The sequence below is a fragment of the Triturus cristatus genome, chromosome 3_2, assembly GCF_964204655.1.
Source record: "Triturus cristatus chromosome 3_2, aTriCri1.1, whole genome shotgun sequence".
In the NCBI taxonomy this organism is placed as follows: domain Eukaryota; kingdom Metazoa; phylum Chordata; class Amphibia; order Caudata; family Salamandridae; genus Triturus; species Triturus cristatus.
In genome coordinates this window covers 47,411,042-47,483,130 of record NC_140584.1, presented here as the reverse complement: position 1 = coordinate 47,483,130, position 72,089 = coordinate 47,411,042, and positions in this window count along the sequence as shown.

Below are 72,089 nucleotides of genomic sequence, written 5' to 3'. Positions count from 1 at the left end.
TGCAGTTCACATGCCTCTTGTTTAGGGCCAGAGACCGATCAGAGCAGCAGACGAGCAGACAGAACCTCCTGGTGTCAGGAACTACACGGGGATTGCGCTCGAGAAAGTCATGGCTGCACAGAGCTTCATCAAGGACCACAGCTAATTTTTGACGGTAGACATGGAGAGAAAAGCACAGCCCACCACGGCGCCGCCGGGCCCCCTCGAGTCAGCTGTCCATCATAGTGGGGGAAAGGGCGGGAAGACGCTGCCCACCGCTGGTGTGTGAGGCCCGGCTTCCATGCAGTTCACATGCCTCTTGTTTAGGGCCAGAGACCGATCAGAGCAGCAGACGAGGAGACAGAACCTCCTGGTGTCAGGAACTACACTGGGATTGCACTCGAGAAAGTCATGGCTGCACAGAGCTCCATCAGGTAAGGAGTCGCCAGGACCTCCGGTAATTTTTGACGGTAGATATGGGGAGAAAAGCACACCTGCCTAGCCTCGACCTAGCTGCCGAATGTTTTGTGCTGATTAAAGCTTTACTGAATTTGTTCAACTCGACGACAATTTCCGTTCCCTCGCGGAAATTGCGACAATTCGACATTTTCACGTTCCGCGCGGAATGCGAAAATGTCGAATTGTCGCAATTTCCGCGGGCGGAACGGAAACTGTCGCCCACCCCTAATATATACCAATTTGGATTTCTTTTAATTCCTCACAATACACTGAATGTATTTGCACCACATAACTGAAAGCTTGAGCTGAATAACCAAATCTACCATTCCGCCAAATTTTGTGTAATACCCTCCAGGCTCCGAACTGTAGTCATGTTCAAAGCTCTGATGAGAATTAACATGGGGAAGGCACTTTTATTTACCCTTTCTTTTACTCCACCCCTGCTCGAAAGATTACGCTGAAACTTCCCATGCACAACAAGACCTATCTCTACACTTTTTTGGGAAAAATTCATGAAGATACGTCATAAGGTGCTATAAATATAGGAAAGTCTAAAACTACCTGACTGACAGTAGGAGATATATATATATATATGTGTGTGTGTGTGTGTGTGTGCGTGCGTGTGTGTGTTTTCTTCTCACTGGGGGAAAAACCAAAGGTTACAGGGACGTTATAGTTAGGCTGACCTGACATTTCACACATACAAACCCATAGAAATTCAGCCGTTATAGTTAGCTGAGCTAACTATAACTCGCGCCCCCCAATGCACTGGTTATGACCTCACATATTACATCACTCATGACATGGTCAGTGACTAGCCCTCCTGTTACCTCCAGTAAGCCCCACACAGCTGGATTGCTGAGAGGTGATTCGTGGCCACACCCGTTTCTCCACCACTTTGTAAACGCGCCTCCTGAGGCCCACAGGACACAGGGGGAGCTCACCCCCCACCAGCAGTGCGCGAAGAGGCGTGTTTGCAGAGTAGTGTAAAAAGGGGTGTGGCCTTCGACCACCCCTCGACAATCCCACTGTGTGGGGCTAACTGGAGGTACCAGGTAGACTATTTGGCCCCTAAGGACCCTCAGCAGCAAAGGGGACTTCATCCCCCGACCAAGGGCCCGCCAGGAGACGCATTTGCAATGTAGGGGATGAAGGGGACGGGGCCTCTGGCAAGTTGCCCTCATCCCCCGGGGCTAGGCCTATGTTTATATTATTATTGATGAACAGGAGGAGGGCCATGTGGCCCCCCTCCCCAGGCCAATTTCGGCCATAGGGACCCCATCCACGGGGCTCAGGCAATTTGTTTATGTTCTTTTTTAAAGGGAGAGGGGGGCTGAGCAGCCCCCCTTCCCCAGGCCATTTTCATCCCCAGGGAACCCAGGCCTTATCCTATTAAAAATAATAATAATAAAAATGGGAATGGGGGCTGTGTATTTTCTATTCTTAAATAGTTTAATATTCCTTAAAAAACCTTCACAGTACCACAGTAATATCAAAAAATTACTGTCCAACCTAAAAACTTCTTTTAAAAATGCACACTTTACTTTTAAACTGCTGTAAAACTATAGAGAAATTTACAAATACATGTGTCTACCTATTAACACTTTAATAAAGTGATAATAGGTAGGGAAAACAATAAAACCTACTACTTACTTATATTTAATACCTTAACCTCGAACACAGCAAAATGCAGAACACAACCAAACCGTGCTGAATGACATGGCTGTATTTTACCTTTGGTAAACACAGCCATCAGCCAATGACTTACTTCCTTATCATTTGAATGTACTGAGGTATATCATGAACTTACCATGCATACAGAAGCACAATATATATTTCAGTGTTTTAAAACCCATCACTTTAACACTACTTACACATTAACACATGCTGCTCCATGAAAAATCCCTATGGAGCCTAGTCAGTGGTAGTAAGTGCTATATAAATGCAATTACAATACAGTACAATACACATGCTCCCAGAAATTACCATTTACGTCTAATAATGTATTTTCCTGACACAATATATCTACATCTGTTTACACACTTTCACAATACATCTAATTCAATTACGATGCTTTACTCTATGCCACTCCACTGTACGCCTCTGCACACTATGCCGCTCTACTCTGCTATTACACTTTATGACACTCAACTCAACGTCACTCCACTACATGCCACTATACTCTAAGCTAATCCCCTTTACACCAGCTCCGTCTACTCCAATCCACTCTTCACCACTACACTTTATGCTGTTACAGTCTATGTCTTTACATTTTATCACACTTCAGTATATGCCACTCCATTCTGTGCCCCTCCACTCTACACTATTCCACTGTAGGCAACTCCATTCTACAACACTACACTGTACACAATTCCATTCTACTTCACTCCACTGTACGCTTCTTCAGTGTGCAGCAGTGGACCTTTCACTATTTCACTGTACGCCACTCAACTCTACACCGTATGGCAATCCACTCTACACTATTCCACTGCATGCCACTCCAATCTATGCCATTCCACTCTGTCATTCCACTATACGCCATTCCATTCTACACTAATCCACTGTATGCCACTCCACTCGACCTATTCGACTCTATCCCACTCCACTCTTTCCCATCATACTGTACACTCTATGCCACTCCATTTTACCACACTTTAGTATATCCCACTCCACTCTGCACCCCTCCACTCTGCGCTGTTTCACTGTAGGCAACTATATTCTATGACACTAGTGGAGAAGTGTGGCTCAATGGTTAGAGCGGCAGACCTTGATGCAGAGCACTGGTCCGGGACCAGGGTTCGATTCCCGTCGCGGCAGGGTCTCGGGCTATAAATTCCTCGGACCTGATATTCTCGCCTCAGTGCCTATTCTAATCATGGGTCCCACGCTGCAACTCTGGGCAATAGCTTGCTTAATCTCCACAACGGCCCCAACAGTGCTGGGATGCCTGGCTTCACCATGGGGGTGCCCAGGAGTGGACACTTCACACGGATAGCCAGGAAGGGTTCCTACAGCGGTATGAGTACAGCGCTGAGATACCCCTAGGGGTGATTCGGCGCTATATAAGCACATACACATTTACACTACACACTACCCACTCTTCCTCTCTATGCCACTCTATTGCACGCTGCTTCAGTATGCAACACTGGACCTTTCACTATTCAACAGTATACCTTTCCACTCTACACCATTCCACAACAATCCTTGGAACGTTATTACAATGGACATCACTCCATTTTACACCATTCCACTTTACGACACTCCACTCTACGCCAATCCACTCTACCCTACTACACTCATCACTATTCCACTGTACGACACTCCACTGTATGCTACTCTACTCAATGCTATTCCACTACAAGTCACTCCACTCTGCGTCACTACACTGTACACCAGTAAAACTGAATGTTATTCCACTCTACACCACTCCACTGTACACTTCTGCACTGTATGCCACCCCACTCTACGCCAACACACGCTACGCTGTGTCACTGTGCACCACTCTATTTTATGCCACCCTTCAGTATGCTATTACACCGTACACCACTTTAGTCTATTCCACTCCACTCTACAACTCTTTACTCAATATTTCCACTCTACAACAATCCACTCTACACAACTGCACTCTATTCCACTCCAGTGCACTCTATTCCACTGTATGCAACTAGACTGTACATCACTCCAGTCTACACTATCCACTGTATGCAACTACACTGTACATCACTCCACTCTACGCCACTCTACTGTATGCTACTTCAATCTGTGCTACTCCACCCTACTATATTCCACTATGACACTCCACTTTGTCATTCCACTCTAAGTTATTCCACTGTATGCCACTGCACTGCACCTCACTCCCTTCTATAACAATCCACTCTACAACACTCTATTGTATGCCATTCCACTCTGTGCCACTCCAGGGTATGCCAGTACATTCTACGCTATTCCACTGTACGCCACTCCACTCTAAACTGTTCCACTCCATGCCACTCCAACCTATACCACTCCACTCTACGTCACTCCACTGTACGCCACTCTACTCTAAGCCAATCCACTCTATCCCATTCAAATCTAATCCACACCACTACTTCCCACTCCACTCATCACCACAACACTGTACACTGATACACTCTACGCCACTCCCTTTTATCACAACCCACAGTGTCAATCTTCAAGAATATATTGATGGTTAAACCGGTTCAAGTAAATATCAGAATCAGTAAAACACCGAAGATGCCGACCAGTAAACACATCCAGTGGGCAGAGTGGCCAGATACCAGTCCAATCCAGCAGTTGCTTTCACAAAGGACCATGATAAGCCCGACAGAAGTAACAACCGAAAGTCGCCAAACTCAGGTTTGGCAATAACTTTAAACTGACTTCTGGTTGGAAGTACTTATCAAGAATGGTGATATATTGTATATATCAGTTGACTAAATTGATAGTTCGACATTGCTTTTAGCCTTGAAAAAGTCCTGTGGACAAAACACACGTCTGCTGCCTCCATGGTGAAAATTGCGTATACTATATGTAGGATTTTGATCCAAATAAACAGAGGATGTTGACATGTCTCTGCTCACATATTGACTTTCTTATCAAGGAATCAACACGAAACAGCAGTGTTTTGGTGTTTTTTGGTCATGTTTTCTGGACTGTTATGCAGTACGACAATATGCATCCCATGTGGCTGGGTGCCGTCATCATGTAAGCACCTTGTGTTAGAACTTTCATTTTTTGTGTCTTGGATACTTGATATTATTCTTTGACTACACCTTACAATTGATCAATTGCAAGCGTTTGCCACCCCCTCTTTTTTTGATTCAATCATTATCAGTGACCACGCGCAGCAGCCCTTCAATCCTGAAGCTTACCCTGGAGTTGGTCTACCAGGAGATGGAAACTTTATTTTACCTTCTTTAGCCATGTGATGTGAAGCCCTTCATTCTGTAAACTTGTCCTGGTCTTGGTTCACTGGGAGATTGAAGATTAAAAATCCTGCCTTTGGACATATGCAGTGTGTTATGTCTGAGAAGCCTGCTCTGATCTTTGTTCACTGAGCAGTGGATGTTTCATGCTGCCACCTTTAACCATGTGCAGAGGGGCCCCTTCAGTCCTGAAGCTTTTCCTGCTGCTGGTCTTTGAGGTGGGGTAGTCTTCATGGTACTGCCTTTAGCCAAGCACAGCTGCACGTTTCAGTCTGTGAAGCTTACCCTCGAGCTAGTCTTCCAGGTGGTGGATGCTTCACTGTACTGTCTTAGGTCATGTATAGCAGCTACCATTCAGTCTGTTGAGTCTGCTGGGTGTGGGAATCTTCATGGTTCTGCTTTTGAGTATGAGTAGATGGATGGGTCCTTCCTTCCTTAAAGCTTGCCCTAGGTTTGGCATACCTAGAAAAGAAAGATGCATGGGACTGCTAGTGGTAGGCACTGGGACTCATCAGTCCATTAAACATGCACTGATACAAAGGAAAGCATCATTTGATTCTCTTATATCTCTGGCACTGTTTGACGAATCTTCACAAAATTTCATCCAAAAAAGTGTGCCAGTGAGTCTTGTTGCACATGGAAAGATTTGGGTTGATCCATCAAGTGGGGTTCGAGACAAAGGGCTGTCAAAAAAGTGTATTTTCCTATGTTAATTCCCTAAGGACCTTTGAACACGTCTACAGCCCGAACCGCTGGATGGAATTACACCACATTTGGCAGAAAGGTAGACTTGGGTATGCATTTTGTAATTTTAGTTATTTCGTGTAAATCTGTTCAGAAGTTGTTGAGAAATTTAAGAGAATAAAGTTAGTGATATCCGTGCAGCGACAAATTCGTGAAAAATAACAGGCTTGAGCAGGGGATTACAAAGCTCTCATTGGCTGCCATCACTTCAGCTAGGGCTAATGAAAGCCCCGGGGACTGACACCTCCCTGTGCCATTGCACTTTATGCATGCAATGGGCCTGTGAGGCCACCCGCAGCCCTAGGGACCACCACCTCCCGGGGGAACTTACAAATATGTATGTGAACAGGCCTACTAGGCCCGAGTGTGGCCCAGGTACCGCCACCTCACCATGGCTAAACATAAAATTAATGTGGAGATCCTGTGGGGCACCCCACAACCCTGGGGACTGCAACCTCCTCTGCGGCAATTCCTTCAAACTAAAGGGGGGCTGCGTGCCCCCCCTGCAACCACAGGAACCACCACTTTCTCTGGGGCTGAGTACTGTTCCACGTGGCCCCCTCCTGGAGCCACAGGCAGCCCTAGGGACGCCACCCGCTATAGCCAGCTTCTGCTATGTATTGTGGTGCCCACCCCCGGGACATAGCTGTTTGCTGTGGCTTGGCGGGAGCTTTAAGAGCACTCGCCTAGTCACAGCAAACACTTTGCTTCCAGCAAGCGAGGGCTGAAAAAATGCTTTCACTGGCTCGAAACAAAGCTTACAGAAACAGACAAACTGGTTTCACACACAGGGAGCTGCATGTTTAGCAGGTCCCTGTGTGTGAAAGTAATGCTGACTCCTGCAGGAGGTGAGGAGCTGACAGGATCGCTGTTGCCTTCAGGCTGCCCTGCGGTCCCATTGCACATTGGGTGTCCGAGGGTCACCCAGGGAATCCTAGATGGGCAGCAGGGGATAGGGCCCCCAGTGCCAAAATTGGCTATGAGAGGGGGGCTTGTTTAAAGGCTGGGCCCTGTGGGAGGGGGTCCCTGGGGCCTAATCAGCATGGGGATCTGGGTCATAAGGCCCCCTCCCCATTGGAAAAAGGTCGGGCTCTGGGGAATTTTGTCCCCAGGGCTGGCATCGGCATGGGAAATGGGGCCACACAGCACCCCTCCCCTTTTGATTTACTTTTAAAGGCCCGGCTCCAGGGGATCGGGTCCCCAGGCCAAAATTGGCCTGGGGAGAAGGGCCCCACTGAGAAAAGGCTGGGCCCCAGGGTATGAGGTCCTAGGCCAAAATTGTCCTGGGGAGGAGAGCTGCACGGCCCCCTTTCCCCTTTTGATAATGTCTTTTTAGAGGCCATGCCTTGGATATGGGGTCCCCAGGGACCAAATCGGCCTGAGTGGGTGGGCTGCATGGCAGTCCTCCCCATTGGAAAAGGCCAGGCCCTGGGGCTGAAATTGGCCCGGGAGGGGGGTCACGTGCCCCTCATTGGAAATAGGCTGGGACCCCAGGGATGGGTTACCCAGGGTCGAAACTGGCCCACTCCCATTCAAATGTGACCTGGCCACTCACACACCCATTCACAAATCCACTTAACCACTCACAGACCCACACAGATATTCACACAACCCCTTAGACACTCATGCACACACTCATAGACCCAATCACAGACTGATGTCCCTGTAACCTTTTCTTTTTTCCATGAATTTCTAAGGTTGTTTTTTATTCAATTTCCTAACTATATACCTATATGACAAATCTTCACAACACTTTCCAAAACAAAGTTCAGCCTCTTCAGCTCCAGCCTGGAAACTTTTGAGGTGATCTGTCAAGTGGGATGCGGGGTTCACAAAATACATTTTTCCCCATCCATTTTCCATAGGAAACCAATAGTTAATCCTACAGAAATAATCACACAACGTTTTGGCAGAAAGCTAGATTATTTATCCAGAAAGCATTATTTTTGTAGCTTGGAGTAAGTCTGTTCAGCAATTTCTGGGAAACTAAGCTTTAAAATGTATATATACCTGTTGCAGCGAGGCTCCCACTTTAGTCCCATGATACTCCTTCAAGAAAAACCATCAGATAGCATGATGCTCACACTCAGATGTAAATTAAGTTAATGTTACACATATTATGTGATCCTGCTCAGTGGTACCTAATCATACTCATTGGCCCTCACTTGATCTGATTATTTAAGAATTAATGCAGACTCCTTTGTCCTGACACTAAGATATTGGTAGTAGTAGTAGTAATATCAATGACTTAGGGTTCTCTATGCCTTTCTTTATGTAGCTTGTACAGTCCCAAGCAATCTCCCTGTGATGCGTAGAATGCATCTGTGCATTGAATAAAAGTGAAACTGAGTTGGCCAGTCAAAGGGGGTTGAGATTGAGAATGAGATTAGAAGCAAGGATTATTCATTGCAATTCATTAGCAGTTCCAAAATGTAGTTTAGGTTTAGGAAATATGGAATAGGGCTAGGTTTAGGACATTAGGACTAGGTCAAATCGATATTAGTAACATAGGCGATCGGATATAGAAAAGAACAATGTTACAGTGTTTTGTATTTGCCTGTTAAAATATTTTTAGGGACATTGTTAACACTGCCACTAATCTTTATTTATTTTATCTTCTTTATTTCTTACATTAGCATCCTAGCACAAGAAGAGGGCGAACAGCACTTAGGTAGGTCAGGGAGCTGGGGGTGCATCACCAGTGCTGCGGCAAGGGAAAGTTTTACCAACATGACTCCCACCAGCGCCGTGGCTGATGCTCACAGATCTGCTGGTCTCAGTAAGTCCTCCTGTTAATATTATTATTATTCCCCTAAATTTTACAGCTCCACATTTAGAATAATCTTTCCTTATTTATTTTTTTACTGTGCCTGTCTCCTAATTGTTTTACAACTCCTCTTCGTTCTATTTAATGTTTGTTAAATTCTTGTTATCCTTGCATTATCCTAGTTACATTCTATATTTCAAGTATCTGTAGTAGACGTACTCCTGCAGGTACTAGTCTGTCTGTAGCTTCCTTTCATCTGCTTTGTCAGTAAGGTTTCCCTCTCCCCTTATATATCGTGTGACTGGTACTGAAAGACTAAGAGAACTAATTTTAAGATAGGTACTCTTTTGTGAAAATTGCATGCCCAAGTAATCTAATTTTGTTCTACAAATGTTTCTTTTTCTTGCTCATGCTCAAACAGTAAAACAAGATAGTGGCCATGGTCATGAATGGACCCCCCCCCATGCTGTGTATGTATTATCATTCATTTATACAGTAATTTTATAACAGCAGTGTCGATAACAGTGCAGCATGGCTGGAAACTATGAGGAGGGTTTCATTGCATGTGCCAACCAAGACCATATGTCCTTTATTGATCAATTATTCCTCCCCTCCAATGCTCTTCAATGACTCAGAGTCATCATAGCTCTGCCCCTCCATTACGAAAGGTTTTTAGTTGGCTTGATCACCTGGCTTTTCAAACACTGCCAACCAACAAAATGCCCAACGTGATATTTTTGAGAGAATATACTGCAACCCAAAAAAATATTAAGGGGAGGTGTATCTGACATCTATAATGTGTAATGTCTTTTCTAGCCACAGAGACCACCGGTGCCAGCACCAGCAGAGCAGATGTGGTGGCGGTCGAATGGGTAGTCCCATTGGTGGCAGGGATGGGTGGTTGTATGTCACATTTGCTTGCTTATTGACAATTACTAGTATATTCACAGCAAGGACATTGTGAACCCCTTGTTTTAGCAGCTACAGAGGGGTTTGAGTTAATGGCCTCTTCTATCTGCAACTCAGCAGACAAAAACTCATAATGAATGCTGAAAATAATGGGTTGATGGAAAAGGGAAAAAGGATGGAAGGAGAAAGGATGGGTGCTATGTTATATGAGTGAAAGGCTACATGGTTGAGTGAAGGTGAAAGGATGCATAGGTGGGTGATAGGATGGATGAAAGGGTATATGGGTGAAAGGATGCCTGCCTGGGTGGGTGAAAGGGTTGATGGGTGAAAGGAATTATCGGGTGGGACCAGAGTCTGTCCGACATTGTTTCTGATGTGGGACTGACTGATGGTCCAAAACCAGCAATTCGGATGCGATCGAACACTGTTTGGTTGCAAACCTTTTCTTTACAATGGAAGCATGCATTACGAACGGAATGCATGCTCTCATCGCAAAGAGCAGAGGTGCAGTTCATCCCTGCACCCCGTGGCAGGCACCTCAAGAACCCAAGGTGCATGGATAAACAGGGTGCCCCATAGACCACCACTCAGAGGTCTTGCACCATTTGGGGCCCTGCTGGGGGCCCTCAAAGTGGGATTCCCACAGCCATTCTGTGTTGAAAAGGCCGGCACAGAAAGGCAGTGGGAATCCGAGCCCGTCAAAAGCCAGTCACAATGTCCGGTTGCATTTCTTTCCAACCAACTCCATCCTAATGGGTCGGTCGGAAAGGAATCCAACCGCCTGATTAGGATGCGGTCGGAGCCGTTTCCATCTGCATCCTAATAGGGCCCTTAGTTTTTCCCTCAATATCTGCTGAACTGATCACAGCCTCTCAGAGTAATCTGTCTACTTTCATGACGTTTTGTTGTTTTACTCATTTTGTTTTTATTTTGTTTATTATTATTTTGAGGGATGGTCACTGCTCGTGGTATCATTTATGTCAAAACGTTTGTGGCATGGCGGCCTTGCACAGCACCAATGACAGCCTGAGATGAGTGAATTCAGAGTCAGCGCTACAGCAGCCACCAGAGAGCAAATCCACTGAACAGCCCCTCCTTTACACTGGAGAGAAACGCACCCAGCAGATCCAACACGATGAGGCAGAAATCTTGTCACTTGTAGACCATGCTTGGGTCACATTAACCTAGCAGTTGCTCCACCCACAATATCTCTACTAACCAAAAAAAACACTCACCAGTCATCATAGGAAAGAAGAACTACTTTCAATCACACAAGTAACAATATCATTGGTAAGCACTTCAACTCACATAAATATGGCATTATCCTCCCTATTGCAGAGGACAAGTATAAAGAAATACTACCCTGCATAAAAGCTACGCACACCCATTGGCACATTATTGGAAGACACCCCAATGATTTCGCATAACGTAGTGATGCAATAAACTTCCACATAATTGGGTACAACCAGTATTTCTATGCATGTTACAGCTGTTTTAACATGCAGGAGATGAGCGGAGGGTGGGTGAAGGCTGAGGATCCAGGTAGAATGCAAACTAAAAGCACTGAGAAAGTGCTCAGAGTCACAGAATTTACAAGAACACTGGCTGCTAGTGGCAGACAGAATAAACACACCGACCTTTAACCCACAGAGGATGGAGCCGACTTGAGCACAGTCCAACTAAGATCACAGACGTTCCCAACACAAGATTACATTCACAAAGAAAGCATCTGATAATAAAAATGCAACTGCTGAATGGTGCCAAAGCTTGTGACGAACAACCAAATTGGTTTAGCTACAAATCATGACAAAGGCATGCAAAATACATCATGCTGCATGCTGTTACACTGTTTCAAAAGCAGACTTCGAGGTAAAAACTAAACTAAGGGTGAGTACGCGCTGGTGAACTCCATTTTGCCAGCGGTTGGCAGAGTTTTATGAACTCTGAGTTCCAAGCGGAGCACAGAGTGCCAAAACTCTGTGAATTCCACTGGCGGGTCGGGCTTTACCGCCCACCTCTACACACTGGTCCAAATTCAATACGGCCATATATGTGCCTAAAGTGATGAGGCTTCATAAGTCAGTCAGACAGAAACAAACAAAATATGTGATGTTACCCTATCCATATCCATTTTGATTCTTTTGGCAAAGCTCTTCAGCGAAAAAAAGTAATATGGTGGCCTACTCAGTCAGGGTAGCAGAGTTCATCCTCAAACTCCGGTGATTCACCCAGAAGTTGGTAAGAGTATGACCAATCACCCTCATCCTTCACCTGTGGTTTTTCAGGAATGGTGTAATTCGGTAGTATAAAGTGTTGGTTCATTTTAATCATTGTCAATCTATCAAAATTTTGAGGCAAGAGGCTGGTCTTTTTCACAGTGATGACTGCACCAGCTGCACTGAACACACGCTCAGCAGAAAAACTGGCCACTGGAAAGACCAGATACTTTATTACCAGCCTGCTGAGCTGTGGCCATTGGTGCTTCTTTGCAAACCAATACACCAATGGGTTTTGATCCATATAGACCTCTCTTGGATCATCCAGATACTCATGGAACATCCTCTCAATGGTCATTAATGCTGCCACTAGCTCAACCTTTTCTCGACCTCTTTTGCCTTTGCATCTGCACTGGACTTAAGCCCAGCCCTTTGATACCAAGTCAATGCAGAGGTTGTGGATGATTCTTGAGGTCCTGTTGTTTTTGCCGCCTGTGTTTTTGTTGCTGGTGTTGGCTGCTGTGAGTCAACAGGACTGCCCGCTCTGGAAGTTGAAGGCGGTACCCCAGAACTTCTTTCCATGGGTAGGTCTCTATGTTCCAAATATTCTTCTTCCAGGACTCTGGCTCACTCAACAATCCACTTCTTATATTCTGAAATATTCTGTTCTGAAAAAGGAATGAAAGTGGCCAGTATTTTTTTGTAATATGGATTCAGTATTGTGGCACAGATGTACTCTTTGGATGACACACTGTCTCTTTGCAGCCTTGTATTCTCAGCCAAGCAAGGGATTAAGCTCTGAACCAAGGTATAGGCCTTTTTATTTTCATCGCCCACAGCTCCAAAGCAGTAAGACATGCTTTTTAACTGGTGGTTTAGCAGATATAACAATGGGATTACCTGGCCCACCATACTGTCCTCCTTGCTGACTTCCCATGTGAAAACCTCAAACCGAAGTAGCATCTCTGTCAGGCAATTGACTAGTTTCCTTTTATCCATCCCAATGGTCATGCTTTAGTTACATCCCCTCTTCCATGACAGACTCATTGATTGCTTTGAACTGCTCAAACACACATTGCAACATGTAATAGGTTAAATTTCAATGTGTTGGCACCTCCTCTCTCAGAGATTTAACTGGTACTGTATTAGCATGTTGAATGAGCCTCAACTGCTTTCAGGCTTTAAAAGATTGGCTAAAATGAGTGCAGATTCTTTTGCAGAGGGTCAGTGAGTTGCTGACAAGATCATCTTTTTGGGAAATGTCCTGCACAATGATGTTGATGCAATGTACCAAACACAGGACCCTGAAATAGTCACTTTCTTCCATGGCCTTAACTATATTCCTGCCATTGTCCAGATAAACAAACACAATTCTGAGACCTCTTGGTCGCAGTTATTCAAACTTGCTGTAAAAGTCTTCCAAGATGTTTGCAGCTGTATGAGATTTCTCCAAGGTGAACCAGGCTACTGGTGCATGCAAAGGAATGCCCTTAAAGTATCTTCATTACTGAGAGCAGAAGCCATCTATTGCTTAACCCCACAAAAGAGATCCAGTGTGCAGTGATACACATGTAATTAGTGGCTTGACAACTTGTTCAATTGTCGGTCATCAGGTGGATAGGCTTAACAGTACTCTGCTGCAAAGCTCTTCCAACCAATTCCAGCACATCGTATTAGGAGCTCTGGAACAGCCACTTTGGCAAAGTAGGTCCTGCTGGAAACCTTCCATTTTGGGCAGTTGGCCACCACAGACTTTAAAAAAAACACTACTTCCACAAAAGAAAAAGGGAGGAGGTCCAGTGCTAACATTATTGTCAAATTCCTGTTGTACAAACATGCCATTGGTTGGTTGTATTCATAGGGCCCCTCATGCTTAAACATGCTTGTAATAGTAGCCTGGATTAATTTTTTTGGGTGCCACTAATGCAGGTAACATCCGGAGAGGACCAGGAGGTGGTATACTCAATGTGTGTCTTGGGGCAGTCACTGTATGCTGTTGCTGTGGTGTCTCATTTGACTCTCGTTCCATTGTGAGTTTGCTGAGGCGAGTGATACTGGTGCACTGCTGGGGACCGGGCTGCTGTGCATAAAGTTGTCACCCTGTTCTACCTCATCACGTACACCTCCCATTCTGATCGGAGGCTCCAGAGATGCTTTCTCTCTCACATCACCTTGACCACCATGTGCAGAAAGTTGATTAAGGTGCGCCTCCCAGTTTAGTGTGTGATGTTTTTTCAAATGGGTCGCTTGGCCTCCAGTACTATAGTGTGTCCCAAGTTTACCTTGAAAAACACTAGCATTGCATATTGCAATGTTGCCCTCTTGCTTGATAACTGTAAAGAAGTCCCAAACTGGGGAGCTTTATCTTTTCAGTGGGCCACTGGTGCCACGTTCCCTTTCCTGAGCCTCTCTTGGTGTGTCTTGGGCTCAGTCGGAATCCAATCCATGTCTAGATCATCAGAAGGGGGGCTTGGAGAAGATGGTGGAGTATCCTTCCTTTTTCTTGCTGGGGATATGGAAGCTACTGGTTGTAAAAGAGGAGCTTCTTGCTCAGAAAGAGGCTCAAGCACCTGTTCTACTGCTACTTTATTAAGAACCATTGCTAGCTGCTGCTGTTGTCCAGTTTTCTGCAACAATTAGGTGCTACTTTGAGAAAGATACCAATCCAAATCAATGTCACTGCTTGCCGGTGTTGACATGATTGTAGTGGCTGCCTCACTGAGCGACATGGGCTTGGGCTTAGGTTGAGGTGGGGCAGTTCATGCCAGAGTGCTGCTCCCAGCTTCCTCCAAGGAGGCTTGTAGAGCACGCACAAATTTCATTTGCAGAAAAAGGTTCTGGCCAGCATGCCAGTGGTGGACGTCTGCTTTTTCTTCTCCTCCCCACTGGCCCTTTTCTTGGCAGCACCTTTCTTTGGAACAATCTTGAAGCTGGCAGTTGGCAGTGGCTCCTAGCTGCACATGTGGAAGAGATTGGAAGACTCACATTACTGTCTGGCAGTACTGTGGGTGAAGTCTCCTGTGCACCTAAAAGCAAACAAGCAAGAAATACATTCTAGTGAAATGTGGAATGGTTGCAGTTTGAATAAGCACAGACAATATAATTTAGTGTGGTTACTTAAATTATCATTATTATCCTAAATGCAATGCATTTCAAAGTCAAACCACACCACCAGAAAATAATATTAGATTTCCAATGATGATAATGACATGCAGACGTAATTGTTTGCTTTGTGTGTATCTAAAGCAGAAACCTCTAGTAGCCAGGGAGGTACAGGAGCAATTGTATAATGCTTAAAAAATGAAGGCTGGTGTTCATCTATGTCAGACACGGGGTCCAGGGGAAATTGAAATAATCCTTAAAAAATGAATGTTGGTGTGTATTGCACAACCCATGATAGGCAGGGGGTCGAGGAGGAAATTGAATATTCCTTAAAAAATGAAAGCTGGTGTGTGTTGTGCACCTATGCCAGGCAGGGAGTACAGGGAGAAATTGAAAAATCCTTAAAAAATTAATGCTGGTGTGTGTTGTGTACCTATGGTTTACAAGTCGGTAACATACTCCGATCTCTAGGAGCTCGCTACCACATATAGCCCCATAGTATTCACCGCTGCTTTGACATGTGTTGCCTGCGTGAGCATACGGCCACACATTATGATATGACATATTTACGAGTGCGCCCCTAGAGACGCTGGCATATACCCTTTGAACACATTAGAGAGCCACTAACAGCGCTATCACTATATGCATGTCACCGCCGGTATCACACACACGGCTCATACTTGTGACGTATACATGCACCACAGTCCCTCATCCTCTGATTTCTTCAGGACGTAGGTGTATTACATGGCTCCCGGGCTTCCACACTTATACCGCGTGTGATATGGATTACCGTGTTGCCTCCATGATGTATCTTGGCATATTCACACCTAGCCCTTCTCCCGTATCCAGTGCGGGTTTTCACAATCCCTGGCCTTTGCGGAATTTTCTCACGATCCCATCCATTAAGACAGATATGCACAATGCTGCATGATACCTTGCACACTCTCACTGAACCCTGGAGTAACACGCTTACTTGTTGTCCGTATTTCTATCTATAATCTGGATCTAACCCTTTTCATCTAGTGGGCCCGTTCCAGTAGTCGGGTCGTCTCTCCCCCACCTATGAGGCCTCCCACCCTACTTGGCTGAGGTAAGAATTGGTTGTAAATCACCATCGATCTACCCTTGCGTAAGAACCGTGCTGGATCCACCTCAATGATCCTAGAATATTGTTTTATAATACTGTTTTAACTCTCTCCACACACGTTAATTCATGTATACTTTTCTTTTCTTTTATGAATTGTTGTCAGCGAAGACAAGTAATCTGCTGCTTCTAACATGGGTTCCTTACCCATCCTTATAATTTTGAATAGCCTTACCTCCACCAGTTGTTGATGGTATCCCCTTTCCCCTTGCCCTTTCTTTCTTTTTGTCTCCATCCTTCTAGGTGGAGCCTCTGTACAAGAACCCTGAACTAGGGACTTTAACCTATTAGGGGTAGATCCCACTCTTTGTCTGACCGACAGAGGTCACCACATACATTGATCTGCCTCTGGTCCTGAAGAAGTGTCGCTCTATCTCGGAGCAGTGATGACACGAAACATGTTGACCCCAGTCAACTATAGGCTACCCTAATACCTTGACTCATTGCAGTAGCCTCACTGGTTTTACTTAGTCCCAGCCCCAACACTATAATAAAAGAATTAACAGGGCCAGGGCCTATTTTAATCACATTTTCACTTGTATCAGGAGTCATAGAATTCCTCAACCCACATACACCCTTCACAAACAGTGTTCTCAGATCAGAAGATCCCCAATAAAGATGCCACCAGGCCCGTTGGACATTGCAGCGCCGGTCCGACGAGGAGCGCCCAATGATGAAGCATGACACCCTAACAGGTGTGTGAGGGCATTAAGATCTGAAATTCAGATCTTCCATCTTCCCCCTTCTCCATTCTTGTCCCACCACTAATACCAAGATACTACAGTCAGCCAGTGATACTTATCGCTCTGACCTCCAGAGAGGAACTGCTCCCCTTTTGATGAACCATATATATTCTTAGGAGCACAGGAACAGGACCTCTTAAAATAACCAGCTCTCTTGTCCCCCCTTTTGATTATACGTGTACCTATGGCGGGCAGGTGGTGAATGGATGGATGGTGGGAACATTTTAAAAATAAATGAGATAAAATAAAAAACTTCAAATTTAAAAAGAAAAAGAACAATAATTAATTGCTGGGATACGAGAGGATCCCAGGGGACTATGAGCAACCCATTTGGAGGCAAGGCGATACAGGTGCAAACATGTGGAAAGCATACAATATAAAATTGTTAATATACAAATACTACAATGATCATCAAGTATAATATTAAACTGATATCAGGGAAAAGGAAAAAAATGAACAAATACAAAAAGACATAGCACTCTACTACCAATCTCCTCTTTAGAACTGGAAAAAGGGTGGCTGTACAAAATGGTCTGCCACATGGTCAACCGACAACAGCAGGCAAGGAGGAATGGCCACAACAAAGAACACATGCAGGCCTATGGCAAAAGCATACTGGGTGGCTACACAAAATGGCCACCAACCACATGGTCAAGCAGCAAGTAGAAATGCACTGTCACAACAAAGAATACATGCAGGCCTATGGCAAAAGCGCACTGGCTAGCTTCACAAAATGGCCACCAACCTAAGGTCAAGCAGCACACAAGCACGCATGACCACAACAAAGAACACATGCCGGCCTATGACAAAAGCACACTAGCTGGATACACAAAATGGCCACCGACCACATGGTCAAGCAGCAAGCATGGAGGCATGGCCACAACAAAAAACACATGCAGGCCTATGGCAAAAGACACTGGCTGGCTACACAAAATGGACACCAACCACATCGTCAAGAAGCAAGCAAGGCGACATGGCCACAACCAAGAACGCATGCAGGCCTATGGAAAAAAAATACTGACTGGCTACACAAAATGGCCACTGACCACATGGTCAAGCAGCAAGCAAGAACGCACGACCACAACAAAGAACACATTCAAGCCTATTGAAAAAGCACATTGGCTGGCTACACAAAATGGTCAATGACCTCATGGTCAAGTAGCAAGCAAGGAGGGATGGCCACAACAAAGAACACATGCAAGCCTTTGGACACTGACTACACAAAATGGCCCCTGGCCACATGGCATGGAGAACAAAGACAAATGGCGGCCTATTGGAAATAAAACACACACATTGGCCAGACAAAGGTAGCAATTGGTAGCACTGAAGAAAACACTACCATTAATTCAGGAATGACAAAAGCAAAAGTTACCTGAGCTATAAGAATGTACAAGTCACCACACATCCTCCAAAGACATCAAATATTACCCCACATATACACGTTTTGTACACACAAAAAACATGATACAAAAAAACACAGTTTTAATTTAATCTAATGCCAGCTCAGCCCTAAATGATGTTTTACGTATATCACAGAAACAGTTGTTTCATGTACCCATGATTAGTACTGGCCTGGCCTACTGACTAGATGGGCCGTTGGCTGACTAGGCCACATAGTAAAATAAATAACTACTGCAAATTTATCAAACATGGAGCAAATATACTGAAGTGTGCAACATTGTTCTTTTTTAATGAAGAAAAAGTAAATCCAAAAATATAACTAGCTCCCTACCGAAACTGCAGGCCACCCACCCAACACATTTTATAAATTGAAAAAAACTACAAATAAATACTGGTGCATGCCCTATATCAAATAAAAACAACACCCTTATACAAGGGTTTATGAACTTGTGAAATGTCCAAAACAAAATCCTTAAATCCAATATTATATAACAAGCAGATGAGAAAGAAAATGATCCTTCCAGCTCCAAATCCAAAGGAAAAGGGACCAGGAAATGCACAAAGCACTGGGAGGAGCCTGCTGGACAGGAACAGGAGGTAGGAATCTCTTGGGCACTTCCTTTTTGTTGGGAAAATAGTAACATAAAATTGGCATCTTGCACAAAAAAACAACCTGAACAGTTCGTTGGGGGAAAATAGTAAAAGTAGATTTAGCTGCATTTCTGCACGAGGGGCAGCCATGGTCAGGAAAAAGTACCAGAACCGTGGTAGCGGCCACTAAGTCTTATGCATGCTCCCAAGCAGCTGGCAAGTCTCCTCGTGCACATCACAAATAATTCCCCTGTGCGCCAAAAGAAAAAAACTCTGCTATGTGGCGGGAGGGTGGAATTTATCACAAAGTCAGAGTTTCCAAGTTCTGTAAACCTTACGAGCAGAATGAATTCCTCTGCCAAGGCCTAGTTATGACATTGCAAGTTAAATCTTTTGTGAGAACACACTGCATGGTAGAGTGGCAACTTATTGTTAATGTAGTGTAGCTACTGAGTTAAGCACACTGTGTTTGGAGGTGCACAATTTATAATACTGTGAAGGTGTTGCGTAAATTATAAATAACTATATAAGGTTGTAAATTTACATTTTTGTGTACTTTAAATTTGGTTTGTGGTTAAAGAAAAAATAAAGATATATGAATTTAAAGATGACTTACTAGTTTACTGTCGTCAAGTGGAGTGTCATTAAGTGGAGAGTGGTAGACTGGAAGAGAATGTCATACAGTGTACTATTGCAGAGTTGAGTTTTGTAAAAATCCAGTATTTGTAAAGCACGAACAGCTACCCGAAGGCATCCCGGCACTGGAGATTCAAGTAGAGTGGAGTGGATTAGAGTGGAATATGGTACAGTCAAGTGGTGTACGGTGCAATAGTATACAGTGAAATGAAGGAAAGTGGAGTGGGTAGAGTGAAGTGGTGTGGTATAGAGTGAAGTGCAGTGGAGTGGAGAGTCATACAGTAGAATAGAGTAGAGTGGACTAGAGTTGAGTGGCGTAAGGTACAGTGGATACAATTGTTATATATTGTAGTGGCATGTTCTATAGCACAGTGGCGTGGAGAGCACTACAGTGGACAGGCGTAGTGTAGAGTCCAGTAAATTGTTATAAATTGTAGTGGCGTGAAGTAGAATACAGTGGAGTGGTGTGTTTGAAAGTGTTGTAGAATGGAATACAGTGTTGTACACTGGAGTGTAGTGGCATAGAGTTGAGTAGACGGTTATACAGTGTAGTGCAGGGGCATAAAGTGGAGTACAGTGTTGTATTGTGACACAGAGTGTAGTCGGGTATTGTAGCGTGTAGTTGAGTAGAGTGGAATAGAGTTTGATATGGTGGGACAGTGTAGAGGGGAATGTTGTGCAGTGCAATAGAGTGGGGTAAAGTGTTGTGCAGTTGAGTAAAGTGTAGTGGAGCTCAGTGGATTGGCTTAGCATAAAGTGGAGTAGCATGTTCTAGAGTACAGTGGCATGGAGTCAAGTAGAGTAGAGTGGCACAGTATAAGTGGAGTAAAGTGTTGTAGAGTGGAGTGGTGGCTGGTGCAGTGGAGTGGACTGTTGTTTTGTAGAGTGTCAGAAAGTGTTGTTAAAGTGGAGTAAAGTAGAGTGTTACAGAGTGGATTAAAGTGTTGTACAGTGGAGTCAAGTAGAGTGTGATACAGCATGGTACAGTGGATGTTTGATAAAATGTCATAGAGTTGAGTGGCAGAGTTCAGTAGTGGAGTACAGTGGAGTACTGTCTCATAGAATACAGTTTATTAATTGGGATGGAGACACATAGAAGGAGTTAGTTATGTATAGTGGACTAGAGTGTCATAAAAGGCTTTAGAGTAAAGCAGAGTGATGTACAGTGGTATTGAGAGGAGTGCATTGCTGTACAGTGTAGTGCTCTAAAGTGGCATATACTCTGGGACAGTTGAGGGGCATAGATCATTGTTGAGTGGAGTATAGTGTTGTTGAGTAGAGCATGGAAGAGTGGCATGGTGCAAAGTTGGGTAGAGTAGAGTGGGGTAGAATGGACTAGCACACAGCGGAGTGGCACAGATTAGAGTGGGCTATAGTGAAATAGTGTTCAGTATAGTAGCATACACTACAACAGCATACAGTGGAGTAAAGTGGAGTGGCATACAGTGGAAAGATGTCCAGTGACTTACCCAAGAGTGGAGTAACATAGATTTGGAATAGCGTACATTGGAGTGGGGTTGAGTATAGTGGAGTGGTATAGAGTGTAGTGGGCTAAAGTGGAGTAGTGTACAGTGGAACATCATACAGTGGAATGGCGTGCATTGAAGTATAATAAAGTGGAGTGGCACAGAGTTGATTGAAAAGTGTAAAGTTGAGAGGTATTGAGTGTAGGTGTGGACAGTGGAATAGCATATAGTGGAGTGGCATACAGTTCAGTGGAGTACAGTGGAGTGGCGTAAAGTACAGTGGCATGTGTAGATTGGAAAAGCGAACAGTAGAGTGTTGTAGAGTGGTGTTGTAGAGTGGAGTGGAGTACAGTGCAATAGGGTAGAGGGGGTGGCATATAGTGGAGTGGCGTACAGTGGAGTGGCATAAAGTGAAATTGCAGAGTGGAGCTACATACATTTGAATAGTGTAGAGTACAGTGTCATAGAGCATAGAGGCGTACAGTGCAGTGCCCTTGACTGTTGTGTTGTAGAATGGAGTGGCGTACAGTGGTGTGTTGTACAGTGGAGTGGGGTATAGTGGGGCAGCCCACAGTGGAAGAGCATACATTAGAGCACTGTAGAGTGGAATTGAGTACAGTGGAGTGGTCTAGAGTGGAGTGGTATACAATGAAGCGGCGTACAGTGAATAGCATGCAGTGGAGTGTAGTAGAGTGGAGTGGCGTACAGAAGTATAGTGTATAGTAAAGTGGTGAAGAGTGGATTGGTATAGAGTGCAGTATCGTAGAGTGTAATAGCATACAGTGGAGGAGCATAGAGTGCAGCTAGTAAAGTGTAGTGGCGCACATTGGAGTGAGGCACAGTGTAGTGGCATACAGTACAATAGCGCAGAGTGAGTAGTATAGAATGGAGTGGTATAGAGTGGAATAGCATATCTTGAGTGATTTGATTTGATTTGATTTGAAGTATTATTTGTAAAGCGCACGAATGCCATGGCGTCTTGGCGCTAACCGTGAACGTGGAGAAGTTCTCTGAGTGTGCGTTTAATTTTTGCCAAAAAGCCAGGTTTTTAATTTCTTCCTAAACCGTATCCGGTTCGGCTGACCCCGCAGAAGGTATGGCATCTGATTCCATAATTTAGCCGCACAAAAGGATAATGTGCGGCCTCCCCATCTGACCTTCCGTGTTTTAGGGACACAGACAAGTCCTTCCGTGGATGATCTAAGGGTTCTGGCAGGGAGATATCTTGTAAAGAGTTTCCCCACTTCCCCAGAAATGCCTCCATAAAGGGCCTTATGTACTAGACATAAGGCTTTGAAATTAGCCCTTTGACGGACTGGAAGCCAACGTAGAATTTTGATGGCCTCTGAGGTGGGGCGGCCCTTAGGAATGTTCATGAGCAGTCTAGCTGCCACATTCTGAAGAGACTGAAGCTTCCTCTCCTGTGCTTTACCAATTCCCACAAAGAGAGCGTTGCAATAATCTAACTTAGATAGAAAAAGTGCAACTACAATAGTTTTTTGAAGCTCCTTTGCTATAAACGGGAATATTTTCCTCAAGGTTTTTAGAAGGAGGAAGCAAGAGGAAGTTAGTTGATTAACGTGGGCAGATAGATTGAGCTGCTTGTCTAGGGTCACCCCTAGATTTTTAGCCTTAGCAACGGGGATAGGACAAACTCCCGCCTCCGTAGGCCACCAGCTGGTATTCCATACCGATGGTCCTTTACCAAATTCAAGGACCTCAGATTTATCGGTATTTATTTTCAAGAAGTTTGAACTCATCCAGTTCATAATGTCCCTCAGACAGGCATGGAAGCCGGAAGCTACTGTATCTGGAAATTCGGCAACTGAAATATTGAGCTGAGAGTCATCGGCATACATGATTAATGAAAATCCATGTTTCCTAACCAGATTGGCCATCGGGGAAATGGATATATTAAAAAGGTTCGGAGATAAGGCAGACCCCTGCGGAACGCCGCATGGAAGTTGAAACGTTCCAGACTGCTTGTTCTCCCAGTGTATATTTTGCTGTCTGGCATCCAGAAAAGAAGAAAGTAGATTTAATGCAGTATCCTCCACCCCAGTCTCCTTCAGTCGCTGCACCAACACCATATGATTTACGGTGTCGAACGCCGCCGAAAGATCTAGCAGGACCAGAACTGCTCTACGACCCCCATCCACTGTCCTTCGAATCTCCTCAGTTGCCAGCACCAGCGCCGTCTCTGTCGAATGACAAGGCCTAAATCCATGTTGCGTACAATCCAGCAAGGAATTATCTTCTAGATACTGAATTAGTTCCTTATTTATGGCCTTTTCCAGGATGTTTGCAGGTAGCGATAATGGGGATATTGGCCGATAATTTTTTGGTTCAAGTGGATCTGAGGTCGGTTTTTTTAGGATTGGCCTTATACAGGCCTTTTTCCATGCCTTAGGATATTTGCCACTTTCCAGAACTTGATTTAAAAGAGGGGTAAAATATGTACTAATGACCTCAGAGGCCAGATGAAAAACTGTTGGGGGGCATGGGTCGTTTGGGGAGCCGGATTTAATAGATATCAGGAGGTCGTTGACCTCTTCAGCGTTAAGTGCCGTAAAGCAGCCCAGTCTGCTATTTGTTTCCCAGACATTTAGATTTTGGGAGTTATTATCTGGCCTACTCTTCACTAAGTTGAAAAGATCATCGTATATCACCTGTACTTTATTTTGAAAAAAGTTGTCCATTATGTTACAAAAAACTTGGTCGGGTCTAAATTTACCTGAATGTTGGGGGGTGACCAGAGTGTGTACAGTTTTAAATAATTCTTTTGAGGAATAAGTCGGCTCGCTTATTTTATCCGTAAAGTAAATCCTTTTGGCTTTTATAATTGCCTGTTTATATTCCTCCAAACATTGATTGTATAATACCTTGTGCTCTAAACTGCAGTCTGCTCGCCAAACTCTTCTGTCTGTCTACACTTCATTTTTTCTTCGGGAGCCAATTTGTCTATAGCTGTTGTGATCCAGTAGTCAAATCGACTAGCTGCTATATCATTATCACTGCTTAGAGTGAATGAATCTGATCTTAGGGCCTGTTGCAGGTCGGCCTTTTCTATCTTATTCCATTGCCGCACCTGCAAGTTCCACACAGAGGGGGGTTGAGGCAATGTGTGGTAATTATTAATTACCTCAAAAACAACAGCTCTATGGTCGGTCCAAGGCAGTGGCAATGTTTAATTGTTTTTATACCTGCCTGGTTGGTAAAGATCCCATCTAAAGTATGGCCAGCCAAGTGCGTAGGTTCCAATACAATTTGGGAGAGTCCGTATGCTGCCAGGTTGTCCACCAAACTAGCTGTGTCTGGATTGGTCTCCAATTCAAGGTGATAATTAAAATCCACTATAATATTAAGGTACTCGGAGTCCAAACTTGACTCTAAAAAGTTTAGAATGGCCTGCGAGAACCCCGACCTTGGTCCCGGCGGCCTATATACCAATAGCCCTCTAAAAGTAAAGGAGTCACCAAGTTTGAAGGAGAACATTAGTGTCTCAGATGGAAGCGCATTTACGACCTCATGGCGCAAATTTACACTATCTCTATAAATTATTGCAACACCACCACCTCTACCTTCTGCCCTGTCATGTTGTACCATTGAGTAGCCGGGAGGGTGGGCCATGTTCCAATCTGGGTCTGAGCTGGCATCCGTCCATGTCTCAGTTAAAAACATTCTAGTTGATATTTATGTTTTACGAGTGATCGGGTGTTTAATAGCATACAGGACAAGGTTTGTGTTGACTTTCTACTTTTCTTGTCCTTCCTCAGGATATCTTTACCACCTGGTCTCTGAGGGAGGTGTTGTTTACTGTCTTGGCCTTCTTTTCCTTCATAATGGTTTTTACGGCCTAGATCTGGAAAAATAGAATCTTTCCTTTTACCCCCTGCTAATCGATCAAAGCGAAACCCGCAGTCCCTGCATGTGTATAAACTCATTTTTATTCCCCTTTCCCAGATGCTACAGAGCGCGCACTTACCGATCTGTAAATCCTCCAGTTGATTTTTAGTGTATTTATGGATAGAGGCCGGACCAGGAGTCCTGGCGCTGGCCGTGCTCCGGGGCACCTACGGGCGCAGACGGGCTTGCCTTTGGCACGCTGGCGGCGCGCCAGCGGCGCGCCCGCTGCGCTCACCCGCTGCGCGGTCGTTCCAGCACGCTATTTGAGGTCTGGGGAGCGGAGAACTAGACCGCTAACCCTTCAATGGCGGGCTCGCTCTAACCGGCGGCACCGTGTCTTTGTTAACTAAGTTTTTGATCAAATCAAGTTATTTCAGTTTTAATAGGGTCAGAACAATTTTATACAGGACAGTGCAAATTTTTAAACACAATAATTCAAATTTTTTAAATCAGGGCAATCAATCTTAAAAGAAATTACTGAATATCGTTTGTTATGTTTCGATTTCCAGATAGTGTGCAAACACGCAATAGCAGCAATAACAGCAGCAATTAACAATTGCACTTCTCCCCACGCACACGAATGGCTTCAGCCACATAACACAGGCTGCGCGGTCGCTCCAGCGCACTATTTGAGGTCTGGGGAGCGGAGAACTAGACCGCTAACGCTTCATTGGCGGGCTCGCTCTAACCGGCGGCACCGCGTCTTTGTTAACTAAGTTTTTGATCAAGTGACATAGAGTGGAGGGGTGTAGGGAAGAGGATGTGGGTTAACAAGGGAAGGATGTGGCATGACGGCCCGAGCTGCCGACTTCGGAGCCAGTGGGAACCATCTTCGAGTCTCGGAGTCAACAGAATATGATTCTAGGCAAATCACTTAATCTCCCCCTGCCTATATTAAGCACCTTGAGACCCTCACAGGTGATTTCCAGCGCTTTACAAATCCTAGATCATGGATCCTGGATACTGGAGTGTTATACCTGAGAGTGGAATAGCATATAGTGGAGTGGTGTAGATTACAGTGGCGTCGAGTGGAGTGGCTTAGATTTGGAATAACATTCAGTGGGGTGGCGTATAGTGGAGTGTAATGTTATGTTATGTTACAAGATTTGTAAAGCACGTGGTGACCAGCAGGCATTCCGTCGCTGGTTGAGGAAAAGAAATGTTCCATGAGATAGAGAAAGCATTTAGGAAACTAGTTCTTGAAGAAGCAGTTTTAAGAGCCTTTCAAAGCTCAACTCATTATCAATTGACTGGATGAAGGAGAGGAGTGAGTTCCAAAGCTTTGCTACATTGAAACTAGTGGGTGGTGGGGTATAGTGGAGTAACGTACAGTGGAATAGCATACAGTGGAGTGACATATACTGGAGTGTGGTAGAGGGGAGTGGGATAGAGTTGAATAGCATACATTTAAGAGGTGTTGCACGTAGTTGTGTACAGTGAAATAGCTTCTAGTGGAGTGGCATAGAGTCAAGTGTGATACCAGTGGAGTTGTCCAGAGTGGAGTGGCATACAGTCACGTGGTTAGAGTGGAAAAGTGTACAGTGAAGTGTTGTAGAGTGGAGGGGCATAGAGTGGAGTGGCATACAGTATAACAGTGTACAGTGGAGTGGCGTAAACTGGAGTGGAGTAGAGTGGAGTGGCATAGTGTAGAATAGCAAAGAGTGGAGTGGGGTAGAGTTATATTCAGTGGAATACCATAGAGCTCAGTGTCATAGAGTGGAGTTGCATACAGTGGACAGTAGAATAGTGTACAGTGGAGTGCTGTAGAGTGGAGTTGCATAGAAATGAGTGGGGTAGAGCTGAGTGGGATAGAGTGGAGTGGTGTACAGTGGAATAATGCAAAGTGGTTTGGTATACAGGACAGTGGCATAGAGTGGAGTGGCATGGAGTAGAGAGGTACAGAGTAGAGTGGGGTAAAGTGGAGGGGCATACACTGGAAAAGCAAACACTGAATGGGTCTAGAGGGGTATGGTGTAGAGTGGAGAGGTGTAGAGTGAAACTGTGCACACTATTGTAGCATACACTGAAATAGCATGTAGTGGAGTGGCATACACTTGATTACCGTAGAGTGGAGTTGCATATATTAGAATAGTGTACAGTGGAGCGACAGTGAGTAGTGTAGAATTCAGTGGAGTGGTATAGTGTGGAGTTGGGTAGAGTGGAGTAGCGTACAGTGCAACAGCATATAGGGGAGTGACGTAGAGTGGACTGGTGTCCAGTGGAGTGCCATACAATGGAGTAGCATACAGTGGAATAACATGCAGTGGAGAGTTGTAGAGTGAAGTGGTGGAGTGTGAAGCGGTGCACAGTAGAACAGCATACCGGAGAGTGGTGTAGAGTAAAGAGGTGTAGGGTGTAGTGTAGCAGAGTGTAATAGCATACAGTGGAGTACTGTAGAGGGTAGTGACTTAGAGTGGAGCGGTGTACATTAGAATGAGGTACAATGTAGTGGCATACAGTACATTAGCGCAGAGTAGGTGATGTAGAGTTGGGTGGCATAGATTGGAAGAGCATATAGTTGAGTGGCACAGAGTGGAGTAGGATAGAGTGTATTGGCATAGAGTGGAATAGCATATAGTGGAGTGGCATAGACTGAAGTGGTATAGAGTTGACTGGCATAGAGTAAAATAATGTAGGGTGGAATAGCATACAGTGGAGTAGCATAGAGTTCATTCTTGTAAACTGGAGTGGCATAGATTGAAGTTGCGTAGAGTGGAGTGGGGTAGAGTGGCGTAGAGTGGGGTGGCGTACAGTGGAGTGGCATACAGTGGAACAGCATATATAAAACGTGGCATGAAGTGGAGTGTCCTACAGTGAAGTTGCGTACAGCAGAATAGTGTCACATGGATTGCCATACTGTTTAATGGCATACGTGGAGTGATGTAGACTGGAGTATCGTACAGTTAAGCTGCATGCAGTGGAACAATGTACAGTTGAGTGATGTACAGTGCAGTGGCATACAGTGATACAATGGATTGTGGTAGATTGCAGTGGCGTTCAACTTACTCTGGAGTGGCATAAAGTGGAGTGATGCACAGTTTTTTTTATAAAATTCTTTTTATTTGCAGTTTTCAAAAACAAACTTAAAACAACATCACTCACTATTGTGTACATATGACAAGCAATGACGATACGCCTCCACATCGAGCAGCTCATCACAATTTGGGTGCCATCACACGAACTCAGTGCTACACTATCAAGTGCGTGGCATACAGGAGCCGATCGTCCCATCCCGCCCGCATGCGGCATCGCAAACCAGTTCAGCACCCAAAATAGTCCCCCTGAGAAGTACGGTCATCCCCATCTTGCGTCCGCCTTAGGGAATAGTATCGAGTCACAGCGCCTGCAGTGTAGCTTGCTCCAACCATTGTGTGAAAGGCCCCCAAATGTCCTTAGGTCGGGAACGCAGCGGCATAAGCTCCCAGTACAGGGCAAGTTGTGTCTGACAATAGACTGCGCTCGTGACCCACGCTCGAATGCTAGGCGACGTAGCAACTCCCCAGTGCATCGCAACTTGTCTTCTAGCTAGTAACAATAGCATCGCTGGCAGCTTGCGGTGTTTGGGCTTAATCATGTGCAAAATACCATGCAGCGCAACCTGCGGGGTGCACGGGATCTGTAGGCCAGTGAGTTCGCATATAATCTCTACTACCCTTTCCCAGAATGACGACAATGTAGGGCAGTTCCATGCCATATGCAAAAAGGTGGCGCCATGAGTGTAGCAGAGCCAACATTCATCCGTGTCTCTTAAACCCATTCGGTGCAGTCGACTAGGGGTACGGTAGGTCATGTGTATATATTTGAAGTGGATCAGGCGCAGCCTGTAGTTTGGGGACAAAATCTCAAGAGTCTTACAGCACAAGTCCCAATGTTGTTCCGAAATATCCGTACCCAACTCCGCCTCCCACATGCCCCGCGCCGCAGGAAGAACCACGGGGTGACAAGTCTGCATTTGCACATACAAGCGGGATATAAGTTTGCGCCCGGACTCCACAGCTAGTACATTTTCCAAGGCAAGCAGGGCCGGCGGCGGCGCCGGGAACGCAGGAGACAACCTCCGGCACGAGTGACGGAGCTGATAGTAAAGAAGCGTGTCCAGCATCGTCGGGGCCTCTGCATTACACATCTGCTCCGGAGTTAGGAAAGTGTCTCCCGGAAACAAATCGCCCCCAGTGCGGAGACCCAGCTCTTCAGCGCGCTCCCCGGTCTGCATGCTGCGCAGCGGCGGCCACATCGGATTCCCGCGCAGGGGCACAGAAGGTGAATAAAGAAGGTCAAGTCCGGCCCTCCGCCGCAGCCCATCCCATGCCCACCTGAGTGCGTGTACCGGGTCTATGTCCGCGCATCTCCGGGTGTGTGGCACGGAAAGTGCCACATTCAGCGGCAGCGGTGCTACTCTGTCCGTCTCTATCGCCACATGTGGTTGAAACGGTGTGGGATGCGCCCAGTAATGCAGGAATTGTGCCTGTGCACAGTAAGCATATAAGGAGAAGTCCGGCGCTGCCAGGCCTCCCTGTCGCTGTGGGAGAGTCAGGGTCTCCCATGCCACCCTCGGTTGCTTACCCCCCCAGGCAAGCTCCACCATCTGCGAGCGTAGCCGCCGCAAAAAATGTGCAGTCAGGGGCAGAGGAATGTTCCCAAACAGGTAGAGGAGTTTGGGCAGGATCACCATTTTGGCCACCGCAATTCTGCCAGCCAGCGATAGGGGCAAGTGCTTCCAGCGGTCGACCCTCTCCTCCACCCAATTCATCACCCGTCCATAATTCTCCGTCCATATTTGCTGTTTATCCGTGCTAATCCAAATCCCCAAGTATCGCACCGGGCCAGTGGCCCATTTCAGCGGCAATCCGGAGTAAAGCGGGGAGTCCCGGACGTCAGGGGCATAATTACCGACTTCTCCCAATTTATATTCACCCCCGATAAATGACCATAATGCATCAGTTCTCCCGTCAGAGGGTAGAGGTTCGTCTGAGGATCAGTGACATATAACGTGATATCATCAGCATATAGTGATATCGTCAATGCCCTCGACGAGAACCCAATGCCCCTAGCCGCGTGATGCTGCCTGATGCGAGCAGCCAGAGGCTCCGTGGCGATAGCAAAAAGCAGAGGCGATAGGGGACATCCCTGCCTGGTACCCCTCTGAATTGCAAAGGGTGCCGAGACGAGCCCGTTAACTCTCACCCTAGCAGTGATGCCAGTATAAAGCAGTCTAATGTAGCTAATGAAGGCTGCACTCACACCCATGCGCTGCAGCAGCGGAAACAGGAACCCCCATTCCAGGGAGTCGAACGCTTTGGTGGCGTCCAATAGCACCGCCGCAGCCTTAACATGTGGGGCCAAATAGTGTAGTACCCCAAAGAGGGTACGGAGGTTGTGAGAGGTCGATCTGCCCGGCACAAAGCCAGACTGGTCCGGACGGATCATGATGGGCAGCACCGGCTGTAGCCGAGTGGCCAGCATTTTCGCAAAAATCTTTGCGTCAGTGTTAATTAATGACAGTGGCCGGTAGGAGTCGCATTGTTGGCTATCCTTGTCCGGTTTCAGGAGGGTGATGATGACAGCCTCTCTAAGCGACCCAGGGAGCACACCCGACTCGAACGCCTCCGCATACATCGCCAACAGCCGGGGGACCAGGAGATCTGCGTACTCCTTGTAGAACTGCGCCGGCAGTCCATCCGGGCCCGGCGCCTTTCCGGCCGCCAATGAGCCTATGGCCTCCCGCACATCATCAGCCTCAAAAGGCCGATCGAAATAGCCTTGCTGATGCGCATTGAACCAGATAAGCTGTACAGTATCCAAATATTCAGCAAGTTCCACCGGCGTGCGGGCCACCCGCGACCTGTAGAGGTCTTTGTAGAAGGTCCGAAATGTATCCAGGATTACGGTGTCCCCTCCCTGTGTCATCACTGAGGAAATGAAGGGAGATGGTCTTTGAGCGCGCAGGAGCAGGGCGAGCGTTCTACCCGGGCGATCCCACTCACCATATCTACGGGCCACAGCATGCTTAGTCAGGAACTTAAGTTCCCTGTCAGCCTCCTCCTGATATTCAGTGAGCGTTGTGCGAGTTTTGGCCAAAGTGGCCGTCGAGGGGTCCGAGCAGTATTGCACCTCTAAGGAATGCAGGCGATCCTCTAATTTGCCTAGCGAACACCTGATAGTCTTTAGGACCCTGGCCTGCCCCGCTATGCAGTGGCCTCTTATCATCACTTTAAAGGCATCCCACAGCGTGCCTAGGGAAGCGACAGATCCCTCATTCAGCTCAAAATAGTCAAGTATTTGCTGATGAATCTCTTCCCGAAACACCTGATCTGTCAGGGCATGTGGTGGTAGCCGCCACGTGAAGGGTGTGATGTATGGTTTGGGGACATTCAGAGTTAGTTCGACAGGAGAATGATCAGAGAGGGTGCGTGCCCCGTGAGTGACAGCGGAGACCCATGCATGCACCTGCGGGGTTAATAGCCAGTAGTCCAAGCGGGACCAGGCACCTCTGTGCGGGGTGAAGCAGGTGCCTTCTCGAACCGCGGGGTGCAGCACGCGCCATGTGTCTAATAGAGTGTAATCTGTCATAAGGCCACGGATGAGGCCAGCCGCTAGCGGATGATGTGTGCGTGCCACCCCCTCCCTATCCAGCTCCAGTGAAAGTACAGCATTGAAATCTCCACCCCACAAGCAAGCACCCCCACCCAGGGATTGCGCCAGGTGCCAGACATTCCGGAAAAAAACAGGGTCATCAGAGTTGGGGCCATACACATTAATCAAAGTGATCGGCATATGAAAGAGCTGTCCGAGTAATATGATGTATCGCCCATCCGAATCAGCTTGCACCTTGAACGTCTGCCAGGGAAGGCCTTTACGGATAAGAATGGCCACTCCACGGGAGTAGTTGGAGCAACCCGATGTGTGTACCTCTCCCCATCGTGCATGTCTGAGCTTGTCCCCGGCGGCACGAGTCAAGTGGGTTTCCTGTAGGAAACATATATCGATGTGGTGCCGCGTCAAATGTGCATGGGTCAAGCGTATTTTGCGGTGATCGTTAAGACCACGGATATTCCAGGTAAGGCAGCGCAATGCGGTCAGGGCGGCCTGTGCGTGCATTTCTCATGGAGGCGTGTGGTCACCGAGGGACCCAGAAGAAGGGCCCACCCGCAGGTACCCCGCCCTCCCGTCTTATGAGTCCGCAACCACAATAAGTCTGCCCGTGTCTGGACCGCATCGTCATGTAGTGGTGTAGCCAGAAAGTGTAGTGATGTAGAACCAACCAACAATAACCCCAACCCCCCCACCCACTCCAACCCCCCAATCAGGTTGAGATAGCATTCCCCCCCACCACCCCCCCCAACTGGAATTGTCTTTCAATAGTGTCTCGGGAATCATCCCACAGGGGCGTGGGGTCACCGGCTCACTCCCCAGTCTATCAACGACCGGGTGGCCGGACATTTCCGCCTAGCATTTGAATCAGTATCTCAAGGTACAGCCTGGAAGTCCCTGCATGCTTCTCATCACAGGTTTCCGCACGGTGCCAGTAGCGTTAATCGTGCATGAACAGCCCAGTCTCAGGGGCGGACCCATCACCCCTTGCAGGTCTCAGGAACACTCAGTGTTGGGCAGAGGGCGCGCGTGTCTTTGTATCATGTTATTCAATGTCACTTAGCTGTCCCATCGGCGGATTCTCATGGTCATCTCTCTTCTCACGTTGCGAACGTTCCGTCTGTCTCGCAAACTTGATCGCGTCTGCCGCCGTAGTGAATACCATGGGCTTCCCTTTATGATGGATCCGCAGCCTGGCCGGGTACAGCATTGCATACTTAGTCCCCACCTTCTGGAAGATTTTCTTGGCCGGTATGAATTCGCGCCGGGCGGCCTGCACAGCCTGCGTAAAATCCGGAAACAAGGAGATAGCCATGTTTTGAAAAGTTAGTGCCCCCTTTTCACGTGCCAACCGCAGGATGGTATCTCTGTCCCGGTAGTTAAGAACCCGGGCCAGGATTGGCCGCGGCGGAGCCCCCGGCACCGGTCGTGGCCCCAGTGTGCGATGTGCGCGTTCAACCAAGAACATGGCCGACAGTCCCTCTCCAAAAAGTTCACGGAACAGTCCTTCAACAAATAGTTCCATATTGCCAATGTTAGTGGATTCGGCAACCCCAATAATTCGTACATTATTTCGGCGGGAGCGAGCTTCCAAATCTTCGTTGCGCCCACGTATCACCTCCAGGACCTTGTCCATTCGGAGCAACTTCTCCTGGGTGTCTCCGTGGCCCTCCTCGCAGTCCGCGATTCTCGCTTCCATCGCCGTGATACGCTCCTCATGTTTGTCGACCCTGTGCGACATGCCATCCAGCCGCTGGGCCATGGAGTCGAGTTTTCCGTCAATTTCCTTAAGGCAGCCCTTAAGGTCACGGAACATACTTTTGACATCATCGTCCGGTGTTGGGTCCAACTGTGTTTCAGGGACCACCGTCTGCGACTCCGGCACCGCATCGGTGCCGCGGGAAGGCTGTTTCTCGAAGGGGAGCTTCCTCTGCTTGGCGTCCGATTTCCCCATGGTTCCCCCCCGAGTGTCCGCCACCTATCAACAATGGCGGTGAGGGGTATCAAGCAACAAGCAGGCCACCAGGAACCCCCTCCGCACGAGGAACTCCGCCAAGTAGGGAAGACCAGGCCAGCATTCGTCCCATTCAGGGCGCGGGTCTGCGTTAGTCGGGTAACAATGGCGGCCTAACCGGCCACTCGCCCAGTAGGCCTCTCCAGCGCAGTGTCTCCCCGGCCTGCAGGCACACGATGGCTAGAGCAGGTCGTCGGCAGGTACCGGTAGCCGGATATCACCTCCTGCGGGCGGGGATCGGGCCCACCCAGCGGGCACCACGGCTTACTTCTCCCAACTCCTCACTCCAGCAGGCCCATCGGCCCAGTCACCGGATCAGGGCGCAGCCACGCCGGGTAGGCCCAGTCATTCAGTCCGCCAGCTCGGCCTCCTCCAGTCACCAGTTCTCCAACAGGGGCCAGGTCTCAGCACGTCCGGCAATCACCGCAGCCGCTCGGGCGCCAGTCGCTGGGCTCACCACGTCTCAGTTGGGTCCACGATAGCCGCCTCGCATCTGCACGATCTCGGCCTTCGACCAGGGCCTCGCGTAGGAGAAGACTCCGCCCAACTCGGCGCCCAAAAGCCGCTCGGCCAGCCCGGCCGAGTAGCTCCGGATCTACGAGGCCGATTTCAACCGCAGTGGCACCGCTAGGATCCCCTGCACCAGGGCACTTCCCGCCGTGTATTTTGATGGTCAAAGAGCAAGGCAAAGGTCGGATTGTCTGACGGATTAGTTGTCCGGCCGGCAGAGCCCCGTTACACGGCGGCCATCTTGCAGCTCGGCTCGGCCACGCCCCCCGGAGTGATGCACAGTTGAGTGTTTTAAAGTACACTGTATTGGAGTAGAGTGCAGGACAGTGTAGTGGCGTACAATGGTATAGCATAGAGTGGAGTGGTAAATAGTGGAGTAGCTTGCACTGGAGTGACATACATTGGAATAGTGTGCAGTGGAGTATAGTGGAGTGGCGTAAAGTGAATTGGCATTGAGTGGAACAGCATACAGAAGAGATGTGTGGAGTGGAGTAAGGTACAGTGTAGTGGTTTACACCATAGAGCTGAGTGGCAAAGAGTGGAGTGACATACACAGGAGTGGCATACAGTGGAATAGTGTATAGTGGTGTGGGGTACAGTGGAGTAGAATGGAGTGGTGTACAGTGGACTAGCATACGGTAGAGTGGAGTGGGGTACAATGTAGTGGTGTATAGTGGAACAGGGTATACTGAAGCGGCATAGAGTGAAGTACTGCATACTGGCTTACAGTGTAGTGTTGTAGAGTGGAATACCATTGACTGGAGTGTTGTAGAGTGGAGCGGGGTATAGTGTAGTGGGGTAGACCGTAATGGCGTAAAGAGTAATAGCATAGTGTGAAGTGGCACACAGTGTAGTCTTGCAGAGTGGTATGACATACAGTAGAATAGGGCAGAGTGTAGTGTGATAAAGTGAAGTGGCATAGAGTGGAGTGACTAGCAGGGGAGTCGCGTACAGTGGAGTAGCAAACACTGGACTGGTGTAGAGTGGCTCAACGTTGAACATTACTGGCGTACAGTGTAGGGACATAGAGTGGAGTGGTATATAGTGGAATAGTGTAGAGTAGTGTAGAGTTGAGTGTCATACAGTAGAATAGCGCAGAGTGTAGTAGGGCTGAGTGCATTGGCATAGAGTGTAGAGGCACACTGTCGTGGCATAGAATGGAGTAATATTCATTCCAATAATGTACAGTGGATTGTCGGAGAGCGGAGTGGTGTATAGCAAACTAGCATACTGTGGAGTGGCATAGAGTGGAATAGTGTACAGTGGTGTGGGGTAGAGTGTAGTGGAATGGAGTGGTGTACAGTGGACTAGCATACAGTAGATTGGAGTGTGGTATTGTGTAGTAGTGTATAGTGGAACAGGGTATACTGGAGCGGCATAGAGTGGCCTGGAGTGGAGTACAGTGTACAGGCTTACAGTGTAGTGTTGTAGAGTGGAATACCATAAACTGGAGTGTTGGAGAGAGGACTGAATGTAGTGGCATAAAGAGTAATTGCATATCGTGATGTGTCAAACAGTGTAGTCTTGCAGAGTGGTGTGACATACAGTGGAATAGGGTAGAGGGCTGTGTGGTAAAGTGGAGTAGGTTAGAGTGGGGTAACAAGCAGTGGAGTAGCGTACAGTGGAGTAGCATACACTGGAGTGGTGTAAAGTGGCATAACGTTGAGCATTACCGGCGTACAGTGTAGTGACATAGAGTGGAGTGGCATATAGTGGAATAGCGTAGAGTTGAGTGTCGTACAGTAGAGTAGCGCAGAGTGTAGTATTGCAGAGTGGATTGGCATAGAGTAGAGAGGCACACAGTGTTGTGGCATAAAATGGAGTAATGAAAATTGTAATAGTGTCCAGTGGATTGTCAGAGACTGGAGTGGTGTTTAGCAAAGTAGCATACTGTGGAGTGGCAAAGAGTGGAATATTCTATGGTGAAATAGCATACAGTGCAGTGTTGTACACTGAATTGGCCTGCAGTGGAGTGGCACACAGAAGAATAGTGTAGAGTGTTTTAGAATGCAGTTGGGTACAGTGGGATAGTATACAGTATAGTAGCGCAGAGTGGAGGGGTGATCAGTGGAGTGTCGTACTCTGGAGTGTGATAACATGGAGTGCATAGATGTAACCATGTACAGTGTAGTGGTGTAGAGTAGAGTGTCGTAGAGTGGCATGGGGTACAGTGGAGCGGGATACAGTGGCTTAGCATTGAGTGCAGTAGCATAGAGTGGAGTGGCATAGAGTGGAGTGAGATGACTGAAATAAATAGTGTGAATGGATCTAGATGTCATGTAGTAGGATAATATATTATTAGCTGTTAATGGTAAGTTTTTTGTAAGTAGAGTTTGAGTTATATATTTTAAGTAACTTGAATATATATTATACAGTATGTTTTGCGGTATTCTGCTGTACATGCATGTGAAAAGGCAGTATGTGATTTGATAATTGCTGTGTTGACCAAACGTAAAATGCAACCATGTTGTTTTCAGCACAGTTAGGCTGCGTTCTGAGTTTCGCTGTATTCTGGGTTATAGTCTTAAATATAGGTAAGTAGTACGTTTTATTGTTGTTCCCCTACCTATTACCACCTTATTAAAGTTGTAATAGGTAGAAAAATGTATTTATCATTTTCTATATATTTTGACAGCAGTTAAGAGAAAACTGCACATAACAAAAATTATTTAAGCAGCGCAATAATTCGAAGGCATTACCGCAGTACTTTGTAGATGTTTTGTGAAGTTTTTAAATAGGTTAAAAATTGAAAATACACTGAACTACCCTATATGTATAAGAACAGAGGGTAGTAGAGTGTATTTTTAATTTTCTGCCATATGTATTTTTTTAATTTATTTTGGGTATTGCAGTACTCCAGAGGTAAATAATATAGAAACTAATAAATATTTTATAAATGCAGCAGTACCCAAAATAAATTAAAACCAAATGTTAAAAAATAAAAAATACACTGTACTGCCCTATGTTTATCTCATAGATCATCAGGCCCCGGAGGCACGCCAAGTTTATTAAATTAAAGGAGGGGGTACACATGGCCCCGTCCATGGACATTTTTAGGCCAGAGGACCACCACCTACCCAAGGCTTATGTTTCATTTAATGCAAGGATCCGTGGAACCCCCCAGGGGCCACAAGACCACCACATTCCCGGGGCTTTAAAAAAAATGAATAGGTGGGGCCACACACAAACCGAGCCCTGTGGACCACCAGCTCCCTGGGGCTGATGCTAAATAGAACACATGGGAGGGGCAGACCCCCCAGTGCCCCAGAAACCACCACCTCCCCTGGGCTACAATTAACATTAAAGAGGTGGTTCGCATGGAACCCCAGCTCCGGGGCCTACCACCTCCTCGGGGCCAAATAGAAGAAACACCATCCTGGAGCCATAAATGGCCCTGAACACTGCTACCCCACCTCCCCCAAGGGCCGGCTCCTGCTATGTCCTGGGGTACCAACCCCCTAGGGCATAGATTTTTGCATTTGCTTGGCAGGAGGTGACTGCTCACACAAAGTAAAAGCAGACACTCCAGTTCCAGCAGGTGGGATCTGTCAAAGTGCTCACCACCTGCAGGAAGCAGAGGTTTCATCTCCTTCCCTGCCCACAGACATGCGAGCAGGGAAAGAGATGAAAGTATTGCTTCTGCGCGCAGGGTGCTGCATTTCCAGCACAACCTCTGTGCAGTAGTAATGCCACCTCTCACAGGAGTTAGGGAGCTGGCTGGGACTGCGTGGGCCTTGAAGGATCCACCCACGGTCCCGGGTGAATGGACAGAAAGGAGCAGGAAGAGGCAAAATTAAGGTGTGAAACATGCAGAATGAAGCAAAATAAAGATGAAAAACAAGCAGAAAGAGGGAGAATAAAGGTCAGCAATGAGCAGAAAGAGGCATGATAAAGGTGAAAAAGGAGGAGAAAGATAAAAGAATTAAGGTCAGCAACGAGTAGAAAGAGGCAAGTTAAAGGTGAGAAATGAGTAGAAAGAGGCAGAATAAAGGTCAGCAACGAGCAGAAGGAGGCATGGTAAAGGAGAGAAACGAGCAGAATGAGGCAGAATGAAGGTCAGCAACCAGCACAAAAAGGCAAAATAAACGTCAGCAGTGCGCAGAAAGAGACAAAAGAAAGGTGAGAAATGACCAGAAAGAGCCAGAATAAAGGTCAGAAATGAGCAGAAAGAGGCAAAATAGAGGTCAGAAACGAGCAGCAATAGGTAGCATAAAGGTGAGAAACGAACAGAAAGAGGCAGAATAAAGGCCAGAAATGAGCAGTAAGAGGAAAAATGAAGGTGAGAAATGAGCAGAAAGATGCAAAATAAAGGCCAGCAACAAGCAAAAAAGAGGCAAAAACGGTAAGAAACTAGCAGAAATAGCCAGAATAAAGGTCAGAAATTAGCAGAAAGAGGCAAAATAGAGGTCAGAAACCAGCAGCAATAGGCAGCATAAAGGTGAGAAACTAACAGAAAGAGGCAGAATAAAGGCCAGAAATTAGAAAAAAGAGGAAAAATGAAGGTGAGAAATGAGCAGAAAGAGGCAAAATAAAGGTCAGCAACAAGCAAAAAGAGGCAAAAACGGTAAGAAACTAGCAGAATGAGGCAGAATAAAGGTCAGAAATGAGTAGAAAGATGCAAAATCTATGTAAGAAACAAGTAGCAAGAGGCAGAATAAAAATGAGAAATGAGTAGAAAGAGTCTGAATAAAGGTCAGAAATTTGCAAAAAGAGCCAAAATAACTGTCAGAAATTAGCAAAAAGTGGCAGACTAAAGGTCAGAATGAGCAGAAAGACGCAAAATAGAGGTGAGAAACGAGCAGAAAGAGGCAGAATAAAGGTCAGGAGAGAGCAAAAAGAAGCAAAACAATGGGCAGAAGAAGCAGAAAGAGGCAACATAGAGGGCAGGAGCAAGCAGAGAAGAGAAAATGATAAGAAAACGAGCAGAGGAAGCACAAAACCGGAGGCAGCAGAGGGTAGCAGAATACAGGCAAGCTGCAGAAGAGTACCATCACAGGCAGAGCTGGCACTAGGACCTGCTCCCATGTGCCCCCTGCTTTTTTAAATCATGCAGCGACTTACAGACACACACAGACACATGCACACACTTACAGATCCATTCAAGCACTCATTCGCCCACTCACAGACCCACTGAGACTCACACACACACACTCACAGACCCATTTAGAGACTCACACATCCACTCACTCACCCACTCAGAGTCTCACTCACCCACTTACAGACCCACTCAGACAATCATGTTTCCATTCACAGACCCAGAGACTCATGCACCCACTTACAGATCCACTCATAGAAACATACCCACTCCTAGACCAACTCATAAATTCATGTACTCACTCATAGCCCCACTCAGACACTTACACACCCACTCACAGACTCACTCAGAGACTCATGTACCTAGATACTGGCCCACTTAGAGACTCATTCATCAACTCATTGACCCACTCAGACACTCATGCACTCACTCATAGTACCACTCAGAGACGCATGCATCTACCTACAGACACACTCAGAGACTCATGTACCCATTTATAGACCCATTCAGACCCTCATGCACCCACTCACAGACCCGACTCAGACACTCATACACCCAGTTACAGTGTATGAGAGTCATACTCCCACTCAGAGAGTCATACTCCCACTCATAGTCCCACTCAGAGATCTATTGACCCACTCATGGACCCAATCAGAGACTCATGCAGCCACTCACACACCCACTCACAGACTCACTCAGAAATTAATGCATCCTGTCATCGACCCACTCATAGACTTGTGCACCCACTCACAGAACCACTAAGAGACTCATGCAACCACTGACTGACCCAATCAGACACTCACTCACAAACTCACACAACCACTCACAGACTCACTCAGACACTCAAGCACCCACTCAGAGACTCATCCGTCTAATCACAGACTATCAAAAACACACATGCACCCACTCACAGACACAGTCTGAAATTTACACACCAACTCACAGACCCACTCAGACACTCGTGCACCTACTCACAAACCCACTCAGACACTCACACATCCAGCAACAGACCCACTCAGACACTCATACAACCACTCACAGATCCACTCAGACACTCATGCACCAACTCACAGATCCACAAAGGTATTCCTACACCCACTTACACAACCATGTATGCACCCATGCAGTCACTCACACACCCACTCACAAACCCATAGATCCACTCACCCAAAAAAGCCACTCAGAGACCCATACAGCCACTCACATACACACTCACCTACCTATACAACCATTCACACATCCACTCTCAAAAATTACAGTTAGGATTTTTTTTTTAAACTGCTGAAATTCACTGAAAATGGATTGAGAGAGCATGAAGAGTCAAAGATGCTGTGCCTCGTCTACTCAAAAGCAAAACTGCAGCAGGCATTCACACCAGTTTGATGAATGGTACCGGAAGATATGGTACCCATGAATAAACAAATAGTAAGGCTTTAGTCTAGTGTCAACTCTATCCCTTAAGGGATCACCTCACAAAAGCTTTTCAAATCTCAACCAACCTTTAGTTTTGTTTTCATCTAGATTGTCCTTAGAAGCTCTTTTCTCAAAGTTTTCAAAACTGTAGTGAGTATGATTTCAGCATCAAACCCACAATCAAATTTGGACAAGGTGAGCTTCACCCAAGTCCTGTCTGGCAGAGCCTTGCCAACAATTTGGACAAGTAGAACAAAAACACTGGTTCCCTTTGTCTGCGGCACAATGTTGCGACTGAGTTCAGCGCATAGTAAAATCAAGTCTATTAATGCATCTCTCCTTTTCTTCTTGTTCCTTTAACAATCCATGTGTGAGACTAATGTGGGACTTTCTTTGCGGTGAGGTCTAAGCGGGAGGATCAAGGCAGCTGGAAAAAAAAGAGTACCGGAAGCTTAGAAACAGGTAAGTGGCAGGCAAAGATGCTAAGCGAAGGCAGGGAGTGTGGACTTTCTTTAAATAAGGCTGTTTTAGAACATTCATAAAGGTCACATTCAGTTTGATTGTATCAAGTGTAGGAAAGTAGGATCTGCTTCTTATGGTTACCCCAACTTTTTGCTAAATGCAATACTGTTTTTGACTAGTCTGACTGGTATCCTGCTAATAAGGACCTCAATCTATCTGATTTCTCTCTAAACTGTTATCTTATGTACTTAGGTACACTCCAGATTGGATACTGGGGGTACCCTTGTCAGTCCCTGGTATATGGTACCCATGTACCCAGGGCATAGGTACTCCAGAGGCCTCCCATGGACTGAAGCATGTATTATGCCAGCCATGAGAGGCCATACAAAATGGAACTACAGGCCTGCCATTGCAGCCTCTGTAAGTTGGTGCATGCACCACTTACTTAAGATATAGGTTTTCTATATCTAAATGGTCACTGCACTTACAACCTATAAGTCACCCCTCTAGCAGGCTTTTACAATCCTGAGGGCAGGGTGCTTGTTTCTAAGTGAAAGGGTGCCTCTGTATGAGCAGAACACCCCTGCAGCCTACGGAGTCCATTCTCCCGGGTTGTCAGTGAAGCAGCCATTTACGGCATATAGATTGGCATTATGCAACCACGTGATAAACAACATTAAAACAGCTGAAACAAACCGTAGTGTGTTTAGTGTCAAACATGTTGGAATCATACCCCCACACTGGTAACCACACACCAGTAACCGGTGTGGGAGGTATGAGTCCACCCCTCAGAAGCGAGCTTCATGAGGTCCCTGGTGTTCCCGGTACCAGTCTTCTAGTCCCGGACAGCACAAAATGGTTGCTGCCGACCAGAGACACATTTCTGCCCTCCTACTGCTGAGCCAAGCTCGAGCACGGGAAGGCAGAACAATAGGCATCCTGTCACAGGGAGGTGTGACCACCTCTCAGACAGGATTTAGTGTATTAGGGCTGGGTGGGTGTGCTTGCCAGTGACCGAAAGTGCGTGAGGGGCACATTTGGCGTTCCTGTGCATAGTCCAGTTCAAACCAGTCCTGGGAGCTGCTGGCTACCAGTCTGGTGCGAAACTGGACAAAGGATATGGGAGTAATCTCCCAAGATTCTGAACCAGAAACCACTGAGCTTCAACCGTCTGGACAGTCTGTACTTCGCTGGACTTCATTTGGGCCAGACTTCATCTCCCACTCAGTCTGCTGCATGGTCTGTGCCCGTGCACCATGCAGGATCTGTGCAGGACCTGTGGAGCATCTAAGATAACCAAATATGTCTCCCTTGGAGTGAAAGAGTCACTGCCCTGCATTCGCAGGCACCACAACCCTGCTGTTCAGTCTACTGATCCTGAGCTCCTACGGACTCCGAAGGCTTCAGCAACACAGGTCTATCAAGATCTGAGCTTCCCTCTGTAATAAAAGGTCTCAGATCTCCCCTTGACCAAGGTATGTACCGTCACTTTCCCAGGGAGAGAATATCAGTTCCAAACTTATGGAATATTATATATACACAGCACTTCCTAAGGTGGGCAAACTTTCAACACTCCCCCAAAGGCAAGGCAAGAAAACATTATCACATGAGTCTCCTCTAGACCAAGGTAACACACACAACACTTCTCTAGAGCGAGATATACTTTGCACATCACTTGCCAGTAGTAGAACAACTTCCTATAACACAATTACCTGCTAGAAGGGAATTCACCCATCCTTCTACAACAGAATACTTGGCCAAGAAGAGTCCACACCTCCTGCTACAAGGAAAAGACGAATTGGTATATCTGGGATATATTTATTAGTAAATAGCACCACACGGTAAGCCAAATGTACCTATCATAGCAGACTCTAACATATCAATAGTATGATTGAAACACAATTAAGGCAAACATATATGTAGAAATATATACATGTATATAAATGTATGGAACCTGAAAATAAAGTTATAGTAAGCAAGAACAGTAGGAAAACTAGAAATTAGTGGAACACCTCACCAACTGTCTGTCCAACCCGTTTCCACTTCGCCAAAGGGAAGTCCGGTTCTTCGGCCGAAACAGGAGACAGTAGTAAACACTATACTCCCCAATGCCACAGCTGCACTTCTGCCCTGTGATGAACTTCCACCGAAAAGAACCCAGGCACCTCCTTTAGTACAAGTGGAGACGTAAGACCAAGCTCCTGGTGAGCCTCGCCCCCTTTTTCCATCAGAGTCCGTACCACTCTGCACCAAGGCAACAGCTTCAGCTGGCCAGGCGTCTGTTATGGCTTCAGAGCAGAGCGAGCACATTCCTCTGACAAGATCCAGTTCTTTCTGGTCAGTAAAGTGCGAAAAACAGGAGGAAAGCAAAACATGCCCTCTTCACCTCTGCAGCTTCGTGCAGGCAGAGAAAATGGCTTCAGTCATGAAAATTGAGTTAGTTAAGCCATGCACACAGAAAGGCCCAAAGCAAGATGAAATTGAAAAGCAAGATGACATGAGAACATGTCAAAGGCAAAAGTCAGCACTGCCATAAAGCAAGGTAAAGTCAGAAAACAGAATGACATTAGACCACGTCAAAGCCAATAGGTCAAAGTCATAATTCACCTAACCCAAATAACATTATACACTTAATCCCTCAGTATCCAACATTGAGCACATGTGTGCACCATCACCCACAACACTGCACCTCGACATCCCACACCTCCTATTCTTGGCAAGACTATTCTACTAAAAGACAGCAAGATTACAGTGCAGATGAGAAGCAGACATATTCAGGGCCATCCTATGTTAAGGCTAGGGTAATATAACACACTACAGTCAGTACAAAATGGTGGTGGTTGAGGGTCATCATAGGGTGTCAGACAACAAAAAAAAAACTTAGTCACTACACCCTTTCACCAAGTATAAGGTCAGAATCACTCGTGGGGGCTGCAATACCCAAAACCCTGTGCAACGTGTACATTTGCAAGTGCATATACTTGTTGGTGTGTCCCGAACAAGTGCATTGGGCTCCGATTAGCCCCCATCTCTGGCACCATTTCCTACCAAGAACTTTGACCTCCTCACACTGAGTGCTCCGTGGGCTGTTTGGTGGATTTGCTTGAGGTCCTCTTGTGACTCCTGTGCCTCCGGCTTTTGGGTGCGCCTGAGGGTCAACTTTGCTATTCTTAGGCGGCTCCTCTGGTTACTCCAGGCTTGCCCTGACTGCCCTGTTTCTGGTGAGTCTCCTGGACCTTTCTGGTCCGAACCGTGCACATCCTTGACCTTCTGTGTAGGTTGTTGTCGCCAAGGCTTGTTAGTGCTACCGCCGGACACCAATCCCTCAGCACCCGACATCCTCTGTGGGATATCTCGTATCAGGCTCCTGGTTCTCCTCGATGTCTCCTGATCCCCGTAGCTGCAGTGTCAAGGATTCCATCAACCAACCTGAAGCACCCAACATCGGTGAGCATTCGTCTACCAAACCCCTGGTCACTCTAAAGTGATCCAGACTCTGTCCCCTCTGCTTTCAGGTACTCTTCGACAAGAATCCACCTTTGGATTCAAACTGACACTTTTCTTGCTTCCAGCGGCGGCTCTTCAAAGTCCTCCATTGGGTTTGACAGCGGTTTCCGACGCCACTTCAAACCTATGCACCCGGCTTCCCTGGGATAGGTAACTTGGGTACCCCGCTATCCACGGGCTCTCCAACCTCCTATCTTCCATGGGGTTTCTTTGAAGTCCACTGGGAAGGGTCCTTAAACTATAAAACTTCAACTGTGACTTTCCCATAGAATTGTACGGAGCTCGCGGTCGTGTTCCCACACTGCAGCTGTCCACCGTTGGGTCCCTCTTTACTCACCTTGGGTGTTTTCTTGGGGTCCCAGCGATTCTACATCCTCAAGACACTGTCTTGACTCGAGTTGTGGTTCTTGTACCACTTTCTTAGTATATGGTTTGGTCCCCCCCTGGGGTCCACTGTGTTTTCATGCAATTTACTGTCATTTCTGTGCTTAATTATTGTGTTCTTTGTGATTATCTCCATGTCAGAGATACTGTGTCATACTAGATAGTGTTATATCAATAAATACATATTTTTATAACTATTGTGTGGTTCTCCTTTCACTTACCCAATACTATAAGGTTGCATTCTGGTAAAACAAGCTGCTTAACATTAATTCAAGAGTAAGCCTGAAGGCTGCTCTCCACAGCTACCACCTGGATAGCTTTCTAAGGTTATCTTTGACCTCTTAAATCACTATAAGGGTTGTTTGAACTGGCGCAAGGTGCCCACTTGAATTAGCCAACATCATATACCAGGCCAACTTCTCACATCAAGGAACAGGTTCAGATAATTAACTTGATAAGGCTGCCTTCTAGAAGGTGCTTTAGAATGTTCACAAAGGTCAAGTTCTAATTGCTTATAGCAAGGAACAGGTGCAGATGATTAATTTGATGAAGCTGTGTTGTAGAAGGTGTTTTAGAATGTTCACAAAGGACACGTTCTAATTGCTTATAGCAAGGAACAGGTGCAGATGATTAATTTGATGAGGCTGTCTTCTAGAATGTGTTTTAGAATGTTCACAAAGGTCCAGTTCTACTTGCTTATTGCATGGAACAGGTGCAGAGGATTAATTTGATGAGTGCGGTCTTTCGGAAGGTTCATGTTGAGGTCATCTATGCTGGCTGCTTGATGCTTATTCTTGTGGATTTTTGGGATGTTTCCTTTGCACCTGAAACCTGACCTTGCATATGCATGATAAAACATTTATAAAAGCTATTAAGCATTTTCAAACAAACCAGGGAAGACCAGCTGCAGCTAGCTATTACCAACAGCATGTAATATGGTAAAAAGTCAGGGTACCAGACGTTTGTTCATTCATAAGTGTTGGGAGGAATGATATGAGTCATGCTGGTATATTGTGATAGTCAAGAGAGGTGAGCTGTGGCATCAATCCTGACAGCCATCTTGTAACAGCATGATACACTATTTAAACCACAGTGAATCACACTTAATCACTGAAACCTGCATCATAGAGTCATTAGTGCCTTCACAATGTCAGATCCTTGTTATTTAAATACAGATTCAATTCATTCTGTGTCAACTCCAAATTGTTTGAACAAAGGTTTCGTTCAGGCTCTAATTTCATTATGCATTGCCTATCTCCTGTGCATTTTACTTTGACTCTTGTGCTCAAAATGGCAGACATTTATTTTTGATTGTTATGCCCCAGTCGGCTTCTAATTCATCCATAATTACAATCTTTCCAATTTTGTTTGTGTGTACCACCCCTCTAGGGTTTTAATCCCATACTTTGGTAAACCACATTATATCCTCAGAGCTGACAATATTCACTTTAACTTACATTGAACTAAAAATCATACTAAAAATCAAACCAGCTTAGCTGCTGTCTACTCTAAGGGCTGAATCAGACGATGCCGAGGTGTCTATATTTTTCTGCTGGTTACAATGTTCTCTACGCAGTGACCCATCCAAACGCACACACACACACACATATATATATATATATATATATATTCACTGAAAAAACCATGGGTTTCACACACGTTATAGTTAGGAATTAGCATTTAAAAAACTTTAGAAATTCAGTGAAAAAACCATAGGTTTCACACATGTTATAGTTAGCTGGACATTTTACTCATAAAAAACCAATGAAATTCCCCCGTTATAGTTAGTTCAGCTAACTATAACTCGCGCGCCCGCAATGCACTGCTGATGACGTCACATATTACATCACTCATGACATGGTCAGTGACATCACTCATGACATCACTGATGACATCTCAAATGACATCACTGATGACCTCACTGATGACATCATCCAGTGAATGTGTGTTTTTCTGAAAATTAAATATGTTTTATATATGTATATCTCAAGGTTGATGGAAGAATAAATGGGTATATTACTGTCTAAATGGATGATTTCTTTTTGAAAAATTGATTGTGTAACTGACTGATTAAGTGTATCATAGTGAATACATGGCTTAGTGAGTAATGTTTAAATATATAAATATCTGTATCATTTTTTCACTTTGTGTATAAGTGGCTGCATGGGTTGGTGAGTAGCTACATGGGTGTCTATATAGGTTATTAGTTGGTTTTTTGAGTATCAGTCTGAGTGTCTGCATGGTTCGGTGGGGGGTATGACATAGTGCATAGGTGCATGAATGAGTGACTCACTGTTTGTATGTGTTGAACAGAGCATGTGTGCAGGACTGCATGGGTGGATGAGTGTGTGTATGGGTGTGTTAGTGAGTGAATGACTGTCTCAATAGTGTCTTTATGAGTAACTACATATGTTTAAAACTAGTATATGTGACTATTGGTTTATATATGTGAGTATATGTGAGAGTGAGAGATTGAAAGAGTTCCTGTATGAATAAGTATGTATTTCTATAAGTGATTGTTTAAAAGACTAAGTATGTGTAAGTTTCCGTAGAAGTAAGTGTGGTGGTGTGTGTATAACTGTATATGCAAGTAAATGTATGTTTGATTCTTTATTAGCATGAGTGACTATGTGTGTGAGTAGCTCTATGGATGAGTGGCATTGTGTAACAGGATGTATAGGTGTATGAGTACATATGATAAGTGAGTACATGTATGAGTGACTGTATTGGACTGTTGGTGAATGAGTGGATGTGTATGTGGATCTTAGAATTACTGAAGAGGTTGTTGTAACTGTTATTGGTATGTCCATTGTTTTGTAAATTTTAGTCTCTATTTTTGAATGTGTGTATCAAAGGTTTTATTAGGGGAAGAGGAGGTCTGCCACTCTATCACAAGGATGATGTCATCAGTGAGGTCATCAGTGATGTAATTTGAGATGTCATCAGTGATGTCATGAGTGATGTCACTGACCATGTCATGAGTGATGTAATATGTGACGTCATCAGCAGTGCATTGCGGGCGCGCGAGTTATAGTTAGCTGAACTAACTATAACGGGGGAATTTCCTTGTTTTTTTACGAGTAAAATGTCCAGCTAACTATAACATGTGTGAAACCTATGGTTTTTTCACTGAATTTCTAAGGTTTTTTAAATGCTAATTCCTAACTATAACGTGTGTGAAACCTATGGTTTTTTCACTGAATTTCTAAGGTTTTTTAAATGCTAATTCCTAACTATAACGTGTGTGAAACCCATGGTTTTTTCAGTGAATTTGCAAGGTTTTTTAAATGCTAATTCCTAACTATAACGTGTGTGAAACCCATGGTTTTTTCAGTGAATTTGCAAGGTTTTTTAAATGCAAATTTTTTTTTTTCTTCTATTTTTTCTAACATATTTTTATTTTAATTTTCTTACCTTTTATAAAGACTATGATTAAATTTTTAAAATTCTTTAATATGTTTTTTTTATATATATTTTAAAATAAACATGTAAAATTTATTTGCAGTACTTTTTATTTATTTTTTTTTTATTTTTTTAGTACGCGTACCGTAAGCTCACGGTAAGCGTACGGTTTACGCAACGCCCGTAATTTTCCTACGCTGCTTGCGTATAGTTACGCAATTTGCGTAGCCGCGCGTACTCCGCGTGGGACGCGTACGCGTGTACGCTACACGCGCACGTTACGCGGAAGTGCCGGGAGTGACTGTTATGCGCATGCGCGCAAGCGCGTGTCTTTTTTACGCGCATGCGCACTTTTGCCGTAAGCGCACCGTAAGCGTACCGTAAGCGTACGGTAGGTCATGTGATCATGAAACACAACTTTTGATTGGTTGAAACTACTTTCAGTTCTAGAACTCTCCTACACCACACCCATTCCCCTCATTTCTGCTTGTGATCCCTTGGGAGAAGGAGCTGGTTTGTCTTTGGGATACAATGGCAGAACAGCAGAGCTCTTCTGAGAGTGAGGCTAGCACTAGCAGCACTGTCTTGAGGCAGAGATCGAGGAAACAAAAGCCCTCTTATGTATGGGATTATTTTACTTTTCCTGAAGGCCAGCAAAAGGTAAATGCACCCTTAGTGACTTGTAAGCTGTGTAAGCGTTTACTTTCTAGAGGTAATCCTAACAGGAAGTATTCCTTTGGGAATCACACCATGAAGAGACACCTCCAGGATGTACACAGAAGGACACATGGTCATCTTTTTGGAGGTAACTCTTCAGAAAGACAAGCCAGTACATCCACAGCAGCTCAGCCTGAACCATCATCTGCAGGGCTGACTCCTTCTTCTGCAGGTCAGGTGAGCCCTTCATCTGTGGGGGGAGAATCTCCTTTTGCTGGCCCTCTGGAAATCAACCCTCGATTTCGGAAGGTTGATATTCGATGCACATTTTGTCAAGATCTAATTTGCTATAGGGAGACCAGTGTTTCCCTAGTGAACAACAAAATAGATCAGCACATTTGTCGCTTTGAATAATTTTCCCATGCTTCCTTTCCTCTGTCCCTGCATGAACACAACGGTTCTTTTAAGAGCCAACCTTATCTTTCATCTTTTTTTTACATATGTTTTTAAAAACTTTTTTTTATTTTTTTTTACCGTACGCGTACGGTGCGCGTACTTTTTCTTTTTTTTTTTAAAAAAACACTAAAAATCAATAAACACATTACAAGGTCCTTGAGAGACTACAATTATTATTATTGACTTACCATACTCACTGAAAAAATATTTATTCATTTGTTTTTTTTAAAAATAGTTTTAAAAATGTTTGTAGTTTTCGAAAATTTTCTATATCTATCTGGAAAAAAAGAAAAAAGTATTAATATTTTTAAAACATTTTATAATACAGTACACATATTTACATTTTTCAGATTTTTTAAAAAGCCCATGTCCAGACTGCTACACTACAGCAAGGGCAACCAGCCTTAGTGATGCTGAATGTATTTGCATTACAGACTGAAACCTGAAAACCCCACTCGCTTGTAAATACTGTGCATGATTATACATGGCAAGCACATGGGTGTGTGCTAAGAGTCTGCTTCTGCACCAAAAATTCGCTCCCCCTTTCCATCTAATGCAACTGTGAAATCACCAGAGCAATACGCAATAAATCTCTGCCTATAATTCCTCTCTGCACACAGAGTCATGTTTTCACATTAGTCCCAAAACGAAATTTCTTTGCCAATTTGAAAGCACACTTACTGCTCTTTTTTTTTCGGGGCAAGTGAAAATCACTTTTACAGACTGACACATTATGAAACCACTTTTTTTGATTTATTTAAATGCACATGTCCAAACTGTTTTTTCAGACCACCACCATGTGTATTCTCGGTGACTGCCTACACTCCAGCAAGGGCAACCAGCCTTAGTGATGCTGAATGTATTTGCATTACAGACTGAAACCTGAAAACCCCACTCGCTTGTAAATACTGTGCATGATTATACATGGCAAGCACATGGGTGTGTGCTAAGAGTCTGCTTCTTCCCCCAAAAATTCGCTCCCCCTTTCCATCTAATGCAACTGTGAAATCACCAGAGCAATACGCAATAAATCTCTGCCTATAATTCCTCTCTGCACACAGAGTCATGTTTTCACATTAGTCCCAAAACGAAATTTCTTAGCCAATTTGAAAGCACACTTACTGCTCTTTTTTTTTTCGGGGCAAGTGAAAATCACTTTTACAGACTGACACATTATGAAACCACTTTTTTTGATTTATTTAAATGCACATGTCCAAACTGTTTTTTCAGACCACCACCATGTGTATTCTCGGTGACTGCCTACACTCCAGCAAGGGCAACCAGCCTTAGTGATGCTGAATGTATTTGCATTACTGAGTCCAACCTCAAACCCTTAAACTATTCTTTTTTTTTCCAGTACACCTTAATTTATTGTGAAAACATACTCCATATTATTTTACATGTTCCTCACATTTAAATTTCTCCCAAAACAGAAAATGATAAACGCAACTACAACAAAAACAATTTCCATTTCTATTATTCATTTCTTAAGTTACCACATACATCCCCTCTCAAACTGTAAACTCACCTTTAAAATTAGTTAGTTGTGAAAGAAATGTGACACTCAAACAGCAGATTATCAGAGCCAGGATCTCTGTTGTGTTCACCTCTCTCCTCTCAGCAGAACCAGATAATGGCAAACTTTCCCTCTATTTTTCCACACATATACATGTAAGTTTCAAATCTCAGTGCTTCCCCCTTTTTTTCAAATGTAATCACACATTTCTATTGGTTGAAAACCAACCCTTTTCCAAAAGTACCCTTCCCCCAACTTGACTTCTGCCTAGTACCCTTCCCCCAACTTGACTTCTGCCTGCTACCATAGCAACAGCTCATGGAACACTGCTGTGTTGAGTTAGGTCAGAAGTTCGCCAAACAATGTTTCAATTCCACAGAGCAAGAGTGCTTGACTTTTCAAACCTAACAGCAAATCCATAGTACTGTTCTTTGGTTACACATTTTTTTGTACCAATACAAAACATGCTTCTATTAATTTACACATACAGCCTAGTTTTTATTCTAGAATGGTATGAAACAGCCAATCAGTTCTTTTTGTTTTGAAAAAAATATGTATGCCTCCATTTCCAAACTGTCTTTCTTTTCATATTGCCATTCTACTGAAAGACACCTCCTGAGTGCATCCAGTTCTCCTTTGAAGATGTTCACAGTGTGGATTGTAGGGCACAGCTATGTCTTCTGGAGTGAAAAGTTTGCAGAGAAAACAGATATGGTGAGAGACCTTGCTTTGCCAAATGTAGACATTAAATGGATTGGTCAGAGAGGGTTAAAGTGGCACCAATTGATGCCATTGGTGAAATCCTAAATGCAAATCCAACACCCTGACCTCATAATAGTGCACTGTGGTGGCAATGACCTAGGCACTTTGACTGGGGTAGGTCTGGAAATGCTTATGAAGGACACCTTTGCACAAGTGTTTTCACTTTTCCCTAAAACTGCCTTTGTGTTTTCCAACATATGCCAAAGGCAAAAATGGAACTGGTCCAATCATATCTGTCCACAGATTGACAAAGCAAGAAAGCACGTCAACAAATCTGTTTCTGCTTTCCTCCGTGACTATGGTATGGGTGCCATTTACCACAACAACTTGCGTTATGACATGCAAGACATTTATAGAGGAGATGGTGTGCACTTCAATGATGAAGGGAACAGAGTCTTCCTTTTGAACCTTAGACTCTGCATCGGTACTTACTTGTAGGTACCACTAAAAAAATGACTTCATAAACACAACAGCTCTTTTTAGAGCTCCCTAATATCTAAACTCTTAAATCTGCTTTTCATTTATTTATTTTTATTTTTTTACCGTACGCTTACCGTAAGCTTACCGTACGCGTACCCCGTGATTTTTTTAAAAATCAATAAATGTTTTTTTTGTACTTTTCTGTCCTTCTTTGACCCCCTTACAAATGTTAGGGGGTCTGTAACTCTCCTCATTGCCCCCTTTTCTTGTTTTCACTCTTTTTTTTCAGAGTGAAATACACAAAATGGCGGCCGCCGCTTCCTGGTTTCGGCCGATTCGAATGTTTACTAAGATCTAAGAGCCAATCAGAATCGCGCTCGCGCACGCCACCGTACGCTTACGGTAAGCGTACGGTAAGCGTACCGTAAGCGGGCTCAGATATATATATTGATTTAAAGGCTATTTTCTCAGAATCTACTGAACAGATTTACACCAAACCTACAAAAGGCACTTCCTTGACCTAGGCACTACCTCTCTGCCAAATTTCGAGTAATTCTGTTCAGCCGTTCGGGCTGTAGCTCGTTCTAAAGGTCCTCTGGAAAAATGCATGGGAAAAACGCGTTTTGGGACCCCCCTTTTATCTCAGCCCCCGCTTGACGGATCCCCCCGAGACTTTCAGGGAAGGAGCGGAGCGTAGCGCCCCACCTATTTTGAGAAATTCACGAGGATTCATCGACCGGCGCCAAAGTTATTCAAAATAGAATGTTGAGGTTTTCCTATGGAAAAGGGGTCCTAACTATAACTACCTACTGGCGACCGCCAGTAGGTAATATATATATATATATATATATATATATATATATATATGCTCCACTAAAAACAAGGAAATAGATATTCATTCCATCTCAGTAGACAGCAACGAAACTGGTTTGATTTACCCTGACCCCATAGGTCTGCTGGTGGGGTCCTAGAGAAGTGGGCCAGGGCCTAGAGGGGCATCGGCTGTGTTTTTGTTTCTTGCTTTTTGCATTGAAATCCCATCCCCCGGGGTCCAAAGTATTTTTAAGGAGAGGGGGGCATGTAGCTCCCATCCTCTGGTCGCTTTCAGCCCCTGGGAAACCCATCCTCTGTATCCACTGTTTGTTGTCAGCGAAGAGGGGCCATAAGGCCCCCTCCCGAGCCTCGAAATGCCCTCACAACACCATCTTCTGGAGCCTGCTCAGCTGCTGTGTCCTGGGAAGTCCACACTGGGGTCGGGGTCCCTTGGGCAAAAAAAGGCTGATGGAGAGGGAGACACCTCCTTTTTAAAATTAAAAAGAACATTGCAGATGTGGTCCCCAGGGCCTAATGACGCTCGGGGAGGGGTCAATAAGGCCCCCTTCCTTTTTAAAATATATATGGCGCTGGGGGGTGGGGTACCAAGGGCCCAAATAGGCTTGAGGAGTAGGCCCCATGGCCCCCTCCCCTTTTAATATATATATGCAGCCCTGAGGGATGAGGTCCCCAGGGACATATTAGGCTCAGGGAGGGGGGCCATGTGGCATCCTTGCCCTTTATAAGAGATACAGCCATACAGGATTGGGTCCCCAGGGCCTGATGAGGCTCCGGGGCCATATGGCTTCCTCCCCATTAATAAAATGGGTTGATGCATGGGTCCCCAGGGCCTAATGGCTCAGAGAGGGGGGACGCAAGGCTCCACTCCCCTTTAAACTACATAATGCTTTGGGGGTTGGGGTCCGGGAGGAGGCCTTGTGGCTAGCCCACCAATGCACAAAGTTGAAGGTGGTGCACAGCATGGGGTTGGCTGCATGTGGGGGGGGGTTGGCCGCAGGCCCTGTGGCCAATGCCTATTGCGCACTACCTAAGGTCCTGCACAGCGTGTGGTTGGCTGCCTTCAGGGGGATTGGTTGCATGCAGAGGTTGGCCGCAGCCAAACTCTGCTGCATACTGCCAAAGTATAAACAAACAAACAATGTCTCAGCAGGTATTATTAAAAGGATGGATAATTCAGCATGTACAAAACATTGCAAGAAAAGAAAGTGGAGAGACTCATAATTCATTTGAATGTGCCCAAGGCATTTTGTATTTGGATGAATACAAACAATTTGTAGAGCAAGAAAAGTGAAGGGTGCGGAAAAATTGGGAACAGCTGTAGCAGCACTGTACGCAATTAATATGTGAGTAACCCGAAAGAACTTTGTGCACACGTGCTCATGACACTCAAGGGTGAACGGCACGGGTGACAAGTGGGACACAGCGGCGGCAGAGTGAGAACATGATAAATATATACAGATGGACTTATGGTTCACAGGTAGTTATTTACTAAGATTTATTCAGATTTAAGGCTTTTTCATGAACCATGATAAGGGGCGCTAGGAGTTGTGCTGGTATGTCGATGGCGTTTCGATCCTAATGACTGAGGATCATCTTCAGGACCAGGTTACTGAATGGAAGTGCTGAAAGTGGTGCGTGTGAGAATGAGAAGAAGGTGACTGGGAAGGGCGGATCAGGGAGCTTCAATCCACCTCAGGGAGATACTCGTCAAAGAGGGAAGCGGAGAGGCAACGAATGGGAGGGCTAGGAGAAGGTTCGATCCACAGGGGTCGTCACGGGGCATGGTAGAAGCTATGATGGATGAGGCCTGGCAGTAAGTCGAGGCCTGCTGTGGCTTCCTGGGTTGGAACACCGATCCACAGGACTGCATTGGAGGTGGTGGCTCATTAGGGATGGTCATAAGGCCGTAACGGAGGCGGCAGAGTACTGCAGGGATCTGTAGCAAGGCTGGCGTCCTTGTGAGTGAATCCTGGGTTGGGTCCCCGATCCTCAGGAGGCCGTCGCAAAGTGATCGGCTCAGTTCAATCTGCCAAAGGCCATGCGTGGCAAGGGGTTTGATTTATGTATGGTAAATAATTATAACTTTATGTTAAAACAAACTCTAAAAATTACCTGAAAAATGATATAATGTCATATTTAGCTGAAATATTCATTAACAAAATAAAGTTTTAAGCTCTAAAAACCACTGAAATTCACCAGTTATAGTTATCTCAAGTAACTATAACTCGGGCCTAAGGTAACTATTTATCATGCCCTCGCAATGCACTGCTAATTACCATGCATATCACATCACTCATGACATCTTCTATGACATCTTTGATAATATCACCTCAACGTTTGCAATTAAATTGTAATGAGAAAACAGTGCAGGGGGGGCACGAGTTATAGTTACGTTAGAGGACAAGATATAGTTACTTAAGATAACGTTCACTAGAACTGGTGAATTCCAGTGGCTTTTAGAATTTAAAACTTTATGTTGTTACTGAACATTTTACCTAACTATAAAGTTACTTTAAGCTTTGGTTTTTGCAGTATATATACATATATATATATATATATATAGTCACTGAAAAAACCTTAGGTTTCACACACGTTATAGTTAGCTGGACATTTTACTCGAAAAAAAACATTGAAATTCCCCCGTTATAGTTAGTTCCGCTAACTATAACTCGCGCGCCCGCAATCCACTGCTGATGACGTCACATATTACATCACTCATGACATGGTCAGTGACATCACTGATGACATCACTGATGACATCTCAAATGACATCACTGATGACATCACTGATGACATCATCCAGTGACTGTGTGTTTCTGTAAAATTTAAATATGTTTTATATATTTATAGTGAAAGGCCTGTGGAAGAATGAGTGGCTGTACAAGTGCGTGAATGGATGATTTTCTACGTGCGTAATTGACTGGAAAAGCGAGTCATTAAATGTATCTTACTGCAGACTAGTGACTAATCTGTGTGAATGTCTTCATGTTTCTGTCTGTTGGTGTATAAGTGGCTGCATGGTTTTGTGAATAGCTATATGAGTGTCTATATGGGTTATCGATTGGTTGTCTGAGTATCTGTATGGGTGCTTGAGTGTTTGTGTGGGTAGGCTGTGTGTGACTCTGTGCATAGAGGTGTGAGTGGGTGATTCCATGGGTGCATGGTTTTAACAGTGCATCTGTGATGGACTGTATGGTTGAGTGAGTGTATGTATGGGTGTGTTAGGGATTGAATGTATATCTCAGTGGTACATTTGTGACTAACTACATATGTGAAAGGCAGTATATATGCGTGTAAGAGTATATAAGTGGCTGTATGGATGAGTGTGTGCTTGTATCAATGATTTTATAAGAGCGTTAGAATGTGGTACTATTTTTATGAGTAAGTGAACTTGTGTGTGTATAACTGCATAGGTGAGTAAATGGGAGTGTGATTAATTATTTGCATGACTGACTAGGTGTGACAGTACCTCTATGGATGATTGGTGGTGTGTGAGTGTCTATGTAGGTGCATAAATGCATATGATAGTCTTGTACGGAGTGACTGTAAGTATGAGTGATTGTACATATGAATGAGTGGAGGTGTATGTAAACCTAAGAGTTAATAAGTGGGTATGTAGTTATTGGTATTAGAGTATCTATGGTTTTGAGAATGGACGTCTGAAATTTTGAGTTCGTGTATCATCGGTTAAATTAGGGTGTGAGAAGATGCAGTAATTTATCACATTGATGATGTCATCAGTGATGTCATCAGTGATGTCATTTGAGATGTCATCAGTGATGTCATCAGTGATGTCACTGACCATGTCATGAGTGATGTAATATGTGATGTCATCAGCAGTGGATTGCGGGCGCTCGAGTTATAGTTAGCTGAACTAACTATAACGGGGGAATTTCAATGGTTTTTTTCGAGTGAAATGTCCAGCTAACTATAACGTGTGTGAAACCTATGGTTTTTTCAGTGAATTTGCAAGGTTTTTTAAATGCTAATTACTAACTTTAACGTGTGTGAAACCTATGCTTTTTTCAGTGAATTTCAAAGGTTTTTTAAATGCTAACTCCTAACTTTAATGTGTGTGAAACCTATGGTTTTTTAAGTGAATTTGCAAGGTTTTTTAAAAGCTAATTTATGAATGTTTTATTATATTTTTTAATTATTTATTTTACAATAAGCTACCTATGTATATAATTATAGATTTACTGTATCCTGCAATATGGAATGGCTCAGCTTTTTTTTCTTTTTTTTGGATATAGTTAAACAGCATAGTTAATATCTTCTATAAACCTTTAAACATATATATATATCTCTTTTTTAAGGGTTTTTGACCGTGCGCGCACCGTACGCGTATGGTACGCGTACGGTGTGCGCACGGTGCTTGCATGCGTACATGCTCCGTGTGCGCATGCGTACGTGCTCTGTACGCGCATGCGCGCGTGCTCCGTACGCGCACGCGTGCGTGCTTCATACGCGCGTGCTCCGTACGCGCATGCGTGAATGCTATGTATGTGCGTGCTCCGCACGCGCATGCGTGCTACGTACGCACATGCGCGCGTGCTTCATACGCGCGTGCTCCGTACGCGCATGCGTGAATGCTACGTACGCGCGTGCTCCGCACGCACATGCGCGCGGGCTCCGTACGTGCATGCGTGCTTGTACCGTGTGTGCTCCGTGCGCGCACCGTACGCACACGGTGCGCGCACGGCAAGTCATGTGATCAAGAAACAACACTTTTCATTGGTTTATAGTAGTTTCAGTTCATGTGATTAAGAAACAACACTTTTCATTCATATAGAAGTTTCAGTTCCAGAAACTTCCAACACCACACCCACTCTCCTCATTATTCCTTCTGATTCCCTGGGAGAAGGAGCTGAGCAGCTTTTCTAGTACTTCAGTACTTCAGAATGGCAGAGCAGCAGTCATCTTCTGGGAGTGAGCAGGAGACCCTTGTGAGACAGAGACAGAGGAAACAGAAAGACTCTTTTATATGGCAATTTTTTACATTTCCACAGGGGCAGAAGAAAGTGAATGCTCCCAAAGTCACCTGCACTCTTTGTGATCGTGTCTTATCAAGAGGAGATCCTAAAAAGAAATACTCTTTTAGTATCTTCACTATGATCAGGCACGTTAGAGATGTCCATCCTGTGGCTTATGCTCGAGCTGCTAGAGAAAACCCTCCAGCAGCTCAGCCGAGCGCATCCGCAGCAGCTCAGCCGAGCACATCATCGGCAGCTCAGCCGAGCACTTCATCTGCGGCGGCAGCTTCACCTTCTTCGGTTCCTCTGGATATACACCCTCTGTTTAAGAGGGTGCATATACGGTGCAATGCGTGTAATGCTCTTCTCTCTTATGCGGACACCAGCATTCCGCTAATGGAGTGCAAGATACAGCAGCACACGTGCGGCACCCTATAATTTTTGCCATGTCTTTTTTTTCCTCTGTCCCTCAATTAACACAACGGCTCTTTTAGAGCCACCTAACATCTAAACACTTAAATTTGTTTTCTAATTCTATTTTTTTAATGTTTTATCCCGTCGTGCGCGCACCGTGCGCGCATGGTACGCGCACCGTGCGCGCACGGTACGCGCACCCCGCGATTTAAAAAAAAAATTAAAATGTTTTTTTCACCGTTCATGGTCCTTCAGGGACCCCCTGACAAAAGGTAGGGGGTCAGGAACTCTGTACCCTGCCCCCTTTTCACGCTCTCCACCTTTCTTTTAAATGGAAACACACATTTCTTTTTTTTGCATATTTCAACCCTTTCCAAATGATTTCTACCCCCAACATGACTTCTGCCTGCTAGCATAGCAACAGATCATGGAACACTGGTGTGACCAGAGACGTCAGAAGTTCAGCACATAATGTTTCTAATCCAAAGAGCAAGATTGCTTAACTTTTGAAACCTAACAGCAAATCCAAAGTAATGTTCTGTGGGAACACATTTTTCTGGACCAATACAAAACATGCTTATAAAAATTTAAACATACAGCCTAGTTTTTATTGTAAAATGGTCTGAAACAGCCAATGAGTTCTTTTAAAAAAAAAAAGTATATAAGCCTCCATTTTACAACTACCTTTCTTTTCATTTTGTCATTCTACTGAAAGACACCTTCAGAGTGCATCCAGGTCTCCTCCTCACTCCCTGAAATACACTGCTGTTCTACCCTTTTCAATTAAAATTGATTGCTGCTCAGCTCCTTGTCCCAGGTAATAAGAAGAAATAGTGAGGGGAGTGGCTATGGTGTATGAAGATTCTGGAAGAGAAACTACTATGAACCAATGCTTCTGAGTGCATCCAGATGTCCTCCTCACTCCACATGAAAACTGCTCACACAGTGAAGCGCCCACTCGACGTTGAAATTTCACCTTTATTGATTTCAACTGACAGCAACGAGTCCAGCGCACAGACACAAGCAGGGTCTTTTCAAGCCTTTTACCACCGACGCGTTTCTGGAGACATTTCTCCCTTCCTCATGGCTGGCTTGTGGAAGAGAGATTCAGCTGCCTTGCATTCTCATGTATTTAACAAAGTACATAGTCCCGCCCTCTAGGGCGTGTTGTACAGTGGCATTCTGGTTCTTGTAGTAAGGGTAAATATAATCCATAGTGGAGGCAGCAGTCACTCAACCTTCCCAAATTAAAATCCATCGGGTTGCTCGTACCTCATTGCGCTGGACGCATTGCTTTTCTTGCGCCAGATTGAAAGGTGACGCCATTCCTGTGTGGTGTCCTATTCTAAGAACATTCGGACCTGCACCGTCAGAAGGGGGGCATCTTCGTGACCGGAGCGGGCCACTAAATATCCACATGAAAACTGCTCACACAGTGAAGAGCCCACTCGACGTTGAAATTTCACCTTTATTGATTTCAACTGACAGCAACGAGTCCAGCGCACAGACACAAGCAGGGTCTCTTCAAGCCTTTTACCACCGACGCGTTTCTGGAGACATATTACTCCCTTCCTCATGGCTGGCTTGTGGAGGAGAGATTCAGCTGCCGTGCATTCTCATGTATTTAACAAAGTACATAGTCCCGCCCTCTAGGGCGTGTTGCACAGTGGCATTCTGGTTCTTGTAGTAAGGGTAAATATAATCCATAGTGGAGGCAGCAGTCACTCAACCTTCCCAAATTAAAATCCATCGAGTTTCTCGTACCTCATTGCGCTGGACGCATTGCTTTTCTTGCGCCAGATTGAAAGGTGACGTGGTGTCCTATTCTAAGAACATCCGGACCTGCACCATCAGCAGGGAGGCAGCTTCGTGACCGGAGCGGGCCACTAAATATCCACATGAAAACTGCTCACACAGTGAAGCGCCCACTCGACGTTGAAATTTCACCTTTATTGATTTCAACTGACAGCAACGAGTCCAGCGCACAGACACAAGCAGGGTCTCTTCAAGCCTTTTACCACCGACGCGTTTCTGCAGACATTTCTCCCTTCCTCATGGCTGGCTTGTGGAGGAGAGATTCAGCTGCCTTGCATTCTCATGTATTTAACAAAGTACATAGTCCTGCATATATGTGTGTGTGTGTGTGTATATATACACACACACGAACATGGGGATATTTTGTTGAAAGATTTAGATACATATATTTATCTATATATAGATATCTATATATAGATATATCTACACATCTATATATTTATCCATATATATCTATATCAATATATATTACCTACTGGCAGTCGCCAGTAGGTAGTTATAGTTAGGACCTAGTTTCCATAGGAAAAGCGTTTTTTGTTTTCCCAATAACTTTGGCGCCGGTTGACAAATCTTTGCAAAAATAGTGGCCCGCTCCGGACAGCTCTGTCTTGAAAGTTTGGGGTGATTTATCAAGCCGGGGCCAAGAAAAAAGGGGGGTCCCAAAGCGCGTTTCCCCATGTAATTTTCCATAGGAAACTTTAGACAAAGCTAAAGCCCAAACTGCTGAACGGAATTACACCAAATTTGGCAAAAAGGTAGCCCTTGGTTCAGAAAGAGTCCTTTTTGTTAAATGGTGGAAATCCGTTCAGTAGTTCCTGAGAAATTAGAAAAAGAAAAAATATAGATATCTAGGGCAGCGGTGGGTTCGCGAACTCTCCCGATCACGAGCTTCATTCTAATTGGCTGCCAACACTCCAAACCAGGAACTGTTGGCAGCCATCTTGTAGAATTGAGTCCCAAGAAAACAGTAAAACAAAGTGTAAAATTAAGAAAAGGGGGCAGGGTAGAAAAACCCTGACCCCCTAGGGCTGCTTAGGGGGTCCCAGAAGGACCCCCACAGAGAAAAAAATATTTTTTAATTAAAAACACAGCAGAAGTCGCTTTGGGCTCGCGACCCATGCCGAGAAAAATACAAAAAGAAGCGTGGACTGTCGTTTTCAAAACGCCCCCGGTGGGCCAGGTCCCGGGGGCACTCACGAATTAATGTATGGGGGCCCGTGGGGGCCCCCGCACCCCTGGGGACCGCCACCTCCACGGGGCAGTTAATATTTATATACAGGGGTCCGTTGCGGACCCCTGGACCCCATGGACCACCACCACCCTGGGGCAATGAAAAGATGAAAAGTTGGGAGGGGGCCACGCACCCCCCCCTCCAGAAAACCTCGAAGTCCCTGGGGACCGCCACCCCCCAGGGCCGGCTCTCGCAGTGTCCCAGGGTGCCCACCCCGGGACACTGCTGTTTGCAATCAATCAATCAATCAAGGTACTTATAAAGTGCGCTACTTACCCGTGAGGGTCTCAAGACGCTGAGGGGTGGGGGTGGGGTGCCGCTACTGCTCCAAGAGCCAGGTCTTGAGGAGTCTTCTGAAGGCGAGTAGGTCTTGGGTCTGTCGTAGGTGGGTTGGGAGGGTGTTCCAGGTTTTGGCGGCGAGGTAAGAGAAGGATCTGCTGCCGGCGGTCGTATGTTGGATGCAGGGGACATCTGCGAGGGCGAGGTTGGCGGAGCGGAGCTGGCGGGTGGGGGTGTAGAAGCTGAGTCTGCTGTTCAGGTAGGCTGGTCCGGCGTTGTGGAGTGCTTTGTGTGCGTGGGTGAGGAGCTTGAAGGTGATCCTCTTGTCGATGGGGAGCCAGTGCAGGTCTCTCAGGACGGGGGTGATGTGGCTGCGGCGGGGGCATTGACGATCAGTCGTGCGGAGGCGTTTTGGATGCGTTGTAGCCGCCGTTGGTGTTTGGCTGGGATTCCTGCGTAGAGTGCGTTGCCGTGGTCCAGTCTGCTGCTGATGAGGGCCTGTGTCACTGTTCTTCTTGTTTCGGTCGGGATCCATTTGTAGATCCGGCAGAGCATGCGTAGGGTGTTGTAGCAGGAGGAGGAGACGGCGTTGACTTGCTTGGACATGGAGAGGGAGGAGTCGAGGATGAATCCTAGGTTGCGTGCGTGGTCGGTTGGTGTCGGTGCTGTCCCCAGAGCGGTCGGCCACCAGGAGTCGTCCCAGGCTGAGGGGGTGGGTCCGAGGATGAGGACTTCCGTCTTGTCCGAGTTCAGTTTCAGACGGTTGCTCCTCATCCAGTCGGCGATGGCCTTCATGCCCTTGTGAATGTTGGTTTTGGCGGTGTGAGGGTCCTTGGTGAGGGAGAGGATGAGCTGGGTGTCGTCGGTGTAGGAGATGATGTTGAGGTTGTGGTGGCGGGCCACTTGTGCGAGGGGGGCCATGTAGATGTTGAACAGCGTCGGGCTGAGCCCTGGGGGATGCCGCAGATGATGTCGGTGGCTTCTGACCCGAAAGGTGGGAGGCGGACTCTCTGGGTTCTGCTGGAGAGGAAGGACGAGGTCCAGTCAAGGGCCTTCTCTTGGATTCCGGCTTCTTGGAGGCGTGTCTTTAGGGTGCGGTGGCTGACCATGTCGAATGCGGCTGACAGGTCCAGGAGGATGAGGGCTGATGTTTCGCCGTTGTCCAGTTGGCGTCTGATGTCGTCTGTGGCGGCGATGAGGGCTGTCTCGGTGCTGTGGTTACATCTGAATCCGGATTGGGACAGGTCCAGGATGTTGTTGTCTTCGAGGTGGCGGGTCAGTTGAATGTTGACGATTTTCTCGATGACCTTTGCCAGGAACAGGAGCAGGGAGATGGGTCGGAAGTTCTTGAGGTCCTTGGGGTCCGCCTTGGGCTTTTTGAGGAGGGCGTTGATTTCGGCGTGTTTCCAGCTTTCCGGAAATGTCGCTTTTTCAAAGGAGATGTTGATGACCTTCCGTAGCTGGGGTGCGATGGCCGCGTCTGCTTTGTTGAATACGTGGTGTGGGCATGGGTCTGACGGAGATCCTGAGTGGATGGAGTTCATGATCTTGCGTGTCTTGTCGTCGTTGGTGTTGGCCCAGGAGTTCAGGCGGTTGGCGCTGTTGGTGATCGCGGGGCGGGTGCAGTCGTGCGTCGTTGGTGTGGTCGTGGAGTTGAAGCTGTCGTGGATGTCAGCGATCTTGCGGTGGAAGAAGGTGGCCAGTGAGTCGCACAGTTCTTGTGATGGCGGGATGTCGTTGGTGCTGGCGTCGGGATTGGAAAGTTCTTTCACGATGCGGAAGAGCTCTTTGCTGTCATGTGCGTTGTTATCCAGGCGGTCTTTGAAGGATCTCTTGGCAAGTCTGATGAGGTGGTGATGTCTGCGGGTGGCGTCCGTGTGGGCTGCGTGGTTTTCTGGCGTTCGTTTGTGGAGCCATTTCTTCTCCAGCTTATGGCAGGCGCGTTTGGAGGTCAGGAGCTCGTCTGTGAACCAGGTGGCTTTCCTGCTGGCGTGGCTGTTGGATGGTCTCTTGAGTGGGGCAAGGGAGTTGGCGCAGTCTTCAATCCACTGTCTGAGGTTGCGGGCTGCGGCATCAGGGCAGGTGGAGTTGATAGGTGGGTTCTGGGCGAGGATGGTGGTCAGCTGGTCTTCGGTGACTTTGTTCCAGCAGCGGCGCGGCAGCTGTTGGGTGCGGTGGTGTGTGGTTGGTTTTTTGAAGGTGAAGTGGATGCAGCGGTGGTCGGTCCAGTGGGGTTCGGAGGTGTGGTCGAAGGCGACGTGGGTGCTTGTGGAGAAGACGGCGTCCAGTGTGTGGCCTGCGGCGTGGGTGGGTGCGGTGACGAGTTGTCTGAGGACGAGGTTGGCGAGGTTTTCATTCAGAGTGGCGGAGTTGGCGTTGTTGTTGTTCTCGAGGTGGAAATTCAGGTCCCCGAGGAGGATGTAGTCCGTGGTGGCGAGTGCATGGGTGCTGGCGAAGTCGGCGATGGAGTCGCTGAACTGAGCCCGAGGTCCGGGGGTCTGTAGATGAGTGTTCCTCTGAGGGTGGTGTTGGGGTTGGTGTGGATCCAGAAGTGCAGGTGTTCGGCGGTGTTGAGGGTGTCGTCTGCGTGGGTGGTGACCTTGAGGGTGGTCTTGTAGACGATGGCTATTCCTCCTCCGATTCCATTGGCACGGTCCCTGCGTGTTATCTTGTAGCCGTCTGGGATGGCTATGGTGATGTCTGGTGCCGAGGAGTCATTCCACCAGGTCTCGGTGAGGAAGTCCACGTCTGGGTCGGAGGTGTCGAGCAGGTCCCAGAGCTCAACGGCGTGTTTGCGTGCGGAGCGGGTGTTGAGTAGAATGCAGCGGAGGTGGTTGGGTCCAGTTCTTGGAGGTTTGGTGGGTCTGTCGCAGGTGAAGCTGCAGGTGCCGCAGGAGAAGGGTCCGGTGGTCCGTTTCGGGGCGGCCTGGAAGCAGGTGTTGTGTCAGCCGGCGTTGAGTGCGTGGAGGGAGTCGGCGTCGTATCGGAGTCTGGCGTCATGGCGAGCGTGGGGTCCAGGGGTTCTGGCGCTGGGCATGGTCCGGGCGCGGACAGGCGCAGACTGGCTTGCCTTTGGCGCGCCTTTGTCGTGCCAGTGGTACGCCCGCTGCGCGGCCGCTGCGTGGCCTCCATAAGAGGGTCTGAGGGAGGGAGGGGCAGCTGGGAGGCAGGAGCGGGGTGGCGAATGGGATGCTCGGGGGCAGGGCCGCAGGGGAGCAGCGGCGGGAAACCAGCCAATGAGGGGAGGGGGGCGGGAACCAAGGCAGCGAGGGGAAGGGGAGCGGGAAAAAAACAGGCGGGAATCGGTGATCGGGAGCAGGAATCAGAAATCTGCCGGCGGGCGAACCAGAGCGGCACTCAGGGGGGCAGCGCAGTGGCTCGGGAGCGACCTAGCCAGGCAATGACAGAGTGGGAAACGTGGGGCTCCTGCCCTGTCATTGCAAACTCCTACATTGCTTCATGGAAGCGAGAGCAGGGAAACCTGCTCTTGCTTCTACGAAGCAAAGCAGGATTGTTTTTCCACAAGGGAAGCCAGCAGCAGCTCCCTTTGCGGAAAAGCAATGCTGACTCCTGCAGGAGGCGGGGAGGCAGCGGGACCGTGGGGGGATTGGGGCTTGGTCCCCAACTGTGAGGCTATGCCCCAGGGGATGTGGTCCCCGGGACCAAAAATGGCCTGGGAGGGGGGCCACGCGGTCCTCCCTCCTTTTTATAAAAAATAAAAAAATTGGCATGTCCCTGCGGATGGGGTCCCCGGGGCAAATATAAATTAACAATAGTAGATGTGTTTTTTTTCCGGCAAAGTTTGGAGTCGCAACGCTTGCGCGGTGCTCAGTGCGGCCCCCTGGTGTAAATGCAAGGGGTGCGTGGCTCCCAGCGCGGCCCCCTAGTGTGAACACGAGGGGTGTGCGGCTCTCCTAGTCACACTGGGTGTGCGATTCCAAGCAAAAACTAATAATCTTTTTTCATATAAACCTAGGTTAGAAGTTGGGTTATTGAGTGGCTATAAGAAGAGCCCTTGTTTTCTTTGGGAGATTGTTGTAGCTACATGTAAGTGCGGATGCAGAGCTTCAGGTTGTTAAGAAACACTCTTTTGCCTTCATCAGTGAAGTGTACTCCATCACTTCTGTAGATGCCATCCATATTGAAACAAATATTGTTGTTATAGATAGAGCCCATCCTATGGTCTCTCAGGTAAGCAGAAACAGCTTTATTGAATTTTTTTCTGGCTTTCTCAATCTGAGGACAAAAGTGATTGGACCACTTCCATTTCTGTCTTTGGCATATGTTAGAGTATACAAAGAAGGTTTGGGGGAAAAGCAACGTCAATTCTGCAAAGGTCTCCTTCATTAGCATTTCCAGGCCAACCCCAGTCAATGTGGCCAGGTCATTGCCACCACAGTGCACAATTATGAGGTCAGGGGCTTGGAGATGCAAAAAGTTTTACCAAAGGCATCAATTGGTGCCACTTTAATCCTCTCTGTCCAATCCATTTAATGTCAACATTTTGCAAAGCTAGGTCTTTGTCAATACCTCTGCGTTCAGCATACCTTTTCCACCAGAAAACATAGCTGTGCCCAACAATCCACACTGAAACCATCTTGAAGTGATGGCTGTAGGTAATGAAAAGATGTCTGTAGCTGAGGTAGTCAGTTGGTAGAATGAGAGATATCTAAAATGGTGGACAAGATGCTGTTTTTAAGAAAGTAGAGATTTGATTGGCTGTTTAAGAACATTGTACATTAAAAAATAGGGTGCATTTTACTTTGTTTAAAAAGCAAGTTTCTTATTGGTTAGTAAAAAATGTTTGAAAGGTAGAGCAGAAAAGATAAGGTCATGTTTTGCAACACCAACCACACCTGCTGTTCTCATTTGCAACATTGTGTGGTGAACTTGTGACCTGTCAGTTAAGTTGAATGTTGCATGACCTGTTGCTATGGAAACTGACATTAAGCAGAAGGGGTGAATAAGTCAGTTGATAAGGGTTATTATCTGTGACCAATGGAAATGTGCTTTACAATTTGAAAATCTCTGGGAAGCAATGTCATTTGTTGCTTATGTGTATTTGAATGGAAAAAGAGAGGGAAACCTTGCCATTACTGGTTTCACCTTGCAGAGTCTGGTGATTTATATTGACTGTGTGTAAAAGAAAATCCTGTCTGAGTGTGTGAGATTTATTTGCAAGGTGAGTTATATAATTTTGAGGTTTATTTAAAAAAGATTTGACATTATTCTAAAACTGTGTTGTTTGAAATATATTATTAAATGTAGAGATGTATATTGGAATTAGTTTCATTTTACTTGAAGTTTGTTTAAAAAACAGTCTGTACAGCAATATGTATATTTTTAAGTCTGTTCAAAGGTATAGCTGAATGATGCCTCATATTTTTAGATAGTCTGTTGAAGATGCAGTACAAATGTGTATTTTGAAAGATGTTCATATAAGGTGTAGTTTATTAGGCTTTATTTTTCCTTCTCTCTACAAAGGTATAGTTGAATGATACTGCATAATTATAGATACTTTGGTACAGATGGAGCACGACAGTGGTGTTTGAAAGATGATCATATAAGGTGTTATTGTTTAGGTTTCTGTTATTAGTTTGTACAGAAGGTAAAGTTAAATTATGACATATAATTAAAGATAGAATGGTGAAATAAGGTGCTGTTAATTAGGTTTCATTTTGTAGTCTAATCAAAGGTATAGTTGAATGATGCCACATAATTTTAGATACAAAGCTGAAGATATATATGGTTTTAAAAATGATCATTAAATGTGTTGTTAATTGCTCTTCTTTCTTAAGTCTGTTCTGAGGTATAGTTTAATGATGTTGCATATTTGTAGATTGAATTGTCAAGATGTAGCTCAAAAATAAACCACCATATATTACCCTCTGTGGCATGTTGCACTTATCTATTTAACTAGATAGTATGTAATGAGTTATCTATGTGTTCAGATACTATGGGCTCGATTCACAGGAGTAATCTGAGACAAAATACTAAACTTACTACTTTTGGTATTCACAGAAGGCATTTAGTAGTAGTAAAGTTAGGATTTTGTTTTAAGTCTGCCTTAAGTTTGTCTCAAGTCTGTCTTCAGTCTGTCCTAAGTTTGTCTTAATTTTGTCTTAATTTTGTCTTAAGTTTGTCTTAAGTCTTTCTTAAGTCTGTCTTAAGTCAAATTTAAGACACAATCCTAACTTTACTACTACTAAATGCCTTCTGTGAATACCAAAAGTAGTAAGTTTAGGAGTTTGTCTCAGATTAGTTCTGTGATTCGGCCCTTATTTATATAGTTGCATGTATGCTTAGTGTACTCATGCAATGACCCAGGCACTAACTAATGCACTTCTACAATCCCTTGAGCACTACATATACAGTTCAGTAATCTCCCTCTTTCTACCTAAGCACTTCTCCAATCATCCAGTCACTCTCATGTCCTTATGTCAAAATCCAAGCCCTTATAAATTCACCATACACTCACCTTGCAGTACTCTAATCATCAAGTCACTATCCATGCACTAATGCAATAACCCATGCACTTACTCATGCACTGCTACAATCACCTGTGCACTTCCCATAAAGTTCAGTAATCTCCCTGTTACTACCTATTCAGTACTCCAATCACCAGCACCATGTACTTATCCAATCAATTCGCCAAAACCCAAGCACTTATAAATTCACCATGCACTTTCCTTACAGTACTCTAATCATCCAGTCACTACCCATGTACTCATGCAATGACCAAGGCACTAACACATGCAGTGCTACAATCACATGTGCACTATACATGCAGTCCTCTAACCACCTACACACTACTGATTCACTCCTCCAATTACCCAGGTACTACCCATGCAGTCCATCAATCACACTGTCACTCCCCGTGCACTCCCCCAATCACCCAGCCAGTACCATGTACTAATCCAATCACTCCACCAATACCCAAGCACTTATAAATTCCCCATGCACTCACCTTGCAGTACTCTAATCATCCAGTCACAACCCATGCTATGACCCAGTCAGTAACTTATGCACTTTTACAATCCCTTGAGCACTACCTATGCCGTTTAGTAATTTTCCTGTTACTAGTTATGCACTCCCCCAATCACCCAGACAGTCCCATGTCCTTATCTAATCATTCTGCCAAAACCCAAGCACTTATTCACCATGCACTCACCTTGCAGTACTCTAATCATCCAGTCACTATCCATGTACTCATTCAGTAACCCAGGCACTAACATATGCACTGCTACAATCACCTATGTACTTCCCATACAGTTCAGCAATCTCCCTGTTACTACCTATGCACTCCTCCAATCAACCAATCAGTCTCATGTCCTTATATAACCACTGCACCAAAACCCAAGCACTTATAAATTCATCATACACTCACCTTGCAGTACTCTAATCATCCAGTCACTACCCACGCTATGGCCCAGTCAGTAACTTTACAATCCCTCGAGCACTACCTATACAGTTTAGTAATTTTCCTGTTACTAGTTATGCACTCCTCCAATCACCCAGACAGTCCCATGTCCTTATCTAATCATTCTACCAAAACCCAAGCACTTATAAATTCACCATGCACTCACCTTGCAGTACTCTAATCATCCAGTCACTATCCATGTACTCATGCAATAACCCAGGCACTAACACATGCACTGCTACAATCACCTGTGCACTTCCCATACAGTTCAGTAATGTCCCTGTTACTACCTATGCACTCCTCCAATCACCCAGTCAGTCTCATGTCCTTATCTAATCACTGCGCCAAAACCCAAGCACTTATAAATTCACCATGCACTCTCCTTGCAATACTCTAATCATCCAGTCACTACCCATGTACTCATGCAAAGATCCAGGCACTAACTTATGCACTTCTACAATCCCGTGAGCAGAACCTATACAGTTCAGTAATCTCCCTCTTACTACTTATGCACTCCTCCAATCACCCAGTCAGTCTCATGTCCTTATCTAATCACTGTACCAAAACCCAAGCACTTATACATTTACCATGCACTCACCTTGCTGTACTCTAATCATTCAGTCACTACCCATGCAATGACCTAGGCACTAACTCATGCACTTCTACAATCACGTGAGCACTACCTATACAGTTCAGTAATCTCCCAGTTACTACCTATGCACTCCTCCAATTACCCAGCCAGTCCCATGTCCTTATCCAATCACTCTGCCAAAACTCAAGCACTAATAAATTCACTATGCAGTCTCCTTGCAGCACTCATGGGGCCATATTCTCAAGGAGCTATCGCCGAGTTAACGGCACTTTAACGCAGCCAAAGCAGCGATAAATGTATCGCCCCATTCACAAGCTGGTGCTAACAGCCCATATCCTCAGTTTTCCGGCGATAGCAACAGCAAAAAAAAAAAACCCACAGATGACCCCGGCAACTATTGCTAACGAGATGCAGGGTAGGTGTTCCCGTGCAAAAAGCTACGACAACACCACACCCCAACATTCTCAAAGACCAGCCTGATCTGCGATAAGATGACAAAACAGGCGATAAGGCGAGGAAACTAACACCTGCTCCGACCTGGTGCAAAGTCAGACTACAACCTGCACCAGAAACGAGAGCCCAGCCCAAAGCCACACCTGAAGAACAACAGATGCCATGGAGCCACTGAACATGCGTGCCAGACACCCAAGAGGGCACAACACCCACCACCACCACCCCCAGGACCCCTCATCTCCGTCACCCCCCGGCCAAAGATATGCCATATCAACTACACAGAATCATGTACCAAATAACCCACATGATGTAGCACAATCACATCTGGTGACAAGCATGTGTTGTCACAAAAATGAACATCACACATTCACCTTCGAAGCAACAAATGATAATTTATTAAAATGTACACATAACAGAAATGAAGACAAATGGCAGCTCACCTTGGGACAATCCGTAGGTCACAGCCTGCAAGGCGAAAATCATGATGAGAAGGTGTGTCCTGTGCACATCAAGGGACAGAGAGAGAGCGAAGGAGAGAGAGAGAAAGAAAGAAAGAGAGAGATAGACGGACAGACAGAGAGGGGGGAGAGAGAGACAGATGGACAGAGAGGGGAGAGAGAGATAGATGGACCGAGAGTGGGAGAGAGAGAGACAGACGGACAGAGAGGGGGAGAGAGAGATAGAGGAAAGAAGAGAGGGACAGGGAGAGAGTGCCAACACTGCCCACCCAGGCCACACTGCTCACCTGCTGCCACCGGTGTGTCTCCAACCATGTACCGGTATGTAGTGCAGTTCACCAGGTCCCACATCTGAGACAGACCCGTCATCTGAAACAGAGTCCAGATACCTAAATGGCAAAGTACATACAATTGCACAGGACATCACCACCTGTATGCCCCTGCGCACCCAGGCCGCTGCACCCCAGCCCCTCCCGCCGCCCAGCGGTGCATGCCCACCCCTGCGCGCCCACCCCTGCGCACCCAGGCCACTGCACCCCAGCCCCTCTCGTCGCCTAGCGGTGCATACCCGCCCCTGCGCACGCAGGCCTCACTGCTCACCTTTTGCCACCGGCGTGTAAAAAAGAGGGCCCACCACCTGCCGCTGCAAGTCACAAGCCCGGGGCCCGCAGGCATGGCACCCTCCACATCATGCAACCCACCAGGTCTCACATTTGGTGCTGGGTCTTGATTACTCCATTGCAGAGGATATACCAGTGCACCCAGCATCATCACAGGCTGCACACCCGCTCAGCCTCATTAGGTGCCACTAACTCTGTGATCCAGGAGGCGACGCCACGTGTCGGTAGGCCAGCGCTGCCTGCTGGCTCAGGCCTACACTGCGGTCCAGCAGGGCACACAAAACCTGAGCTGTCCGGAACGCCGGGACAGGGCATCTTAACAGGCTGCACACCCGCTCAGCACTTAAGGTGCCTCTACCTCAGTGCACCCAAAGTCACCATCCCGTGGCGGTGTGCCTGTTCTGGCTGCAGTGTATCCGGTGCCACCAAGTCTGTGCCCCACTAGTCATGAACCCTCTATGATTGGGTATCGTGGTGCGGAGGCCATCAGGTCACGTCTGGGCCTGTGGGATGTGATGTCGCGGGCCCCTGGGCCCCCATGCCTACATGCACACCACAAGGATACACCCCGAGAGAGGTTGGAAATGGCATTGTGCACGTGCGACTGGCCCTATTTATTGGCAGGGTCACATGTGCTGTGATGCGTGTGTTGGATGGGTGTGGTGTGGGTGTAAACCAGCCGTGAGAAAGTGGCTGTGACATGTTGACAACTAGACCTGTGAGCAGCAGATCACTACATTGGAGTCCTGGCACATGTGGCTTTGTTGTGCCCCCCTGGAGCGTAAGCATAGTGGGCTGGCCTAGCGTATGCCAGTCCAGCGTAAGGGTTTGAACAATGACCTCGGGGCACTGGGCATGGTTCCATACGGGGCTGGACAAGGAA